Source organism: Littorina saxatilis, linkage group LG9 (genome assembly GCF_037325665.1).
Source record: "Littorina saxatilis isolate snail1 linkage group LG9, US_GU_Lsax_2.0, whole genome shotgun sequence".
In the NCBI taxonomy this organism is placed as follows: Eukaryota; Metazoa; Mollusca; class Gastropoda; order Littorinimorpha; family Littorinidae; genus Littorina; species Littorina saxatilis.
The window spans coordinates 24,125,789-24,197,877 of NC_090253.1; the positions used below are offsets into that span (position 1 = coordinate 24,125,789).

General features: G+C 41.6%; 3 protein-coding genes and 1 long non-coding RNA gene across 5 annotated transcripts in view; 3 read left to right on the plus strand and 1 right to left on the minus strand.

The window, feature by feature from the left end:
• LOC138975660 (MAP kinase-activated protein kinase 5-like) overlaps nt 1-14,168 on the plus strand; it is a 17,916-nt gene extending 3,748 nt beyond the window's left edge. The window contains exons 4-11 of the mRNA XM_070348394.1: nt 1,210-1,318; nt 4,294-4,383; nt 4,723-4,818; nt 5,547-5,621; nt 7,227-7,414; nt 9,728-9,854; nt 10,162-10,289; nt 11,601-14,168. Coding sequence (XP_070204495.1) covers nt 1,210-1,318; nt 4,294-4,383; nt 4,723-4,818; nt 5,547-5,621; nt 7,227-7,414; nt 9,728-9,854; nt 10,162-10,289; nt 11,601-11,718 — 931 coding nt within the window. The 3' untranslated portion in view covers nt 11,719-14,168. The remainder of the gene's footprint in view (nt 1-1,209; nt 1,319-4,293; nt 4,384-4,722; nt 4,819-5,546; nt 5,622-7,226; nt 7,415-9,727; nt 9,855-10,161; nt 10,290-11,600) is intronic.
• A 6,441-nt stretch (nt 14,169-20,609) lies between these two features.
• On the plus strand, nt 20,610-42,059 carry LOC138975665 (glutathione S-transferase theta-1-like). 2 transcript variants are annotated; one of them, XM_070348399.1, is made up of 4 exons: nt 20,610-20,764; nt 36,764-36,854; nt 40,173-40,329; nt 41,373-42,059. In XM_070348399.1, exons 1-4 carry the CDS (start codon nt 20,653-20,655, stop codon nt 41,703-41,705), a joined length of 693 nt encoding a protein of 230 aa, XP_070204500.1. In that variant the 5' UTR covers nt 20,610-20,652; the 3' UTR covers nt 41,706-42,059. The 2 variants fall into 2 exon arrangements, with proteins under 2 accessions (XP_070204500.1, XP_070204501.1); XM_070348400.1 differs by lacking the exon at nt 20,610-20,764 and adding an exon at nt 21,201-21,353.
• Nucleotides 42,060-43,807: 1,748 nt separating this feature from the next.
• Nucleotides 43,808-52,458, plus strand: LOC138975666 (DNA oxidative demethylase ALKBH2-like). The gene is made up of 3 exons (XM_070348401.1): nt 43,808-43,964; nt 47,658-47,800; nt 49,249-52,458. The coding sequence occupies exons 1-3, from the start codon at nt 43,929-43,931 to the stop codon at nt 49,574-49,576; spliced, it is 507 nt and encodes a 168-aa protein (XP_070204502.1). The 5' UTR covers nt 43,808-43,928; the 3' UTR covers nt 49,577-52,458.
• Nucleotides 52,459-52,514: 56 nt separating this feature from the next.
• On the minus strand, nt 52,515-52,925 carry LOC138975667 (uncharacterized). Its single transcript, XR_011458707.1, has 2 exons — nt 52,809-52,925; nt 52,515-52,565 (listed from the first exon to the last, which is right to left on the minus strand). It is a non-coding gene; the product is annotated as an uncharacterized lncRNA (long non-coding RNA).
• Between the last annotated feature and the right edge of the window lie 19,164 nt (nt 52,926-72,089).

Sequence of the window (72,089 nt, forward strand, 5' to 3'; positions counted from 1 at the left end):
ATTTATAACGCGCACATATCTCACCACAAGGCGACTCAAGGCGCACTCGTACACAATCGTTCGCATTAACAACTCAAGCATACTCAAATACACTTAAGCATAAATTGCATGAAGATGGCAAGGCAACAACACAAACAGAGAAACGGCACTCAAAAGTAAGCATGAAAAAGAAAAGAAAATTTCAAACAATAATTATGTACATGGCTATTTGATTACAACTGATCTGATTTAGGCTTGCAGGTAAGATGGGTGAGGGGGGGGGGGGTGTAGTGGGGCACTGTAGTCTAAGGAATATTTTTAGGGAAAAGAAAAGTCTTGAGTCTTAAAGGGGGGGGGGGGGGTTCCACTGCATAAACAGCTTCAACAGGAGTCTTGATCTGCATACTGTCCTTTGTACTGGAAACTTGCACTCTCCCAGTAAGGTCATACATTGTACTACGTTGCAAGCCCCTGGAGCAATTTTTTGATTAGTGCTTTTGTGAACAAGAAGCAATTAACAAGTGGCTCTATCCCATCTCCCCCCCCCCCCCCCCCCCCCCCCCCCTTTCCCCGTCGCGATATAACCTTCGTGGTTGAAAACGACGTTAAACGCCAAATGAAGAAAGAAAGAAAGAAAGAAATCTGCATACTGTACGCACTAGAAAGTATAGAAGCAAAAAACAAAAAAAACGGTTAGATTTACTCCATAAATGAGAGTAGAAAGCAGAACAACGGTGACTGCGCGTGAGAGCCAGAAATAAAAAAGACCAGAAAAAAATGTGCTCACGTGTTAACGAAGATGACAAAAATCACAATGTTTGACGTGAATCGACCCTACGGTCTTGTCCTCACGAACACAAAACGTGAAACAGAGTGGATAAAAGAAGAAGACAGCCGTAAAATAAAGTCGGTACACAAAATAGTACAACATTTTCTTGTTTTCAAAAACTAGAGTATGTTTTCGTCCATTCCATAATGCAAATTTAGTGCGTCCTGCGCCCTGCTCCTTTCAAGTTACAGGGCCCCCTAAATGAACTTCAAGGGTATGCGTGCTAGGTATCTGTTTGTTTCCAAGTCCTAAGACATCCAGGATCTTTAACATCGACATTCGTCTTTTTTCATGCTTTTTTGCTTCCATGGTGGTACTGTTCCATCTACACTGAATATTGACTCTGGGTAGTACAGACAAAATCCAACTCTTTCCATCCATTTCATAATTTCTTTCTGCAGGTCTCGGCTTTTTTTGGTGATGGAGCTCATGGAGGGAGGGGAGCTGTTTGATCGCATCAGTCAAGAAGATTACTTCACAGAAGAAAGAGCTGCCATGTACATGGTAGAGGTAACACAAATTTCCCTGTTGGATTTTCTTCTGCGTTCATGGGCAGAAATTCCCATGTACACTCATGGGTGGGTGGTTTTTGTTTGTGCACGAGTGGATTTTTTTTACGTGTATGACCAATTTTACCCTACCAATTTCAGGTCATACGCCAATCTTGGGGGAACCTAAGTTTTAATATCAGTTCTAGTGAACATTGCATATTCCAGAAATAACTCGGTCTTTTCATTGGCTGTAAAAGAGTTGCGCCCCTTGCAAAACAATGGTGTTTAAAGATAAAGTGAGCGGAAAAAAAAATCCCCAAAAGAGAGAATTTTGAAATGGGAGGGGGATAAGGATCTTCTTCTTCTTCTTCTTGGCGTTCGCAGAGGTTACACGATCAATCCAGCACTGGTGATAAATGTTGTCGTTTTCTCCAACTCCTGTCGACTGCCGTATAGTTTGGTCTGCAAGGGAATTGGTGACGGCCACACTTCTTTTCGTTCCTCATCCAGTAAGGGACATCGCTGTAAGATGTGTTCCGCTGTTTGGTCTTCTTGCCGGCAGGCACAGGTTGGTGATGGCGCCAGCTTGAACTTTCGGTTCATGTGAGCATTGAGCCTGTTGTGGCCAGTACGCAGCCTGATGAGGTTGGGGGATAAGGATAAGGATACGATTCATATAGTCCTGTGAGGTTACCCTCACGGAAATTCTGGCTGCCTTCTCCCTGGGGAAAGCGAGCTGTCATACACTGTATACGGCGCTACCCATTCTTTTGTTTTTTCCCCCTGCATGGGAGTATTCATGTTTCGTAGCCCTGAGACTTTCGCTGTGAACTTGGGTTCTTTATCGATCGCATGCGTGCACATGGGGTTGTTCGGACACCGAGGAGAGTCTGCACAAAGTTGACTCTGGGAAATAACTCCCACGCCGATAGCGACAACTGATTTTGAAGCCAGCGCCGCTACCGACTGAGCTATTTCCCCGCCCAGAGGTGTTTAAATATAAGGTGATGATGTTTTTAACACTTTCTGATTTTAACATTTATTAATGCGGAATCCTGTTTATGAGGTGTATGTGCGTACTCCGCCAACAGTTTGTAAAGTGTACAATATATTTCATCTTTGGTTCAGCTAATATTAGACACAACGTTTCAATATTTGCTTGGATGGAATTCTATAAATGTACATATATACTTGCAAAAGTATACAGTGGAATTCCCCTTTTAAGGCCTCAACCAAACTGAGAAATCCAGTCTTAAAAAGGAGGTTCCCCTGTATCAAGATTCCGTGGGTCCAGTATGACCCGCCATCCCCCCGCGGGTTTGGGGGAAGAATTTACCCGATGCTCCCCAGCATGTCGTAAGAGGCGACTAACGGATTCTGTTTCTCTTTTTACCCTTGTTAAGTGTTTCTTGTATAGAATATAGTCCATTTTTGACTCACATGCGAAGCAAAAGTGAGTCTATGTACTCACCCGAGTCGTCCGTCCGTCCGTCCGTCCGTCCGGAAAACTTTAACGTTGGATATTTCTTGGACACTATTAAGTCTATCAACACCTGATGTGGCTTGATGGTGTATGGTTACAAGATCTCAAAAAACATGTGCGGCAACTTGACCTCACTTCAAGTTCAAGGTCACAGGGGCCGTAATTGTTGTCTTAAAAACGACCATTTTTCACATTTTTGCATTTTTTTCTGAAGTTATCGAGAATGGCAACCTTAGCTATGTATGCTATACAGGGCAATGTAAGCCCTATCTTTGGACACCAGTTTGGTTGACCTTGCTTCAAGGTCAAGGTCGCAAGGGTCCTTTAAAGTTGGATTGTATACATATTTTGAAGTGACCTTGACCCTGAACTATGGAAGATAACTGTTTCAAACTTAAAAATTATGTGGGGCACATGTTATGCTTTCATCATGAGACACATTTGGTCACATATGGTCAAGGTCACTTTGACCCTTATGAAATGTGACCAAAATAAGGTAGTGAACCACTCATGGTAGAAAGAGCCAATAAGCACCATTGTACTTCCTATGTCTTGAATTAACAGCTTTGTGTTGCATGACCTTGGATGACCTTGACCTTGGGTCAAGGTCACATGTATTTTGGTAGGAAAAATGTGTAAAGCAGTTCTTAGTGTATGATGTCATTGCTAGGTTTAGTTATTTGACCTTGACCCTGAAGGTCAAGGTCATGTAAAGGTCAAGGTCAAGCATGTGAGTCGTATGGGCTTTGCCCTTCTTGTTGTAAAGATTTTAGTCAAGCAGTATGTAAGAAATGTTAAGTCCTTTGTACTGGAAACTTGCATTCTCCCAGTAAGGTAATATATTGTACTACGTTGCAAGCCCCTGGAGCAAATTTTTGATTAGTGCTTTTGTGAACAAGAAACAATTGACAAGTGGCTCTATCCATCTCCCCCCTTTCCCCATCGCGAAATAACCTTCGTGGTTGAAAACGACGTTAAACACCAAATAAAGAAAGTCTTACAAAGGAGGGCCAGAGTCTTAAAAGGGGGGTACATTTACACAGGTTATGAACAAACTGAGAAAACAGGATCTTAAAAACCGGCACGGTTGGCCTAGTGGTAAGGCGTCCGCCCCGTGATCGGGAGGTCGTGGGTTCGAACCCCGGCCGGGTCATACCTAAGACTTTAAAATTGGCAATCTAGTGGCTGCTCCGCCTGGCGTCTGGCATTATGGGGTTAGTGCTAGGACTGGTTGGTCCGGTGTCAGAATAATGTGACTGGGTGAGACATGAAGCCTGTGCTGCGACTTCTGTCTTGTGTGTGGCACACGTTATATGTCAAAGCAGCACCGCCCTGATATGGCCCTTCGTGGTCGGCTGGGCGTTAAGCAAACAAACAAACAAACAAACAAACAAACAAACAAACAAACAAACAAACAAAGGATCTTAAAAGGGAGGGATCCAGTCTTGAATTGGGGGATCATATAATGGGGGTTCCACTGTATATATATATATCTCTCTCTCTCTTTTCAGGCTGTACAGGCCGTGCTGTGCCTGCATGACAAAAACATCGTCCATCGAGATCTCAAACCTGAGAACTTGCTTCTTACTGACAAAACAGAGGTATGTAATTCCACTTTCAAAGTACACAGGTTCAGTTTCAAAGCATGTATTATAGTCGAGAAAAACAGGCAATAAGATCGAGTTTGGGTTGATCAGAATGGAATTATCTTTTTTTTTAACGTTTATGGAGCTAGAGCAGCAGATTATAGTTGTGTCTGATTCATATCACTGCATGTGATGAAGGTGAGCCATATGTGCATTTAATTACTCTTCTTCAGTTCTGGTTATTTGTTTGTCCATCCTCTTCAGAGACCGCTAGGTCGAAGTTTTAACGAATGTTTTAATTTATCTTTAATTTAACGTTTTGATAACTAACTTTTCATGTTTGTTGAATTGCAGCGGGCCATGTTGAAGCTGTCGGACTTTGGATTTGCCAAGGAGGACAACGGCAACCTCATGACCCCTCGGTTCACTCCGTATTACGTTTCTCCTCAGGTGAGATGAGTACTGCATGTATAGTGCTGCTAGCATTATTTTATGAAAAATACAAATTATATGTTCTTGTTTAGCCTGAAAGCAGGCTAATTGGTATTAAAATAGAGGTAAACTTACAGAGATTTAACAGAAAATGTGGGAGAGCAATAGCTAGGTCTTAAAGGCCAACATCATGGGCACGACAGTCTATAGCTCTGTTTTCTCGTGCCTGTATTACATCCGGTGTCTAAATTTATCTCTGTGGCCTATAGCTTCCACTATAGCGAGGTATTGTCTCCTGGAGATGGATGTTCAACTTTAAAAGGGGGTCATATAGACATAGACATTGACATAGAACACTTTATTATCTCAACGAGGAGAAACTCAGGTGTGGTGTATACAGCATTACTGCATAAACAACATAAAACGTAAGAACATAAATAAGATATCGAGGCGCAAATAGTCCACTCATAATAGTCAAGATTAGGACGACAATATCAAAACAAATATATATATATCTCTCTCTCTCCCCCTCACTCTCCCTAGGAGAGGTCTTGAGTTGGTGGTTTTAAAAGGGGATGATTTCCCCTGTACTTCTATTGCCTCAGCATGGGTATAAAACTTAATTAAGATCTGTGTGAGGACTCCTGAGCACAACATTAAGGTTGGCGTAAGTAATGTGAAAGAAATGGGGCGATGAAAAGAGATGTTTTGTCATTTCAGTGGTTAGATAATTGTATGTTTTACAGGTGCTTGAAGCGCAGCGTCACCAAAAGGCAGCAGAGCAAGGAGGAACCCCACCCTCCCCCTACACGTATGACAAGGTCAGTGTTCCTTTGATGCGTTATTGGTTTTCTTTGCACGCTTGTGTTAACTAGACCTGGTGACTTACTTTGCTCTTTGAGCAGAACTAGAGTGTATTAGGAAAAGGAACGTTAGATGAATTTCTCGATGTGGATGACATGTGTGTGTGTGTATGTCCCCCTTTCCCTTTGTGTGTTTGTGTGTGTGTGTGGGTCACAGTGTGTGTGTGGGTCACAGTGTGGGTGTGTATATATATATATATGCGTACATGTGTGTGTTAATTTTCTTGTTGTCCTGTATTCTATTTCCTGACAGTGTTTTACACTTCTTACGCCATAATTATTCGCATGTCAGTGTTGTTCCCAGGCCTCAGTCTTTGGTCATTCATGCATACTTTTTTTAATCTGATGCATTGTTCTGACCCCATAGAACTTAGGTGGTTGCCAGGGGAGGTTCGACTGTTTTTCTGTTATCAAATAACCAAAGGGAAGTAAGCGCTCTTTATGCATACAACATGTGTAATGGAGTAAGCGAGAGTTGTATGGAACCTTTCTCCTGGCACCTGAGAGAATAACAAGCATTGAAATGAACAAGCGACTTTCATTATTATTATTATTATTATTATTGTGATCATTTTTATGTGCCTAATCTAGATATAGCCCTAGGCGCTTACATATTAATTTCTGCCGTTTGAAATGGATTTTTTTACAGACAGACAGACAAACAGACATTTTTTACACACAATATATAACGCATTCACATCGGCCAGTAAAGCTCAGTAGCCTATTAGGCGAGCATTCACCTTTCACGGCCTTTATTCCAAGTCAAACAGGTATTTGGTGGACATTTTTATCTATGCCTATACAATTTTGCCAGGAAAGACCCTTTTGTCAATTGTGGGATCTTTAACGTGCACACCCCAATGTAGTGTACACGAAGGGACCTCGGTTTTTCGTCTCATCCGAAAGACTAGCACTTGAACCCACCACCTAGGTTAGGAAAGGGGGGAGAAAATTGCGGCCTGACCCAGGGTCGAACACGCAACCTCTCGCTTCCGAGCGCAAGTGCGCTACCACTCGGCCACCCAGTACCTCAAAAAAGGATGATTACCGCAAGCTCATAATGCTCATCATTTTCCAAGGCACTCTAACTAACACTTACGTACAGTCATACACAAGAACACAAGAGAGTATAGGTTCTGTATAACTCTGGCTTACTCCATTACACATGTTGTATGCATAAAGAGCGCTTACTTCCCTTTGGTTATTTGATATCTTGCAGACTCTCTTCGGTGTCCGAACCCTCCCCCCGTGTACACTACATTGGGTGTGCACGTTAAAGATCCCACGATTGACAAAAGGGTCTTTCCTGGCAAAATTGCTTAGGCACAGTTAATAATTGTCTACCTATACCCGTGTGACTTGGAATAATAGGCCGTGAAAGGTAAATATGCGCCGAAATGGCTGCAATCTACTGGCCGTATAAAATTTCATCTCACACGGCATCACTGCAGAGCGCCTAGAACTGTACCCACGGAATATGCGCGATATAAGACTCATTGATTGTTTGATCTTAGTAACGCTCTGCCTCATTTTGTTTTTGTTTTAATTGCGTTTACGTTTCAGAGCTGTGACATGTGGAGCCTGGGAGTGATATTGTACATCATGCTGTGTGGCTATCCACCGTTCTACTCTGAAAACCCCTCGCACTCCCTGACGCCACATATGAAGAATAAAATCATGAGTGGAGACTATGAGTTTCCACATGAAGAGTGGGACAACATCTCTGAGGATGCTAAAGACATCATAAGAAAGTAAGTTATGATTTAGATGTGTTCATGTTTTTGTGCTACTTCTTTTGCGTTCATGAGCTGCCATTCTTAAGTACACTCATGTTTAAATAAAACGAAGACACTCATGTCGACTGCTTCAAGTCTGCCGTTGTCCTCCCACTCACCAAGAAGCCCGGCCTTGACGTCAACGAGTTGAAAAACTACCGTCCTGTGTCCAACCTGCCCTTCCTCTCCAAGCTTCTGGAGCGCGCGTATCATCCTGGAGCAGTTGAGCGCCCACCTGTCTCGGAACTCGCTGATGCCAGTGTACCAGTCAGCGTACCGCCCTTACCACAGCACCGAAACGGCGCTCCTGCTAATCACCACGGACCTCCTGAACGCAACAGATAGCGGTCTCGTCTCTGCCCTTGTGCTGCTGGATCTTTCCGCGGCCTTCGACACGATCGACCACCAGCTACTCGTCGATCGCCTCAGTTCCACGTTCGGCATTCACGACACCGCCCTCTCTTTGTTCTGGAACTACCTCCAGAACCGCTCTCAGACTGTCACCACTGATTTGTTCTCTTCTCAGCCTGTCCCTGTCTGCTTCGGCGTCCCACAAGGGTCTGTCCTCGGCTCTGTCCTTTTCACCCTGTACACCCAACCCCTCTCCCTGGTCATCGAACGCCACGGCTTGAACTACAACTCCTTTGCCGATGACACGCAGCTCCAGAACAGCGCCAAGCCGGAGGACGTTGACAATCTCCTGGGATCTATCTCCAGTTGTTTCACTGACATCAAGAACTGGATGACTGAATTTGAACAAGTTGAAGCTGAACAGTGAGAAGAAGGAGGCCTTTCTCGTTGGAACACGACAGAAGATTGCTTCCCTCACTGTGACCGACCTCCAGCTGGATGACGCGACTGTTCCATTCTCCCCTGCTGTCAAGAGCCTTGGCGTCTTTCTCGACTCCACTCTCTCCATGCAGACACACATCTCCTTCATCATCAAGACCTGCTTTTTCCACCTACGACGCATCGCCTCCATCCGTCGCTACCTCACCCACGACGCCTGTGTCAAGCTGGTTGTCTCCCTCATCTTCAGTCGTCTGGACTACTGCAACTCCCTTCTGGCTGGCCTCCCCGCCTCATCCATTCATGGCCTACAACGAGTCCAGAACTCTGCTGCCAGGCTGACGTTGAGGAAGACGAAGCGAGACCACATCACCCCCCTACTTCGCTCCTTGCACTGGCTCCCTGTCAACACCCGAATCTCCTACAAACTGTCCACTCTGGTCTACAAGTGTCTCAACGACTCTGCTCCCGAGTACCTTCAATCCTCCCAGGACCTGTACACCCAGCCCTCCGACCGTCCCCTTCGTTCTGCTGCTGACCCACTCCGCCTTCACATCCCTCGCTCGAAACTCGCATCTGCTGGTCAGCGTGCATTTCCCTCCGCGGGCCCCTCCATCTGGAACTCCCTGCCGCTTGAGCTTCGCCAGAGCCCCTCTCTTGACGCGTTCAAGAGTAGGTTGAAGACTCAGTTCTTCCCGTAGCTGGCTGCGACTTTCATGTTTGACAGTGATGTGTTGTGCCCCAAAAGACATTCTTGTGCTGTGCTCTGTGAGAGGTGTTTTCTTTGTGTTTGATATTATTTTGTTTGGACCTAGCTATTGATGTGTACATTGTTGTTAAACAGTTGTTTGTTGTATGTTTATCAGGGTTTGCTAGTGTGTGCTAGGGTTTGTGTCCGTCTGTAGATGTTAGTTTCTTTGTTAGTCCTGTGTTGACAACTCTTCGACAAGCGCTTAGAACTGTACTCACGGAATACGCGCTATATAAGCTTCATATTGATTGATTGATGTTGTAGAGTCTGGGCTTTTACTTTTAACACAGTTATTAAAAGTAAAAAGACTAAATTAGTAAATGAAGGACTGCATGACACCAGAAGAAAGGTAATACACACAAAACGACAGACACACACAGACAGACAGAGACACATTGACCAGACATCACATACAGACACAGACACAGACACACACACACACACACATATCAGACGCCGACCGACAGGACAGGACAGGACAGGACAGGACAGGACAGGACAGACCAGACCAGACCAGACCAGACCAGGACAGACCAGACCAGGACAGGACAGGACAGACCAGGACAGACCAGGACAGACCAGACCAGGACAGGACAGGACAGGACAGAACAGACCCAGGACAGGACAGACCAGGACAGGACAGGACAGGACAGGACAGGACAGACCAGGACAGACAGACAGACAGACATATACACACCTGCAAATTCAACTGAACCGTTTATAAACAGCACAACTGAATTACTTTGCAGGCTGTTGTACGTAGACCCAATGAAGAGGATGACGATCCATGAGCTAGCTGCCCACCCATGGTTGGACAGGTCTACTTCAGCTCGCAACAAGACGCCTCTCAGCTCCCCCGTCATTCTAGCTGATAGGGTGAGCTTTTATTTGTCCGCTTACAGTTTCGCCAGTTTTGTATACATTAAGGACCCCGCCCCCCCCCCCCCCCTTTAAGACATCCAGAGAGAGAGAGAGAGAGAGAGAGAGAGAGAGAGAGAGAGAGAGAGAGAGAGAGAGAGAGAGAGAGAGACAGAGAGAGAGAGACAGAGAGAGAGAGAGAGAGAGAGAGAGAGAGAGAGAGAGAGAGAGAGAGAGAGAGAGAGAACAGAAACCAAACAAAACAGCAAATGAACAGACATGCACATATCACACGTTTCATGATGATTTATGTTTTTCTGCACAGAACCAATGGGCAGAAGTGAAACATGCACACGCCTGTGAGATGACCCAGATGAGGCTTGCTGATAAAGCCGTTACCCTGAAATCCATCACTCTTGCTGACAACCCCATGATCCGCAAACGAAAGCGCAGGTAAATTTGTTATGTTATATGAAGTCTTATATCGCGCGCGTATCTCCAGACTCGGACTCAAGGCGCAGGGATCTATTTATGCCGTGTGAGATGGAATTTTTTTACACAATACATCACGCATTCACATCGACCAGCAGATCGCAGCCATTTCGGCGCATATCCTACTTTTCACGGCCTATTATTCCAAGTCACACGGGTATTTTGGTGGACATTTTTTATCTATGCCTATACAATTTTGCCAGGAAAGACCCTTTTGTCAATCGTGGGATCTTTAACGTGCACACCCCAATGTAGTGTACACGAAAGGACCTCGGTTTTTCGTCTCATCCGAAAGACTAGCACTTGAACCCACCACCTAGGTTAGGAAAGGGGGGAGAAAATTGCTAATGCCCTGACCCAGGGTCGAACTCGCATTGTCCAAAAGCACAGCATTTTCAAGACATTACATTTAGCTGAAATGTTATCAGTTGCTCAGAGTGTTTATAATCTATCTGCTGCCTGTTTGGTTTAATCGATAAGAGTTTGTTCTGGTGAGTCATTTTACAATGCCAAGAAGTAAATGTTATCATCAAAACTTGCACATTATTAAGTAAAGCCTGATGCTAGTGTTTATGGATAACAGGGGAACCTGTCAATAACAACCACCCAGGAAGGACCAGAAGTGTTTGTTGTAGACAGGTGATTATTATGGAAAGATGAATTATATTGAGAAAAAAAATCGTCGGCGATCCATTGGTGTGGTCCTTGTAGGCATGTGGTCATTAGGGAGAGGTGGTCGGCAGGGCAAGTTCGACTACACTGTCGGATCTATTTAAATAAGCAACAGTTTTTTTCCCTAACTAGCTGATTTATAACGTACGTTTAAGATAAATCTGCAATCGTGTTTCTTTATGATTTTGTGTATTATTAGATAATTGCATGGATATGGAAAAAAGGAATGGTAGACGTTTTTGAAATCAGTTGTTTTAGAAAGTGAAAAGTACAACTTCTTGGAACATCTTAGTATTGTCTATTGAAAGTGAATTTATTAAGTGACACTTTTTGGAACTTCTCATTAATATTACAATTCTGGATAAGCCAACTGTTGTTGTGTCTGAAAATCTCTAACAAATCTCTTGTAAACTGTGATGAAGATGAAAAGATTTTCACAAGAATTAAGTTGCCGTCTGCATTTTGTGCTTTATGTTATTAAATTCATAAAGTCTTTTTTTTTTGTGTAGTTAGTGAACTCGTTAATGTGCATCTTTATTTGCTTATTCTTAATTTTGTTTCATTTATTTACTAATATTCTGTTGAATGTCTTTGTTTCAGAGGAACTGTGTCCAGGGAAGAGACAACAGAGGATACCCTGTCTCCCAACAAAAAGACGGCAGTACACCCACAGACCACCACAAGTTTTGAGACCAGACCAGAAACATCTTTCCTTTAGCACAAATGGGACTGAGAAGGGGTCATGAAACTGTGGGTGTGCATGTACCAAGGAAAGAGTTAATGTGCACTTTTTCAAGGATTGGCACAAAATTTGTTTCGTTTTGCAATAGCTAGGTCAAAAGACCAACTGGATTAAATGGCAATGGCCGGTCTTTTGAGAAGACAATAGGTCCAAACTTATCTGTCGACTAATGGTCCAAGTCACATACATACACACACACATATACACATGGATATTGGCATATGTTGGTCTTTATAACTCCGTGAAAAAAACTTTGCAACGTATTTGCATTAGTAATCCTACATTTTGGCCAAATATGTTTAGCCGGCCTGAAAGACTGTTTTATTTTTTCCATTGGAGGCATTGTCTTTACAACATGCACAAAGAATTGGACAAATATAGAGATGAAAGTTGGTAAGCGCCTTACTTTCTGTAAACATTGTAGCTGATACGAGCTACTCTTTGTGTAGCCGTGTGGCAATTTCATATACTGTTGTCCCTCTCTTTTTCTCCCTGTCTATTATCTTCCCCTGACCCAGGTTGTGTCTCCCGCTAGGAGTATTGTGTGTTGTAGCTAATTATAGGTGTGTAGGGAGGCTGGTTTCCTATTGGTTGAAGTTGTTTGAACGAGAGCGCGCGTGAGTCAGAATGACAGCGTGGGCTAGAACAGTACCCGGGGTGATTTCGAAGTGAGAGGACGTGTGTCAGTGTGCCTATCGGCTTGGATTTGTGCAGTTTAACTTTTGATTGAACGATTACTGTGTTAATGTAAGGAGTGTAGCTGAGCCATTATAACGTTTATTTTGGCGAAGGAGTGATTCGAGTATTGTTTAGAGAGACTTTGTGTGTGTGAACAAACGTTTTAGAGCTGGTTTTATATCAGCGAGGTGACTTTCGACCGGGATCGTAATTCGAGTTCCGACGAGTTGTGTGCGGCTGTACATTGAGGAGTGAACTACACTGCTTTCTGGTGTCTACTTTCTGGTGTCTACTTTCTGGTGTTTGCTTTCTGGTGTACGTTAATTAAAAGTCACGTTATCGCAACCTCTGTCTTGGCGTCTCATTTATGCTTCCTGGCCTATTCCCCCCCCCCCTTCCACTCCACCCTATCACATCTGGCGCATGCGAGCAGGATTCAGGAAGTAGAGACGCCGTAGTTTAACACCAGAAAGCAGTGTAGGAGGGACTCCGCACATCCAAGATGGCGGTCGACGTGGCTCCACGACCCCATTGGCAGGTGTTTCCCCCTCCCAGGCTTCCTGTCTTCACAAGCGGTGATGATGGCTGTCACCTGGACCATTTCACCACCGAGGCACGTCGCGTCATTTCCCACTTCAACATGGCGGCACTTGGAGGGGAGGGAGCAGAGTGGTTGATCCAGTCCCTCGCTGGGGCTGCCAGGAAGGAGGTTAACCTGCACCCCCCTCATGCGACCGCTACGGCTGACCTAGTCCTGACCATTCTGCAGGACACGTTTGGAGACCACGCCAGCATTTCTTCACTGCTTTCGTCATTCTTCACGCGTTACCAGGGACAAGAGGAGGGCCTTCTTTCATATGCCCACAGTTTGCAGTCTCTGCATGTCAAGATTAATTCTGTTGTTCCTGATACATTGACAGATGATGCTCTCCGGGATCATTTCAGCCATGGACTGTTTTTGCATCCTCTACGACGAGATCTGCTGCGCTTTGTGAGAGGGCGTGAGGCTGTCACTTTTGCGGCAGTCCGTGCCGAAGCTCTCAGGTGGATGAGGGAAGATGTCGATGTAGTGGCTGACCAAGCAACTCCTGTTTCCAAAGAGAGGAGTGCCGGGTTAAGTAGGCTGCAGGTCCCAGTCAACGAACTCGTCGTCAGATCAGCAGAGCTTCGCGCTGCCCTGGACCAACATCCGCGAGCTGCCTCACGTCATCAGCAACCGTCCGCGAAGCCACGTTGTTGGCTTTGTAACCGCCACGGCCATCTACAGAGCAGGTGCCCTACCAAGCGTCAAAGAGATCAACAACCGCTGTCATGGAGACAGCCAAGTGAGAAACGTGTGAGTCAGTCAACATCCATCACGCAACCTCTCCGTGAGCAAAGCTGCCAGACAGAGGAAGAGCATCAGAATGTGACACTGCCAGTCCCCGTGCAGCTACACGACACTCAGCAGGTCACATTTTGGGATTCCATGCTCAATCTTGCCCCTTTACCCCAAGTCCCTGCTACCCCAACATTCCCTGACCGAGGCACTGTCTACATGGCACGCCCTGTCTTCCCCCCACCCATCCAGCCTCTTCCGGTGCAGCCAGCAGCCCCTGCACCAGTTCCTGATCCACAGGCACCTCCAGCACGTGTTCAAGACCAGCCTCTGGCTAGAGACCCAGAACCTCTGGTTCCTCCTCCAGCTGCTGTGCCTGTGCGCCGCTCACAGCGTATACGGCAGAGATTGTCGTCGTTCTGAGCAGTCATGGGATTAACTTGATTTTATTTATTTTGAACAGACGGACTTGTGTGTAATATAATAAGTGTGCCGCTGTCATAACCCCGCCATCCGTCTATTGTGAACAGTCAGGAAAACAATGTGCTGCTGTCATGTGGGCAATGTGTCATTTGTGAGACTTTTCGTGTTCTGCTAAGAGACTGTGTACACTATGATTATTGATTGCCTGTTGTATTGTGTCTTTTATGAATGGGTTGGGTGACTATGCGTGTCATCCGTGACTGTTTCTGATTTTATTTGTTGTTTCACTTGGGTGAACTTGTATTTGTCTTTTGTGTTTGATTTATAGATGTCATTTTCAGCTAATCCGGCCCGAGGCGTTGTACCTGCGAGGACGCAGTTGGTATAGAGCTGGGGGGGATGTAGCCGTGTGGCAATTTCATATACTGTTGTCCCTCTCTTTTTCTCCCTGTCTATTATCTTCCCCTGACCCAGGTTGTGTCTCCCGCCAGGAGTATTGTGTGTTGTAGCTAATTATAGGTGTGTAGGGAGGCTGGTTTCCTATTGGTTGATTGTTTGAACGAGAGCGCGCGTGAGTCAGAATGATAGCGTGGGCTAGAACAGTACCCGGGGTGATTTCGAAGTGAGAGGACGTGTGTCAGTGTGCGTATCGGCTTGGATTTGTGCAGTTTAACTTTTGATTGAACGATTACTGTGTTAATGTAAGGAGTGTAGCTGAGCCATTATAACGTTTATTTTGGCGAAGGAGTGATTCGAGGATTGTTTAGAGAGACTTTGTGTGTGTGTTCAGTTGAACAAACGTTTTAGAGCTGGTTTTATATCAGCGAGGTGACTTTCGACCGGGATCGTAATTCGAGTTCCGACGAGTTGTGTGCGGCTGTACATTGAGGAGTGAACTACACTGCTTTCTGGTGTCTACTTTCTGGTGTCTGCTTTCTGGTGTACGTTAATTAAAAGTCACGTTATCGCAACCTCTGTCTTGGCGTCTCATTTATGCTTCCTGGCCTATTTTCCCCCTTCCACTCCACCCTATCACATTTGCACTGTGTTATTTTCAGATAATGTGATTTAAAAAAAAAAATTTGTCTGCCGCCAATATTCTGAATTTTGGAACGTTGGCAGTCAAACTGTTGTTTGAATTTTGCTGCCAATCTGTTTATTCATGGCAGTCGGAGTTCTGCTTCGCTACATTTGTGCTAAATTGCTGGCTAGTAGCTCAGTCATTAAACTCGTTACCGTCATGACCAGTATCAACGAATGCAAATCGGTCGACACACGAGTTCATGTATGAGTCGGTCTTCTGAAATTTTGTTGCTTTTTTGGTGAGTATCTGTGTAAAGGTCCAATGAAGAACAATCGGCACCCACACAGTAGGACCACTGGGTTATAGCAATCAGAAACGTCTGTTCTTTGACATAAATCGGACTGGGGAATTGTGGGTGCACATACAATTGCCAAGTAATTTAGAGTTTCTTTGAGTTTTGGTTGGCGCGCATGTCATGTACCAAGTGACATGTTTGAGTTTTGGTGGGTGCACATGTACTAAGTAAGGTGATCTTTTTAGTTTTTGTGGGTGCACGTGTACCAAATAAAGGGTTCTTTTGAGCTTTGGTGGCTGCACATGTATACATGTACCAAGTAAAGGGTTCATATGAATGGGGGGGGGGGGGGGGGTGTTCCCTGGGTATGGGTCCCATGCTGGTTCAGTTCCACTGGATCACAAAATGTTATTTTTTGTCTGTCAGAGCAGTGCTTTATCAATTGAGACAGTTAAGGCCAACTGTTAATTAATGTTGAGGGTAACTTTTTTTCTGTGAACAGGCAGCAGCAGCCATTAATTAAGCAATTTATTAGTTCTTTTTGTGGTATGTAATTACTTATAGGATGTACGGATTTTATTGTTTAGTACTGTATTTTAAAAAAAAGCTTGTTTTTTGTTAATGTTCATGTTCTATGCCGAGTCTGAACATACAGTCTGGGGGGGGGGGGGGGGGGGTGGGGGGGGGGGGGTGGGGGGTTGGGTTTGCTTATTGTGCAACATTTGACTATTTGTCCACCCCCCCCCCCAAAAAAGAAAAAAGAATAAAAAGAAAAGAAGTTTGAGCTACTCCTTTCTACAAATAAGCCAAGTTTTTTTGTTTTTTTTTTTAATGTCGTGCGTGTTTGTTTTTGGTTTTTGCTTAAATCTCATGCGTACACAATTCGTTTTCTGCACTTTGATATATATTCACATTATTAAGCCTTTCGCACATAATCATGATTTCTTGATCCTTTGCAAGTCCCATAACAGAGCATGCAATCTAATGAAGCAGGGCTCACTCTCATCTGCTCAGGCCATGCCGTCTTCTGGTACAAAAGGGGGAAAGCAATTAGACGAATTCTTAAATTAACTCTGTCAGGTATGTATGGGTTGTGTGGGAGAGTGACATTTTTTTGCAAAACCTAGCTACGACAAACAAAGGAGTGACCAATTACATTTACAAGCGAGTATCTAAACAAAATGTCTATTTAGCAGATGATTCATGCAGCCTTCACAGGATCTGAACATGGATCTAGCATGTGATGTTTGGTGCTCTGAGAGGCATTTGAATAGTTAATGAGTTAAATATGTGTAATTCTTATGATTGCCACTTTGAAGATGAAATACTGCCAATTTGATTTTGTGCTGTGACTGCAGATCTCAGTGCATATATTTCTGCTCAATTTCATCTATATATCTGATACATGTGTATAAAGTTCATTTCTTGATTGAGACATTTTCAAAATGTCAGTTAGTTATGTACTTTCAGGGCTGATCGAGTTGCATGTAGACAAGCAGTCTTATTTTTCTCTCTTGGTAATGTTCTGACTTCAGATCACAATACATTACCAGTATGTATATATAATTTCACCAGTGGAAACTACGCACACACGCACGCACACACACACACGCACACACACACACACACACACACACACACACACTCACACACACACACACACACACACACACACACACACACACACACACACACACACACACACACACACACACACATGTATTTATGCAGTGGACCCCCATTTTAAGACTTCCACAAATCTGAGAAAATCAGATCTTTAAAGTGTAGTTTCTAGAAGAAAGTTAATTTAAACTAAGAGTGTATGTTGCTGTGTGCAGGAAGGGGGGGGGTGAGGGGTTGAGAGGGGGGGGGGGGGGCGTAGCTGTGGTGCCACTGTGAGAAAGTTAATTGTGAGAGATAACAGATGTCGGTGTAGGTGTGGTCAGAGTGGTGGGGTGGTCTAGCACATGGGGAGGGGAGGGGAAGGGGGGAGGGTGGTGTTGAGGTAATAGGAGAATGAGCAACCAATAAAAGGGTGGGGGTGGGGGGAGGGGGGGGGCTGTAGTGGAGGGTGAGAGGCAGAGATATAGGTTGGAAGGAACCCTATGGGTTCAGTCCGTTTCCCAACAGCAAGCGCGCAGCAGGACCCAGCAAAGTGAAACATTATTTTGTTCCGCCCAAAAACATTACAGTCATCCTTGTGTGCGTGTGTTTGGGTTTATACTGTGGTGTTTGGTACAGCTGCGGAGATATACATATATCTATATGTGTGTGTGTTGTGGTGGATGTATGTGTGTGATTGTGTGTGTGTATGTGTGTGTGTGTGTGTGTGTGAGTGCGCGCGAAGCGGAGAGAGGATGGCAGAATTGGTGCGGGGATAGGGACGAGAGGGGGGAGGGGGGAGAAGCGAGTAAAGTTTAAAGGAGAGAGTTTTGTAAATGGGGTAAATTTACAGACGTTTAATGAACAGAAGATGTAAGAAAGTAAGGTCTTGAAAAAAAGAAGTCTTAAATCATTGGGGGGGGGGGGGGGGGGGGTCTTAAAAGATGTGTTCGACTGTATTTTTCCCTTTTTATGGCTCTGTGCATAATCAGTTGTGCCCATGAGGGTGCAATTTTATCATTTGTCTAATGTTATGCATTTGTGAAAGGGTTTTGCTAACCATTCATGTGTCTACAATATTTGCATTTGAAGATGAAGCCTCCTTGATTACCAGTGAATGATATCCAGAAGAAATTATGGGGCATTTGACTTTTCAGCTGTTCAGGGTATACCTTTGTTTTTGATGTATTTCCTTAGAGAGTCGGAGTGGTGCTGTGGTTAGAGCACTTGCCACTCACGCTGGAGGTCGTGGTTCGTCCCCACTGGGGGAAAATACAAATACCCAATTATTTTTTCCGTGCACTCTCCAGTCCACCCAGGTGGAAATGGGTACCTGACCCTATTTAGGTAGGCGGAAGGCAAAGGCAGCGAGGGAGAGGAGATGGGCACCGCCCTCATAAAGCTGGCCCCAGAAAAGTTGAGATCTCTAACATATCTCTCTCCCCTACGACCAGATGGTTATGGGAATACCTTAACCTTAACCTTAGTCTCTTGTTAATTAATAATGTTATTCTCTTATGTGTATGTCAGAAAAAAAAGGGAAAATACAGTTGATGAATTGTGTCAGTGTCTATTTTTACCCACAAGTGAAGTATCGGCATAATCTGCTTCATTAAAGCCCATTGTATTAGTAATGTAAGAAATGTTCAACTGCTATGCCCCACGCCTAATACCTCTCTTAAATATAAAGGAGGGACGAGGTTGTGTCAAATGAAGGGATTTACTTTTACAATGAAGTTTACAAACATTTGAAACCGTTGCCTTTTTTTGTGTGTCTTTTTTGTGTGTCCTTTTTTTATGTGTCCTTTTTTTGTTTTTGTGTGTGTGTGTCCTTTTTTGTTTTTGTGTGTGTCCTTTTTTGTTTTTTTGTGTGTCCTTTTTTTGTGTGTGTCCTTTTTTGTGTGTGTCCTTTTTTGTGTGTCCTTTTTTGTGTGTGTCCTTTTTTGTGTGTGTCCTTTTTTGTGTGTGTGTGTCCTTTTTTTGTGTGTGTCCTTTTTTTGTGTTGCTTCTTAAATTCTCTGAATTATGCTTGTACATGTACACTAAACGGTTATACATCTATGAAATTGTTTTATGACAACTTTTAATTTTTTTAGTCATTATTAAAACAATGCATGCAATCGTAGTTTTAATTTTGATTTTTGTGTGTGTGGAACCATGCACTGGTAGCTGGTGGGTAATATTTGTCATGGTCTGAGTTTGTGCCATATTTGTGTGCATTCCATTTTTGACCAGGAATGTATTGTTGTTTTTAGCTGTACAATGCAAACTACTTTTTGTACATATGCATACATTTGCAAACATAGGCACAGCATATTGTGGCTAAACTGGTTTATTTAAAACACAGATTTTTATGAATTTTTCTCTTTTCTCTTCAGTCGAACAACATAATGAACTTTTTTTTATGCCAGCTGATTGCAATGATATGAACATGCTTTTTGTGTGTGTAAAGGTACATGTAATTCATCTTTACTATGGCATTGGAGATGAGAATGCATGTCTGCCATGATTTCAGTGAACTCCAATGTCACTTCTTTGAAAGCAGAAAGCAAAAAGCTTTCTGTGTGGATATCCAGCGTTAAAAATCAATTGCGAATGACTTATCACTTTTGTTGTTGCCATTATTAATATTGCAGAGTGTACCTATTGTTTCTGTTAATGCAGCTATTATTTTTACATTAAAAAGATACATTTTTAAGAAAGAATAAATATAATATGAAAATAGTTACTGCATAATACCATCAGATTTCTTCCACTTTTTTTTAAATCATCATTTCATTATTTTATTTTTTTAACACAAAACTAGTTTCTAGGATTAGACACAGAGTAATCCATGTCAGAGTTCGGTGGGTTATAGAAACACGAAAATACCCAGCATGCTTCCTCCGAAAACGGCGTATGGCTGCCTAAATGGCGGGGTAAAAAACGGTCATACACGTAAAATTCCACTCCTGCAAAAAACACGAGTGTACGTGGGAGTTTCAGCCCACGGACGCAGAAGAAGAAGAAGAAGAAGAACCATCAAAATGTAGTTCTGAAACTGTGTAGTGCCCCGGAATTTAAGTATGACTTCCCAAATGGTGGAGAAAAACGGCAGCGATCAGAGTGCACGTGGGAGTCACAGCTTATGAACGCAGAAGAAGAAGAAGAAGAATATGAAAGAAAGAAATATAGCTTTTCTTTAGCGCAATTAAGACCCTTAACTGGCTTAGAGTGTTTTACAATTGATTTATAAGACAAGAACAAATCAGCAAACATACAAGAAGAAAAAGAAATTGTGTAGATGTTGAGGTTCTGTTTTAGAATATGAGATTTTCCCATAGAAGAACAAGTTACAGATTTTGATGTGTGAATGTTTGATCGGAAATGTTGACATGATAATCATGCTAAATGTTTATGTGCAGTGAAATCCAGACTTGAAAATAGACATGAAAATAGCAGAGTTTGGCTGTGTGTGTGTGTGTGTGTGTGTGAGTGTAGATCTATGTGTATGTATTGTCGGTGCAAGTGCACTGTAGATAAATGACCTTGACAGGATAGTGCGAGTGCAAAGTTCATCCGCAAAACAACATGGCGCTCCAGTACTTCTACGATCTCTTGTCTCAGCCGTCTCGCGCTGTCTACATGATTCTGCGGCTGAACAAAATCCCGTATGAGGATAAACAGGTTGCTTTGAGAAAAGGTAACAAAACGAAATATTTTTCTGAGTATAATCACTGATCGACCTGTGACGTTTTCATCTTTCGCCGTCACGTTGTTGATATTTCGATTCTCGGCCTCGTTGATCTAGTATAAACTCTACACTGAACAAAAAAACACCCTTCAATAGTACTGATCAGCGACCTTGTAAAATTTGTCCAACCAATTAAACGTGCGCAGGTGCTTTATATTTGCATGGAAATCATCACAAGCAAGCCATTGAACAATATATGGTGAGACTGCACTATTGCTTGTCTTTGGTGCAAGTGACCCGGGAGATTAAACCGGGAGCATTGTTTTCTTCAGTTGTGCTCGAAAAGCATATCAAGAATTATTAAACGAGCACTTATAATCGCTTGAACAGCAAATGCACACACAGCAAGTATCACAAGTGCAAATGCACTGAGCGTGTGTGACCTTGACAACATGACGCGAGTGCAAAGTTCACCTGCTAAACAACATGGCGCTCAAGTATTACTACGATTTGATGTCCCAGCCTTGTCGGGCTGTTTACATGTTTCTGCGACTGAACAAAATCCCACACGAGGAAAAGAAGACTGATCTTAGAAAAGGTGACGGAACTGAGAGAATTGATGGGTATTCTTAGAGAGTGCACGCACGGGCCGTTTGAGAGGCTCTGCTCTGCTTTGCACCTGTAGTCTTCCGGCCAACCTAAACCTTGCCGATCTTTGCACAAGTCTGTGTGTGTGTGTGTGTGTGTGTGTGAGTGGAAGAGTAGGCCTACCCAGATTTGAACACAGACAGACTCATAAGCACACACTTTTCTTACATAGGCACACAAATACATGCAAAAGCACAGATATATTATAGGCATACAGGAACACAGACTTCCAGAGAACACAGACAGACACACCCCCGCCCGCCCACACACACACACACACATACACATATGTAACACACACACTTTTTCTCAGTGTTTCACACTCTCACACACACACTCACACACATCATCTCAACAATAATGATCATTTATGACCGTGTTGCTACAGGGAAGAAGACATCATGCAGGCAGAGAAAGGGGGAATGTACGTTCTGGCTCACCGATTCCGACAGACCCTAAATATTAACGCAAAATAGGCTTCTGGACTAAACTTTTACTAAAATGAAACATGCGACAAAATCAGAAAAATACTGCATAAATCCATACAAAAAAAAATATAGTAAAGTAAGGTTGTTTTGAACCAATGCCGGGTCTGTCGGAATCAGTAACCCAGAACGTACATTCCCCCTTTCTCTTATACAACATTCTTAAGCTCAATACGCTCTCTCATTTACAAACTTTACTTCATATGTTCTTTCACTGTTAGAATTATATCTGATACATGCAATGTGACTGTCTAAACGAATAGTTAACTCTTTACAAGTGATTCTATTTTTACTTTTTCTTCCCGTCCTATTTGAATCCCCTTTTTTAAAAACTGCTTTTTCAGATCTTCTATATCGAGTGGCTTGTTATATTCAGCTCGTGTTTTTGTTTGAATACTTGCTTTCTTACTTTTGTAGTCATCAAAGTCTGTTTGTATCTGTTTGAATTCTTCGTCAGAAACTTTTGAATCTTCAAGTGCTTTACTGATAGACAGTTTTAGGCTAGACAATTTTGATGATGCAAGAGTGGAAATGGATTCGTGTTTTTCAAGCTTTTTCACAATTTTTTTCATTATAGCTGATGCTATAAATGATAAACCACCAACTGCTGCTGCCACACCACCTAGGATTAGAGAAACTGGAGTCCCTACTCCGGTAGCTAACAGAATTGTTCCCGTTACACCTGCAGCTGATGCAAGGATAGTAGAACCAGTGCTGGCATTAGAAAGGCTGTTGTAAGTTGTTGAGTACTTACGTCTAGCGCGAGAATATTTTTCTAATTCATCTTCTAGTTGTTTTTGTATATTACTAATGTGTGCCAGTCTGAATTGTTGACTTTCTGCTGCACTTTCATCAATATTAGGATAAAGCTTCACACTGCTAGTCATCTTTTTAATGCAAAATATAAAATATTTATCTTAATTCTCACTGGCCAGTGTTTCTGCTAAGCTTTGAAGCTGTTCATTGCTTAACACCTTATCTGTATAGTAGAAAGCAATCAAATCAAGATAAGTAAGATTAATACTTCTTATTTCTGTTAAATTATTTATATCTGCGTTAACAACAACATTTTGGTTTGACGTCTGTTTTTTTATTGTGTTAGAATCCTTTTGAACAGCAATAAATACTCTGACTTCTTCAACATTTAATGGTCTCCAGTTGAGATTTATTCCTCTCATTAGAACAGTGTTTGTGGTTTCTTCCCTTTTCCTGACAACTATATCAAATATCATAGTTGCATTCTGCCCTATTGGAAGCTTGGGTATAAAATCGACAATGGTGTCAGCGTCCTTTTCAACACTTTGTTTTCTGTGAATGAGATAGTTGTTCTTATGGAAAGGTTTAACTGCAACTTCTCCCCTGCTGTTAATCGCAGGAACAAGGCTAACAATTAGTGGTTTAGCATTGATTGACTTACGGAATGTGTCGTCTTTTCCAACAAGAGTGTATGGACTCACAAATTCAAACTTCATTTCCCAGTCAATCTTTTTGATAACAGGACTAAGTACCCATTTTTTATTCTGATGTTTCCACATGTAGTATATGTCATCGACAATTGGATCAGGTACATTAACATCACGGATTTGACCTAGTTTGAGAAATCTTGGTTTCTTTTCATCGTCGATTTCCTTTCTCTTGTAATGACCAGTGTCTGTAAACTCGAATGCATACACTGCACCAACTTCAGCATTGCTCTCAAAGTCGATAGCGTCTGCTAAATCTTTCAACTCTATAGTTGAACATGCAACAGGATAAGCTATTGTAGGTCCACTCGACATTTTAATACTCAATATTTTATGGAACTATTTCCAATGTAATGTTAAACAAACAATCAACTGGTTGTCCACTTTGATTTTTCAGATCAATGTGTAGGAATTCATGACACCCTTCCTCCAAGTCCTTGAACTGAAGTGTCTTAAATGTTGGCACGTGCATTTTACAAAAAGAGGCATCACTCGGTGGAAGAATTCTAAGCAGATCAGAACGCTGATCATTAAACAGATTATAGGATGTGTTAAGCTCTCTCATGTGAACAAACAGTACACTGTTAACATCCATGTCAATGGGACGTGTTCCCTTGTATAAATTTGTAATTCCAAGCATATCAAGGAGTTTGGTTGGAAACTCAACGTTTACTTCTCTAGTTTTGGGCATAGTAAGAGTAGCAATGAGACTTGCATGATTTAAACTCGCTGTAATACCTACTGGAGCAAACAATTCTTTCTCTAAAGTGCAGAAGTCATAGTAACCATCTTCTACAGAATGTGTTTTACCATTAATTCTAACCCAGTTGTTAGCCTTTTTTTTACTGATATTATACCAAGTAACCTTGTACATAATTTCATGCAGTGCAACTTTCATTCCTCCATTTTGATTGTTGATAGGGTTTGCAAGTTTAACTGGCACACTAGTCTTCACATTTGTTAGTGTGATAAACATTTTTTATTCAACAACAAAAATGATTCAGTATAAATTCAACAAAGACGTTAAATACAAAACTGGACCATATTACAATCCAAAGACTATTTCTTTCCATGAGTTGGACTTTGCTGTAACAGAAACAGAATCCATTCGCGTTAAAGTGCCTGACCCATTCCATTCTTACCTAAATCCCCCAATCAAAAATGATAGTGTTCCAAAGATGTGGAACTCTCACCCAATTCAGTTCTATCAGAATCAGTTAAACTTTGCAATATTCTGTGCAACCACGGGATGTGGAGTGTCCTATGCAGACCACATGAATAATTCAAACTTACTGACAAAGTGTGTGTACACATTTCACGTTTACTATCAGTGCAGGAGAATCTTGTCTGAACTTCAGGCACCAATGCCGCATGAAAAGAGCTGGAACCCATTCAACAATAGGATAAACATGAAAGTGTATGAGCGTCTCTGCAATGAATTCAATATAGATTTTAAGACCGACTTTAGGCAAAAGCAAGACAAAAACCATGGCATGGGAACACTATATTTATGGGGTGTCCACAGGAGGTATAATTTTGATTACTGGCCAGGTCATACATCTTTTTCTTCAAATGTGCAGGTACAGTTAGGATCAATAGAACAACAGCACCACAATGCATGGACTACTTTTATATTAGACACCGGCAAAGGTTTCACTGGATCAGGTGTTGAAAGGATCAATGAATCTATCCGAACATATGCGTGGTGCTTGCTAGGCTCGCAGGCACAGACACGATCAAACATAATGAGAACAAGCACAGGGTTTGGTGCACAGAAACAGTTGTTATCAAATTTAGAAGATGTCATAAACTCTGCAGTTGATCTGCCTTCCAGCATCAAAAGGTATCAAGACTCTCTCCGTTATGCAAGATCAAAAGTTGACTTTGCTGTTGGTAACGGCCTTTACATGTTACCTTCTGATCTCCAGCTGCAGATTGGAACAATAACAAATTATAACAATGAAATCATTATTGCTAGTGACACCCAGCCGCTTGGAAAGGGTGAAGAACTGAATTCAGAAATCAGAACGATGTTACAGCCATATCACAATGAACAGAAACAAAGCGTGACAAGTGAAGATCACGCTGCAGGTGAAGATCATTCTGTCACTAGTGATGATCAAGCTGTTAGTATTAGTGATGATCATGAATCGCAGAAGACTGCTCTAGTAATTGGTGGAGTGGGTGTAGGCTTACTTTTGCTTTATTCTCGTTAGCAGAACACCTGCAATTAAAACTATTAGAGTCCAGAGATGTTCAGCCATGAAACCAACAACTTTACCTGCAAAAGATAACAGCCAGCTAACAATTGAACCAATGATTCCTGGAAGTGCATCCAAAGCTTTTGCTGCTAGTTTCTTTAATAGTTCTGCAATGTGTTTGAGTTGTTTCTTTACCCATCCCGGATCAGATGGAGATGAAGGTGAAGGTGGAGGTGGAGGTGTGACAGTGCCACCTGTGAGTGTTAACACTAATGTGCTTATTGCAAATCCTAACGCAGTTAGTATACTAGCTATTGTGATTCCCTGCTCTCTGAAAAGCGTTCTAATTCTTTCAGCAAGAGTTGTGTCTTCGTAAAGGATTCTTTGAATTGTATTTTTTATTCTGCTGACCTGTGTTCTCAGTTGTTCTCTATTGTTACTTAGAACTTCTAACCTTATGGCTTTCTCCTCCTGCAAATCTTTTAAACGCTTAGAAATTCTGTTTTTTACTTCTTGTTCTAGGTTCAAATCATCAGCATCAGCAAGTTTTTGTTTCTCTTTGTTTATATCTTCATCCAGCTGACCTAGTTTTGACAGATTATTTGCTATTTCACCTCTGATGGTTTGTAGTGATTGATTAAGGGCTTCTATTTCTCTCATAGGTAATAGTTCATGTGGAGTCTTCAGTGAAGTTTCCTCAGAAAAAGAAGTCTCTATCTCTTGTATAAGTTGATCAGCCTCATCTGCAAGTTTATTAAGATCTTGCAATGGAACAGATTCTATTTGAGTAGCAGTTGGTAGTCCTAGTTCTGCTTGTTGAAGTAAGGAAACAACATGGGAAGATGATGACCGTGTGCTAGGCACAATATCTAATTGCCTAAGTCGATTAGCAGTAAGTTTTTGTTTTAGTGAAACTTTTGATAGAAACTTAGCAGGATTAGATTTATATGTAAGTTGGACTTTTTCTCCTTTATCGCTAGTTGTATATAAATGATTTGCTTCCATTTTGAACTGGTTTGGATCTAAAACATCAGGTTCTTCTCCTAAACTTTTGTAGAAATCTCTAACTTTACCTTCCAGAAGTTCATGTCGTGCCACCTCATAATGCAGTGAATGATGGTAGGGAACCAAAGGGATTGCTTCGCTCATGTCGTCCGCTGGCTCAAATAAATCTTCAAATCCACCTTCTGCCATTTGTAACTTATTTTTTATTTTGAAAATAAAAAAAGATGGCACAATCGTTCGGTTCTGTTCTTGATCCTTACAGAAGGCTGAAAGAACCTCTCGGGGTAAAAGGAATAAGGCAAACAGTTATAGTCACAAATAATCCTTCTACTATTGATCAGAATGAAATACTTACTGTTAGGTTTCCTAATCTAGGTAAGAACGATGTTATTGTACCAGGCACTGTAAGACTATCATTCAAATTAGAATTAGAATCTGGCTCAGATGCAAATAGGACTTTGGCTTATAATGTAGGAAGAGCAATTGTGAGGAAGATTACTGTCAAACTGGAAGGGCGGGAAGTGATGTCATTGAATAATGCAGATGTATTTTTAGTTTATGCAGATAATTGGTTGACTGACAATGAAAAGAAAAACAGAGTGTTTCAAGGGATTCAGTCAGACAATGGGATAAAAGTTAGAATAGGAGCCGGAGATAAAGCTGACAACAAAAAAGATAACGCTGTCAATGTTGCTTTTGGAAACAAATTTTGTATTCCACTTGACTTTGAACTCATAAATTCACATCCTCCCTTCTATCAAGGAGCATTGCGTGACAGGCTGTCATACGACCTGACTTTCAATAGTTATGATCGTGTTATGCTTTCAGAAGACCCGGAAGCAAAGTATAAGGTGTCTGGAATTTCTTTAGAGTTTGATGTTGTAAACCATCCTGAACTGGCTAGACTTATAGAAAATCAGTACAGTTCTAAGCTGCCTATCTATTATGAAAGAGTGTTGAATCACAGTACACTTTCAAAAAGCCAGGCCGATCCAATCTGGAACATTAACTTGAATACACCAGCTAGGTCAATGAAGGGAATACTTATGTTGTTTGAGGAACCAAAAGATTCATATGAAAGGCAAATAGAAAAGTTTTACAATCCACTAATCAATAGAGTATATTGCACAATTGAAGGGCAGCCAAACCAAATATTTGCATCTGGCATGCTGCCATACCAACACTATGATGAAGCAAGAAAGTACTTTACTGGAGGAAGATTGAAAGACCCAACATCTGATCTTGTGGCTAAAGATCTGCATTTACACGGTGTTGGCGTAGAAGATTTCTTAACAAATAAATATGCGTTATGGCTGGATCTCAGAACAACTGACGACAACAAACTGCATGGAAGTGGAAGGCGAATTGAAAACGGATCAGAAGGAATCACAATACAAATTGAAAAGGAAGTAGGGAGTAGTAGTAAATCAGTTAAGATCTACGTGTTTGTTGTGTCAGATGCGCAGTTAAACATCTCTGAAAGCAGATTACAGGATATTGTTTATTGAACGTGTTAAAATGAAGTATCTAGATTTTCTTCCAAAAGATCCACACTGTTCTTTGATTTGTGGGGCAACAGGTTGCGGCAAAACAAGATATGTTTTGGATTTATTACAGACTGTTTACATAAATCACTTTGAACACATAGTCATATTCTGTCCAACCATAAAGCATAACAGAACATACAAGGAGAGAAAATTCATATGGTCTGATCAAAATATATTTATTGTAAATCCTTCTGATCGTCTAAATGTTTGCTTGGAGCATTATTTCGATCTTTTTCAGAACACGCCAACACTGTTTATTATTGATGACTGTGCAGCAGAACGTGACATTGTTAGAAAGAAAAGTGCACTAGCAAAGCTTGCATTCAGTGGACGACATGCATTAATATCAGTTTGGATATTAACACAAAAATACAATGCAGTTCTGAAAGACTTTAGAGAGCAACTCAAAACAATAACATTGTTCTATTCAAAGGACCGTGACAGTTTTGAAGAGTGTCTTCGAGAAAATGATGTCATTGAAAACAAACAGGAGAGAGAAAGAATAAAGAATAATCTGAAATCTTCTAAGCACTCGAAACTGGTTTTAAAAACTGATCAACCAGTTCAGTATGTATGTTTGTAGAAATCCTTGCTAAGTTCTTGTCAAGTTCTTACTCAAGTTCTTGTCAAGTTCTTACTCAAGTTCTTACTCAAGTTCTTGTTAAGTTCTTACTCAAGTTCTTGTCAAGTTCTTGTTAAGTTCCTACCTAAGTTCTTACTCAAGTTCCTACCTAAGTTCTTGTTAAGTTCCTACCTAAGTTCTTACTCAAGTTTAATTACTAGATTTTAATTTTATTCTGCATCAAAATAAAATGAACTGTGATGAATTGCTGATGCAGACTGCTACAGATATTGAAATCTGTGACAGTAGGACTATACCTGATAAAAAAGAAAGATTGTATTCACTTGCTGTTTGTGGAAAAACAAAACACTACCTTGGGCAGCAGTTAACTGTGGAAGAAGTACAACATCTTTCCTCAGAAGATATAGAAAAGTATCATGGACGGTATGAATCAGTGCTTGGTTCTAAGATGGTTAGAAGTATTGGACAGACTGTTATAGGTTTGTACACAAAGATTTTTGGACATTTTACACCTCTCGACTCGGAGGAAGACTTAACACATGATCTAACTCATGACCCTGTTGTTTCCAAGTCCCTCGAATCTCTTGCCTGTGGCCTGTATTATCGATTTGGTGCTTTATTAGTACCATTTGTTGCTGGATTAATTACTTTCAAACACATTAATTTTCAGAATAAAAAAGATGACAGATCAGTTGAAGCAGACAGTGGAGCAGACGAAAATACCAGAAGTGAACACAGTGACAAAGAAACCTGGTAGAGTAGAAGCAGGAAAAAAACTAGCCGAATGGAACAGACAAAAAAAGTTAAATCAAAAGGCAAAGCAGAACATTATGTCTGAAGTTGAGCAGACACCAAACATTCCTGAAGTGACTAAGGTCACACAAACTGATCAAGAATTAAAATCTTCATTTCTATCATACAGAAAAGTAGCTGTAGCAGCTGTTGTTGGAGGAGGTGGATACTTGCTTTACAAACTTTGGCAAGGCAAATATAAAGTGTCAGAAAAACCAAAATCAGAAACACCAAAATCAGAAACACCAAAACCAACAAACAAAGCAGTACAAACAATAACAAAGCCCACAGTAGTACCTGCAGTGGATTCATTTCATATGGAATAATTTTAATATTTTAATTTTGATAACATAAAAATGAGTTCTGAAAAGACAATAGTTAATCTAGTTTATCACGCTGCAGTGATTGGAGGCTTGAGTGTAGGTTACACAATGCTGGGTAAAAGTCTCCTCAGAATGAAACCAGCCGACTTGGGAAAGTTAGACTTCGAAGACGGTGCTAAACTAATTGGTGTTGTGACAGCTTCCTTTGCAACAAAAGACTTTTTGGTGAAGCAAGGAATTATTCCAGAAAATATAAACATGTAAGACAATAAAATGGCTAGCTTGGTTATGATGGTGGGAGGTGCGATTGTAAATGCGCTTGCATTTTCTGGCAGCAACTATTTGTTTTCTAAACTGCAAAATGGTGAAGAGAGGGAAAGGCACAACAAAGCCATGGAACAACTGGCGAAAGCACAGGATGAATACGAGAAGAAACGAATTGCGCAGTTAGACTTTATGAATGATAAACTCAGGCAGCAAGGACATGCAAACAAAACCTTTGCCAATGTTGATGCAGCCATTCAAGAATACTATCTTGTAACTGGAAAGAAAATGAAGACAAGTGCTCCTCCAAAACTGGGTGACTTTTATCAGCCTTCAGAAGAGCAGAAGGTGGGCGAGATTGTTTTCATTGTTATTGGTATGGCTGTTGTTTACTTTATTGCGCGTGCTGTCAAATCTTAATATTCTGTCATTTAAAAAACCATGAGTGATGCTTTGTTATCTAAAATATATTATTCCCCAAAAGGATACTGGAAAGGAAGAACTGCTATTGACAAGCTCAGTGACGCAGCAGGTGTTTCTCAAGATACAGCAAAGAAATGGTTGTCAAAGCAGGCAGTTTGGCAGATCTATTTACCTGCACCAAGAAAAATTACACGACCACACTTTGTTAACATTAAACCGAATGACACTCATCAAATAGACCTACTGTATTTACCGCATGACACAGTCAGAAGGAAGAAATATAAGTATGCACTGACTGTAGTTGATGTTGCAACAAGATACAAAGATGCTGAACCGTTGACAGAGAAAAGTGCTATAGCTACAGCTGTTGCCCTGCAAGAAATTTACAGACGTGGACCACTAAAGTATTCCAGAATGATTCAGTGCGATGATGGTAAGGAGTTTAAAGGAGCTGTCAACCAGCTTCTGTTAAAACATCATGTTACAGTGAAGAGAGGTATTCCAGGAAACCACAGGTCACAGGCTATTGTTGAGAGCTTTAACAAACAGTTGGCAGAAAAACTGTTTTCATATCAGTACCATCAGGAATTTTTGGACACAGAAAGTAAATTGCGTAACACTGAATGGGTCAAAAGATTACCATCAGTACTTAGAGCAATGAATCTGGAGGTATTTAAAGCTACAGGGTTAAGACCAGTTGATGCAATCAAACAGAAAACAATACCTGTTGCTCCAAAGTCAACAACACCAGTGGCATTACTACCTTTCAATCAGAAAGTCAGATATTTATATGCACCCGGTGAAGCTGAGGGTGACAGCAGGAAGCGTGCAACGGATCCAATCTGGAGTATTGACATTCATGAAATCAAGAGAGTAGTAGAGACAAATCCACCTATATATTACTTGAGAGAACCAGCACCGCAAAGAGCCTTTGTAAAAGAGGAATTACAATTAGTTCCACGTGGTACAAATGTTAAATGATTTTTTATTTCAGATTTTATAGTGTTAACAAAAATGGAAGCTCTGAGAAAGAATTGCAACTTCATTTTTTTAATTTATATTTTTATTTTGAGTTATAAAATCAAACTCACAGCGATGGAAGACTCTGTATTAGAATCTTTATCGACAGTATTTGACACCGTTGAATTACAAGTAACGGATCCTCAAAATGTGCAGTCCAGTGTGCAAGACGCCATTGAACAAATTCCAAACAATTTGTTGATTGAACCTCCAGTAAAAGTGCAGATAGTCAGTTTAATAAAATACAAAACAGTCAGTGATGAGGTGCTAGAAGTTCATGTTTCAACCAGACAACTAGCACTTAATTCTATGGCAGAATTGAATGGAAACTGGGCAGATGAAATGATGAAACGGTTTGAGCAAGCTGCAGAGGATGCAAAGATGAAAGGATCCGGATGGTCAGAAGGTGAAATTTTAAAAATAGAATTGAAGCTAAGTAAATTTGCCCCCATCAGAGGTAGAAGTTACATACCTTTACCTCCTGCTCTTGTCAAAAAACGTGCTGTGCTGAACATAAAGAATGATGATGACAAATGTTTTATGTGGTGTGTTCTGGCAAGACTGTACAGTGTAAAGAAAAATGCAGAAAGAGTGTCTAACTATCATGCATACAGAAATAAACTAAACTTTACTGGTATTGAATTTCCTGTCGGCATTACAAGCATTGACAAATTTGAACAGCAAAACAAACCCATCACCGTAAATGTTTACACGTGGGATGAGGAAGATGAACTGAAACCAGTCAGAATATCAAAGAACTCACCAACGATTGGTGATTGTGATACTAACCATGTTGACATGTTACTAATGACTGATGGTGTAAAATATCATTACACTTTGATTCGTACAATGAGTAGACTGATGGCGAGCACAAGCAATCACAATAGTAAACAAGACTTTTGTAGGCGATGTCTCTTGCGTATTCCATCAATTCATGCAGCACTTATACACAAGCAACATTGTAAGAGCGTTGATGATGCGGTTGTGAAGTTAACAACACCACCGCCAGACAGCAAAGTGTATTTTAAGAATGTATGCAAACTACAGAAAAGTCCTTATGTTGTTTATGCTGACTTTGAATCTATCATTGTGCCATATGAAGGACCTTTACCAAAAGACCTACCTAAAACAGTAACTCTAAGTAATCATCAAGTCTGTTCATATGCATTTATTGTTGTTAGTTCAGATGGTAAACATTCTAAACCGCAATTGTACAGAGGACCTAATGCAGCAAAGAACTTCTTACAGCAAATGAACCAAGTGCGAAATGACTGCTCCAAACAACTGAATCTTTCAGACATTGTTATGAAACCTGAAGACCAAGAACAGTTTAACTCTACCACACAGTGTTGGATATGCGAACAAAGTCTAACACCAAACACAGACAATCCAATAGTAAGAGATCATGATCATGTAAGTGGGCAGTTCCGAGGAGCAGCACACAGCAAATGTAATCTACAATTAAAGTTTGATCCTAAGACTTGGAAGCTTCCAATCTTCTTCCATAACTTGCGCGGTTATGATTCACATCTGATCATGCAGGCAGTAACTGATGAATACAAAGCAAGATGCATTGCGCAGTCTTCAGAAAAGTACATGGCCTTTACTCTGAATAGTTTACACTTCTACGATTCTGCTCAACATCTGATGGGAACACTTGAGTCTTTATCTTCATCACTAACTGCTTTCCCAATCACATGTAAGTACTTTGACAGTGACTTAGTTAGAAAGGGAGTCTATCCATATGAATACATGGATTCGTGGGAGAGGTTTGATGAAGATGAGTTACCACCAAAGGATGCTTACTTCTCACGGCTGAAGGGTAAAGGTATAAGTGACGAAGACTATGAACACGCTAAGACTGCATGGAATAAATTAGGATGTAATACAATGGGTGATTATCATGATCAATATTTGTTGGCTGATGTTTGTTTACTTGCAGATATATTTGAGAATTACAGAAGAACATGTATGAAGCACTACAATCTAGATCCTTCACATTACATATCTGCACCAGGCATGAGCTGGGATGCATTTCTTAGATTTACAGGAGTAAAGATTGACTTGCTATCAGATCTTCCTACACTTCAGATGATTGAAAATGGACTACGTGGAGGAATCAGTATGGCTTCACACAATTACTGCAAAGCCAACAACAAATACTTGGACGACTTTGATCCTATGAAACCTTCTAATTACATCATGTATCTAGATGCAAACAATTTGTATGGTTGGGCAATGTGTCAGACGCTTCCACTTCGGAACTTTAAGATCTATTCAGGACCATTTTCACAATGTGTTGTGATGACAATATTAAAAGCAGGCCCAGACAGTCGAAAGGGATGGATACTAGAAGTTGACTTAGACTATCCACTATCACTTCATGATCTACATAATGATTATCCTTTAGCGGCTGAGAGGTTAAAAGTAAACCCAAGAGAACCTCCAAAGCTGGTGCCCAATCTGTTTCACAAAAAGAAGTATGTGTGTCACTACAGACTGTTACAGTTTTACATTAGACATGGATTAATTTTGAAGGCTGTTCATCGTATAATTTTATTTGATCAAGAACAGTTTATGAAACCTTACATTATGAAAAACACAGAACTGAGAACCAAAGCCGCTGATGCATCAGAGAAAGACTTTTTTAAACTGATGAACAACAGTTGCTTTGGTAAGACAATGGAAAACCCACACAAGAGAAAGGATGTTAGACTTGTTACAAGAGAAAATGAGGCCATCAAGCTGACATCCAAACCACAGTATCAAGACTTTAAATACTTTCATGAACAGCTGTATGGTATCTTAATGAAAAAACTTGTAGTCAAGCTTGACAAACCAGTATTCATAGGCTTTACTGTGCTAGAGTTGTCAAAACTGTTGATGCTTGAGTTTTTGTATGATTATTTGAAACCAAGATATCCCAAATCGAGAGTACTTTACACAGACACAGATTCATTCTTACTTGACATTCCAGCGGATGACATTTACAAAGATCTAGAAGCTGAAAGTCCTGCAGTAAAAGGAAAAGATTCTTTTTATGACACTTGCGACTACCCTAAAGAATCACCATTGCACTCAAATGTTAACAAGAAGGTTATTGGAAAGATGAAAGATGAAATGAATGGGAAGATAATTAAGGAGTATGTTGGATTGCGTGCAAAGATGTACAGTGTTGCAAGTGAGAAAGGGGTGGTTAAAAAAGCAAAGGGTGTAAGCAAACAGGTTGTAAAGTCGAGCATATCGCATGATAACTACAAGGAAGCACTGTTTCAGAAGCGAGTGTTTCACCATGACAACCCTAAGATCAGTTCCGCGCTTCATCAGATCAACACAACTATTGTAAACAAGAAATCTTTAGATGCTAATGACACAAAGCGCGTTTATTCATCACCAGAATATTCTTATGCAATTGGACACTGGAGAATAAACGCGGCTTCAAATAGTCCGAGTGTGTAATAAGAATTTTTGTCAATCGGGAAAACCCGCTATGACAGCTTTGTTTTGACTGCAGCGGGGGAGAGGAAGTTGCTTGCGTTTGGGAAGTGTTTGTGAAAGGGGAGTACTAGGCTTTGTTGAGTTTCAAAGCAGCCACCAAGTACACTTGTCAAAGCTTGAATCAATAAACAAGTCATTTGCATAAAGTGCACTCGGCGGCCGCCTGAAAAGGCAGCCTTTAGAAGTTGTTTGACGGGTTGGAAGAAACATCAATAGCAGGCAATACAAAGACCTGGCGCTCCAGCCTGGAGCGCTCTGCTCAACCGTGACTGACTTCTCACAACTGAGTGTAGTGACGGGTTGGAAGAAACATCAATAGCAGGCAATACAAAGACCTGGCGCTCCAGCCTGGAGCGCTCTACTCAACCGTGACTGACTTCTCACAACTGAGTGTTTTCTACCTGAGAGGATCGTGTTTGGAGTTGTAGTGGTTCTTGCATGGGAGAAGTCCAATATTTTCTGATCTCCTCATTACTTTCAAACATTGTCTTCAAATCTTTTCTCAGAGAGTAGATTTCAATGAAAGACAGACCAACTGTAGAAAACCTGCTAAAGTATGGTTTCAGCAAACGAGCAATCTCTCTCAGTTTGCGTGAATAAGCTGGTGAGATGCCAATGTTTGCCTGCAACCACTCTTCCCACTTGTTTTTGTGAATTCCTCGTTCCTTTTCTTCCTGAAAGAATTTGAAAGATGCATCCAGAAGAGAACCATACTGAAGGTTAAAACACATACTGGTGGCCTCCTGTCTTTGAATCTGCCTGTATCCTTCCTTCAGCTTTTCAATAGCAGCATCTGATGACCCTATTTTCTCTGAGGAAAAAAAGAAAACTTCTTTCCTAACTGTCTTACTCACATCAACCTCTTTTGACTGCAAGTATTGATGGAGTTCTTCTGGTGACATAACCTTTCGTTTTTTCACCTGCTCCCCATACAGAGATGTCAGTTTTCTTTTTGGTTGGGAGAGAAATCTAGGTAGTTTCCTACTTTCTGATGGCCCTTCTCTTTTCATTCTATTCAATACATCAACATAATTATTATGATGAAATATATGCTCCTCAATGATACCAAGTTGTTCTACACTCCATCTGCTTTGTTGATCCATATCTTGAGGAAGAAGTTCTCTCTCTAATTCTTCAGAAATGCTATCTTGAGACATAAATATTTAGCAAATATAGTGACAGTAAAAACACTTCTCTCACAGAAAACACAACTGCACGGCGGGCGAGTCCGGAATGAAATGGCAAAATCACCAGGCTATGTTACAATCAATACCAAGTGGTGGGCGGACGTGACGTAACTGTTGCTATCACATGATTTAATCTTGTCTTGCCATTGGAGGAATCAGTATAGAAGACAAGCTTGCTGTTTGTTTTTACCAGATCAATACGGTAGTTATGGCTAGCCGACCGACGGGCAGATTGGATCAATACGCACGCTGGCTGCAACTAGTTAATATTTCAATGGAAACTAAATTTAGCGTTGCACAGAGAGAAAGGGGGAATGTACGTTCTGGGTTACTGATTCCGACAGACCCGGCATTGGTTCAAAACAACCTTACTTTACTATATTTTTTTTGTATGGATTTATGCAGTATTTTTCTGATTTTGTCGCATGTTTCATTTTAGTAAAAGTTTAGTCCAGAAGCCTATTTTGCGTTAATATTTAGGGTCTGTCGGAATCGGTGAGCCAGAACGTACATTCTCCCTTTCTCTCAGGCATTAATTACTTTGAACAGTGAATTATGTATTTCAACAGGTGAGCACCGGACTGAGGAATTTATCACCAAAGTAAACCCATTCCAGTTGGTTCCTGCCATCAATGACAATGGCTTTCGACTGACAGAAAGGTTTCACCATTTTTCTCTCTTATTTGTTTTTGAATCATTGACTTTAAAATCTTGTATCCAACGATCTGGACATGTGCCTTTATTTCACTTTCTTTCCACTATGGCACTTTTTGTTTATTCATTTCATTTCTGTATTGTCACATCACTGGGAAATTCAGGTCACTTGCTTGTGCTAATTAACCAGGTGAGTGTGTGTGTGTGTGTGTGTGTGTGTGTGTGTGTGTGTGTGTGTGTGTGTGTTTAGGGTAATAACAGTACATGTATTGCCATAAGGGAAAGAAAATGCTAAAAAAAGAAAGAAAAAAAAGATGCAATATATATTTGTTCCTTTTCAGTGAGGGAAACAAAATGAAAATAAAATGCAATGTTCTTATTCATTATTGCCATAGTGGAGAGATAATGAAAAAAGAACAATCAATGTACCTTTTTGGTATTAACCATAGTTGAAAGAAAATGAAATAACAAAAATGAACTGTTCTTTAAAATGCAATGTTCTGTTCCAGTATTGTCATACATTACATGTATTGGAAAGAAAATGAAAAAAATCCTATGATTCTTGAATTGTCAGTATTGCAATAGTGGAAAGAAAATGAAATAACAAAAAATGAAATGCTCCTTTTAAATGCCATGTTCCTTAATTTTCAGTATTGCCATATTGGAAAGAAAATGAAACAAGTCGCGTAAGGCGAAAATACAACATTTAGTCAAGTAGCTGTCGAACTCACAGAATGAAACTGAACGCAATGCAACGCAGCAAGACCGTATACTCGTAGCATCGTCAGTCCACCGCTCATGGCAAAGGCAGTGAAATTGACAAGAAGAGCGGGGTATTCGTTGCGCTGAGAAGGATAGCACGCTTTTCTGTACCTCTCTTCGTTTTAACTTTCTGAGCGTGTTTTCAATCCAAACATATCATATCTATATGTCACACGCTTTCCTTCTTTGCCACTACTAAAGCAAACGTGTGCAAGATTGTATGTTACACGCTTTGGAGCATGTGCAAGAACGGATTCAAACTCGAAATCGTCCCTCCAAAAGCCCCAAAATGCACACACGACTTTTATTTCTCCTGCTGTTGTCGTGTCTTCTCTTTACAAATTCTTCAACGCTGAGAATACTGAAAACGGCATCCCAGACTACAGTACTGTTTCCATACGCGAGTTTAGCTTCCCTTGGAAAGTGGCTCGCTCAGGAGGCCTGTTAGTCTGAAACTAGAAGGACAGAGTTCTGAACATAGATGACAAAGACCCCGGAAAGAACAAACATTTCACGGATGCAGACACAGAAAGACGTCATGAAGAATGGAATGCTTCAAAAGATACAGACTGTGACGATGACTGTGACGTCATTCACATATACCGAGACGTCATTCATAGTTGTTCGTTCACTTTCGTCAAAAAGTAGATCTCTCCACAATGGCTGCTCCTGTGTTTAGGTTTATCAAGCGTGAGTACGCAAAACGTGTTTGTTCTCTCCTCTGTTGAAGCTGTGAGACATAATCGCCATTACGAGCTAGTCGTGTGACAGAGAGTGTTCTTGCACACTCGACTGCTGCTGTTTCACTCCGGCTAAAGCCGTCGTGAAACATCTACAGTCTCGTGTGCAAGAAAACTCTCTGTCACACGACTAGCTCGTAATAGCGGGTAATGTTTTTGGAATCAGGAACCGACAAGGAATAAGATGAAAGTGTTTTTAAATTGATTTCGAAAATTTAATTTTGATCATAATTTTTATATTTTTAATTTTCAGAGCTTGTTTTTAATCCAAATATAACATATTTATATGTTTTTGGGATCAGAAAATGATGGAGAATAAGATGAACGTAAATTTGGATCGTTTTATAAAAATTTTTTTTTTTTTACAATTTTCAGATTTTTAATGACCAAAGTCATTAATTATTTTTAAAGCCACCAAGCTGAAATGCAATACCGAAGTCCGGGCTTTGTCAGAGATTACTTGACCAAAATTTCAACGAATTTGGTTGAAAAATGAGAGCGTGACAGTGCCGCCTCAACTTTCACGAAAAGCCGGATATGACGTCATCAAAGACATTTATAAAAAAAATGAAAAAAACGTCTGAGGATATCATACCCAGGAACTCTCATGTCAAATTTCATAAAGATCGGTCAAGTAGTTTAGTCTGAATCGCTCTACACGCACGCACACACACACATACACCACACCCTCGTCTCGATTCCCCCCTCTACGTTAAAACATTTAGTCAAAACTTGACTAAATGTAAAAACAAAACACAATGTTCCTTTTCAGTACTGTGGACCCCCCCGGCCCACCCCCCCTTCCTTTTTTACATTTAGTCAAGTTTTGACTAAATGTTTTAACATAGAGGGGGAATCGAGACGAGGGTCGTGGTGTATGTGTGTGTGTGTGTGTGTGTGTGTGTGTGTCTGTCTGTGCGTGTGTGTGTGTAGAGCGATTCAGAGTACACTACTGGATCGACCGACCTTTATGAAATTTTACATGAGAGTTCCTGGGTATGATATCCCCAGATGTTTTTTTAATTTTTTCGATAAATGTCTTTGATGACGTCATATCCGGCTTTTTATAAAAGTTGAGGCGGCACGTACTGTCACACCCTCATTTTTCAATAAAATTGATTGAAATTTTGGCCAAGCAATCTTCAACGAAGGCCGGAATTTGGTATTGCATTTCACCTTGGAGGCTTAAAAATTAATTAATGACTTTGGTCATTAAAAATCAGAAAATTGTAATTAAAATTAATTTTTCATAAAACGATCCAAAATTACGTTCATCGTATTCTTCATCATTTTCTGATTCCAAAAACATATAAATGTGTTATATTCGGATTAAAAACAAGCTCTGAAAATTAAAAATTAAAAAATTATCATTAAAATTAAATTTCCGAAATCGATTTAAAAACAATACCATCTTATTCCTTGTCGGTTCCTGATTCCCAAAACATATAGATATGATATGTTTGGATTAAAAACACGCTCAGAAAAATCAAACGAAGAGAGGTGCAGCACAGCGAAACCACTACCGCGCTAAACAGGCTCGCCAGTTTCACTGCGTTTTGCACAAGCGGCGGACTACGGTCATTGTTAAGAAATGCAGTGCGTTCAGTTTCATTCTGTGAGTTCTACTAAATGTAGTAATTTCGCCTAACGCGACTTGTTTAATTTTTTTTTTTTATAGAAAACCAGGTTTTAAAAATGGGGGGGTAAATTAACAGAGGTTGTGAACAGAATATCTGACAAAACTGGGAGTCTTAAATCCTTTGTATTGCCACAATGAAAAGAAAATGAAAACAAAAATCCAATGACCAATGTTTCATTTCAGTATTGCCATAGTGGAATACTTGATGAACACCAGGAAGCTGGCTAACCACTGGTACCCTCCCCACACTGACCCCAAGAGACGGGCGCGGGTCACCGAGTATCTTCACTGGCAGCATTTTAACACCAGGGGGAACTGCGCTAGCCTCTTCCAGTACTTGGTGAGTTTATCGTACATCTTCACTTTGATGGTGCATTTTTTTTCAATTTCATTTTCATTACTTTATTGTCCCATCATTGGGAAATTCGGGTCGCTTCCTCCCAGTGGAAAGCTAGCAGCAACGGAGTCGTGCTACGCAGGTGTCTGCGTGTTTAGGTGTATTCAGCCACCTGCACTTATGGCAGAATGACCAAGGTCTTTTACGTGCCATTGTGGTGACACAGGGGTGGGACATGGCTTCCGTCTCTGGGTCTTCACATAAAGTTGACCTGTGTCCGTCCCGGTCCGAATTCGAACCTGCGACCTTCCGATCACAAGTCCAGTGCTCTACCAACTGAGCTACCGGGCCCCTGAGCTACAGTGCAGGAGTCACAGCATTGCTGAAGCAACAATTTGTATTTTCGTAGCATATTACCAAAATTAATTTGTTTTTGACTCCTCGTGGGAAAGTCAATGAAACTTGGCATTTTTTTTTTATGGCATGACTGGAAGCGCTAGGGGCTCCGTGCACCTGGACGTGACAAGTTCAGTAACATTAAAAGCACACAGCATTTGTTTAAGAGTGTGTGAGCAATGTTTTTTTGCTTATTATTTTGTATTTTCATTGTTAAAAGTAAAGTTAACCCTTTCAGAAAATGATAGGGTGGGATAGGTAAGTAATACATGTTGTTTTTGTCGTTATTGAAAAGCGCTCAAGTATAGTAAATCTGCACCCAGTTAGTGCTTTCTCCATAGTGTGTGTGTGTGTGTGTGTGTGTGTGTGTGTGTGTGTGTTGAAAATAATAAAATAAAAGGGGGGGGGGGGGGTGTTCCCATGAACAAATAGGGCGGGTTGGTTTACATTTCCTTTTTCTTGCGGAGAGGGGGGGGGGGGGGGGGGGGGGGGCAGGCTTTATTGAAATGAATCTTTTGATTTGACTTAGGTTGACTTGATGTTGCATTGCCCATCCTCTCTTTATTCCGAATACACTGCACTGACAAGAAACCAAGCATGAAGTTTTGAGTCAAATGTAAAAAATCAAAACAACCTTCTTCTTTTTTCAGCTGATTATTCCGAGAGCCACGGGAAAACCAGTTGACCAGACCAAAGTCGCCAAGGGGAGAGAAAGCGTGCGTAAAGTCATTAAAAACCTGGAGAGTTACTACCTCCGCGACACGCCCTTTATCTCCAGCGATGTCATCACAGCCGCGGATATCTTTGGTGCATGCGAACTGATGCAGCTATACGCTGTGTTGGAAGAGAATTTGTACGAGAGCAGTCCCATCGTCAAGGCTTGGATGGAGCGAGTTCGCCAAGAGACCAACCCTGTGTTTGATGATGCCCATAAGATGGTGTACAGAGTCAGAGACATGTATAAAGGGATGGCAAAACTGTGAAAGAAAGAGGGGTATGCTTGTCGTGTGGGGCGCGACCACTGAAGTAAGGATTGTCACAGCTCAGCGCACAGCTGGTGACTGCTATGCTTCTGAGAGAAAATAATCAAGATTAATTGTAAACAGGACAGATAACAAAAGAACAAATTTAAAGAAAAAAAATTGTAGGAGAGAAGGAAAAGATTTAAAAATATTTGTTCAACAGAATAGCAAGAGGAAATATTTTTACATAAGAGACTAACAACTATTTGTGTTTGTGCCCAATATCATGTTACATGTTTGAACATTCGGTGTTAAAAGCTAGCCTCTGCACCCAATTTCCAGATTTTTGATGGTTTTGAAAAAAAGGAGCATTAATTATAAAAGGAAACATAATGAAGAAAAGTACCGAAAGCTTTGAAAAATAAGAAGCTTATTTTTGATGCCCAAAGAACTGGTGTGAGCATTTTGACTAAAATAGTTATTTTATATGCCATTACTGTTCAGTTGTACCGATGGAGAGAGAGGGTAGTTTGATATCCCATCATTGTTTTTATGTGTAATGACTAATAATGTATTGTGTGAGTTGAATGTGTCAATGTGAATTATGTTGTTGATAAACAGAAGATTGTGTTGAAATTAACCATTATTAAAAAAAGGAAATGAACATGGATATATATATAATGTCATGTGTAGTTTGTTTTTGAGAGCGTATAATCTTTCTGCTGATGCAGGGATGGCCAAATCTCAAAGTTGTAACTCGCCAGCCGGGCGAGTAACTTCAAGAAAGTCACGTACTAGCCTGGCAGAAATTTCCCTGGCCCGGTTGATACCACAGTTGATCTGCAGTGTTTACATATGGCTTTAAAACTCTATATGACAACCAAAAGGGTCGCATTTGAACAGAACAGCCGGGCGATTTGCCAAGCGGTTTCTACTAGCCCGGCGGATTTTTTACTTGCCCCTGGCGACCGGGCGGACGATTTGGCCGTCCCTGTGATAAGCTTTTCATTTTTTTCTCGCTCTGAGGTCAATAGGCAGGGCTCCCCAAACTATGCACCCCTCAGTGCGTCCTATTCGCACTTGACGCCCAAAACACGCACTAGAAATTCGGAGGGATCCCTGGAGGCACTAAACCTAAAAAGAGCCGGTCCCAGGACGCACTAAATGTTGGTTATCGTTCGTACCCTAGGGTACTTTTTTCAGACAGTAGTCTATAGCTAGTGCAAGCACCTGCAATGCCAATTTAACATGGGAACAACATGGGAAGGAGACTGGAGCAGATGTAGACCATCTATAACTCTGCTGTGGGGGTCCATGGACCCTTTACAAATTCAAAGTTGGAGTCCCAGCTGACCGGCCTCAAAGTGGACCGCCTGTGGGGAGCCCTGGTAGTTTTGTGTGTGTATTTGATTCCATTTTGAATTAAAATCTACACAATATTTTTGTTTTGTTTAGATCTTTTTCTCTGTCAGTCTGTCACTCACACACACACACGTGCGCGCGCACACACACACACACACTGGCCCACACCCACCATGTACCAATGCACCCCCCTGACTTCATTATCGCCAAGAAAAATGCTTATAATCAGCTGTATACGTGTTGCATAACTTCATTACAAAAAAACAAGAGATGTTAAAACTTTAAAAACAAAACAAAAAAACAATCACCCTTTGCATAAATCATTAAATGGTCTATGGTCACACACACACGATACCAAGGAAGACAACCTTAAATTAGCACTGACTCAAAAGTTCTAGAAGTGTTCTCCCTTGCCATTTCCGGCGTTGCATAACCAGCGCGAAACTCTTGTTATAAAAAACACACCTCTTGCTTGTTCTGTCAAAGTATTTAGAGCCGACACCTCATGCTGACATCATGTCTCTCAACAAATTCGTTGTACGCCAAAAACGGAAGCGCACAGGAGCAGCTGGTTCTAAAAGCGGAACCGAAACTGCTGGGAAGTTCCTAAAACGGGAAACCGAAACTTGGTCGACGAAACAGAGAGAAACAGAAACTGAAACTAGAAGCACAGCTCAGCATTTTTCCAAACTGAAAGCTGGTTCAGCGAAAGACCCAACTACTCTCGATAAAGTTGACTCACCACTTACATGGCACAAAATTCGTGCGCAAAATCTGGACTTGGATTATGTCAGGCTGTATAAAAGGAGCGAAGCAGACGACATATTGCGGGCGTTGGAAGAAACGGTCACATACAACACGGGCCAGCAAGCACAAGTGTTGATGTTCGGCAAATGGGTGGACATTCCTCGCAAGCAGGTAAAACTTAGAACTTGGTAGAAACAACTAGTAGTTTAGTGGCACCATGACAACAGAACCCTTTTAACAATCTTAGGAAATCAGGTCTAGAGATGATATGAAAAAAAATAAGGGTCTTAAAAAACTTAAAAGTATGATGTCAAGAAGGGGTTCCACAGTATTATTAGATGTTATTTGATCGAATGCTCTTGAAAACTGGAGACATTCTTGCAAATTTGTATGAACTTGCAGCTGCTATTAAATTGGTGTACGGGGTGTGCAGTTTCAAAGATCGAGCTATGAAAATCTTTTACATGCTGATTGTTCTGTTCTCATTTATTTTATCAGCTTCAAAATGTTTGTGCAAGCTAGATGAGGGTGCATCATATGTATTATGAACGGGTTGGATTATACTCTATTGTTTTGCTTCATAATTATTTAAATAGTGTTCACCATGCACGAGCCAAGAAGCTTAGCTGAACGCAACACTCAATATGTTTTTGGTTGCAATATTAATAATGATTACTGAACATTTATTGCGAAATGATCAAGTTTTTGCACAATTCAAATGCGGATAGTCAAACTTTGCAAGGCTTGCATGTGCACATATGTAGCCATTATAATTCTCAAAAGTCAGAATTGATTAGCCTACAGCTTTTGCAAAACCATTTTCTAACTTGACACATGCAGGTAGTTGGCCTTTTCTTCAATTTATTGGGAATGACACAATGTGGAACATGAAGTGTTAAAATGTAAAAAAACACACACACAAAAACAGAAAAAAATCTGCGTCATCCGTTTTCCTTTATTTTTCCTGAAACATTATCCCATCTGTGCAACTCCATGCTGTACAATTGTATACTCACAATCATCTTCCCTGAAACGTGATCAAAAGTAATTTCAAAGAGTATTAATTTCTGAGCGTGTTTGAGCATGTCATTGTATGCATGTTGTCAAATAATGGCAGTGCAATGGAAGCCGCTTTTAAGACGTTCACAAATTGGAAAACAAGTCTTAAATAAAAAGCAAAAGAAATCTTCAGATACATTGACAGACTAGAGGAATACCCGCTTCGCCGGGTAGCCGGCTTCGCCGGGATGAAATACTTAGAGCCGTACGCCGGCTTTGCCGGGTCCGAACAATGGACCCGCCAAGCTTAGGTCCCTCCCAGATTCGTGGAATGGGAACAGCACGAAAATGATTCAGTAGCCATAATGCCATTCCTGACCATATCGAGTCCCATCCTTGTCGACGAATGTAACCGTGTTAATCACCTTTGGAGGCGAACTCCACTCAAACAGGATTGAGCAATTTAGAGCTTATCTGTAAGCCCTTTTGAACTGTTATGGCTTTTCAAAGGAAGGCCAGTACATACAAATACACAAAAGCCGCCAGACCACATCACAAACAGAACTGAACAATCCCCAGGTGTTGCTCACATAGAGAGACACACACACACACACAAACACACACAAACACAGAGAAGCCGTATCTATAGAGAGATAGATGACAGTGTATTTTTCGCGTGGTTATAAATTGATTCGACCTTTGCACTTTTACAGTGAGGATAATTTACGGGTCCAATTTACATTCTGGACACTGCGGTGACCTTCTTAAAATAGTAACAGAACGCCGGGAATATCCGAAGATGCCCCACTCATACTATAGTGCACCATACGAAGGAAGGGAGGTAAACGCTGAAAACCTGGAGAAGATAAGGAAGAGTTACTTATAATGGTGAAATGAACACAAAAACCAAAATCGGTTCAGCGCTGCGCGCTGAGAGCACGTGTTGAAATATCTCATCGATGATATTGTGTCCGGGGTGTAGCTGAATACGGTGTCCAAATTTGAAAAAGATCCACCGAGAACTTTGGCTTTGGTGTGTCGGTATGGGGGCCCGGGTAGCTGAGGTGGAACCAAAATAGCTGAGGTGGAACCAAAATCGGTTCAGCGCTGCGCGCTGAGAGCACGTGTTGAAATATCGACCAGGTTGTGTCCTGTCCCGGGTCTACCTGAATATGCCCACCAAATTTGAAGCAGATCCATCGAGAACTTTGGCCGTGCATCGCGAACTTACACACAGACACACACACAGACACACAGACACAAGTCGTATAGATATAGATATACATATATATATATGTATCGATTGGAGATTGGATTTCCCTTCTTTGAGTCATGTGACGTCAGAGGCCGACAAAACTTTATAATTTGGCTTTTCAGGTTGACCGAAACTTCAAAGGAACTAAAAAAAAAAAAACGTCATGTGTTTGATTGCATGTGTGTGTGCTGTTCAATGTCAAAACAACAACAAAGTGAGTACATGACGTGTGTTTTGTAGTTCCTTTGAAGTTTCGGTCAACCTGAAACGCCCAAATATGAAGCTTATGTGTTTGATTGCATACATGTGGATTGCATGCATGTGTGTGTGTGCTCGTTCAATCGTCAAAACAACAACAAAGTCATAAGTACCTGAAAGGAATTCGATCGATACATAAATGTTATTTGCGTGTTTGACCAAAATATGACATTTTACACAGATCTCGACAGTCATTGTTCACCTCGACCGCTAGCGCGCTAGCGCGGTCTCGGAGAACAATGACTGTCTCGATCTGTGTAAAATGTCATATTTTGGTCAAACACGCAAATAACGTATAATATATAGAAGTTATGGACAGAAATCTGAACAAGTCGCGTAAGGCGAAAATACAATATTTAGTCAAGTAGCTGTCGAACTCACAGAATGAAACTGAACGCAATGCCATTTTTCAGCAAGACCGTATACTCGTAGCATCGTCAGTCCACCGCTCATGGCAAAGGCAGTGAAATTGACAAGAAGAGCGGGGTAGTAGTTGCGCTAAGAAGGATAGCACGTTTTTCTGTACCTCTCTTTGTTTTAACTTTCTGAGCGTGTTTTTAATCCAAACATATCATATCTATATGTTTTTGGAATCAGGAACCGACAAGGAATAAGATGAAAGTGTTTTTAAATTGATTTGGACAATTTAATTTTGATAATAATTTTTATATATTTAATTTTCAGAGCTTGTTTTTAATCCGAATATAACATATTTATATGTTTTTGGAATCAGCAAATGATGGAGAATAAGATAAACGTAAATTTGGATCGTTTTATAAATTTTTATTTTTTTTTACAATTTTCAGATTTTTAATGACCAAAGTCATTAATTAATTTTTAAGCCACCAAGCTGAAATGCAATACCGAAGTCCGGGCTTCGTCGAAGATTACTTGACCAAAATTTCAACCAATTTGGTTGAAAAATGAGGGCGTGACAGTGCCGCCTCAACTTTCACGAAAAGCCGGATATGACGTCATCAAAGACATTTATCAAAAAAATGAAAAAAACGTTCGGGGATTTCATACCCAGGAACTCTCTTGTCAAATTTCATAAAGATCGGTCCAGTAGTTTAGTCTGAATCGCTCTACACACACACACAGACACACACACACGCACACACACACGCACGCACATACACCACGACCCTCGTTTCGATTCCCCCTCGATGTTAAAATATTTAGTCAAAACTTGACTAAATATAAAAAGCAAGGTCTTAAAAAGGGGGAATTCTTAACTTGGGGGTCTTAAAAAGATTTAACTGTATACTTTTACTGTGCCTGACTGCATGTGCAGCATGGCACGTTAAGTTTAACCTTAAGCTGTGACGTTTTTTTCATGTCTCTGTTTTCAGTCAGCGTATGGAGAGCCGGGATTGTCATACACCTTCTCAGGTAACACCGTGCCTGCTCGACCATGGATTCCGTCACTGACCTGTATCAGGGATCGCATCTCAGCGCTCTCTGGCTTTGACTTCAACTTTGTCTTGGTCAACAGGTAAAAAATCGCTTTTATTGTTATTGCTGTTTTAGGTTTTATCTTTTACATTTTGATGAAACCTGGCCTCATTTGATGTTGAATTTCTTGTTTGTATAGTAGGCTCAAGCTATTCAAAGATTTTGTACCAAGGCTTAGGTGTGGAAAAAAACCTTATTTTATTTAAAATTCTTGACTGTTCAATTTTGTAAGATCTATTTAAATTGTACCTTGAACAGAAAATTAAATCCAACGCAAAAAAACAAAAAGAAAGAATAAAAAAAAAGAGGAAACCTCAAAAAGTAAAAATAAAATGTTCTCTTACGTTTTATACATTGAATGCAAATACATGTACCACAACACATTGTTTTTATATCATTTGTCTGGTCTAGGGTTAAATGTTAGCATAGTTTGTGATTTTATTGAGCTACTGACTTGTAATACGTTTTATACATGTACCACAACACATTGTTTTTATATCATTTGTCTGGTCTAGGGTTAAATGTTAGCATAGTTTGTGATTTTATTGAGCTACTGACCTGTGATTAGTTAGCATAGTTTGTGATTTTATTGAGCTACTGACCTGTAATTAGTTAGCATAGTTTGTGATTGTATTGAGCTACAGTACTTACCTAGCTGTAATTAGATGTAGCACTAAAACGTCGAATGCTTACATCTGACACTGCACAAGAGGTGAAAGTTTATGAAAGCTTTTTGGGGGGCGGGGAGATAGCTGAGTTGGTAGCTGCACTGGCTTGAAACTCTTTTGTCTCTATCAGCATTGGTTATACCTCCCACGTTCGGCAAGCGAGTCAATTTTGATCAGACTCTCCCAGGTGTACATGTCTGAACAACCCTCGGTGCACGAATTATATCTTCTTCTTCTGCGTTCGTGGGCTGAAACTCCCACGTGTTTTTGCACGAGTGGATTTTCACGTGTATGACCGTTTTTACCTCGCCATTTAGGCAGCCATACGCCGCTTTAGGAGGAAGCATGCTGGGTATTTTCGTGTTTCTATAACCCACCGAACTCTGACATGGATTACAGGATCTTTTCCGTGCGCACTTGGTCTTGTGCTTGCGTGTGCACACGAAGGGGGATAAGCCAAAAGCAGGTGTGAACATAAAATGACCCGGGAGATTGGAAAAATCTCCACACTTAACCCACCAGGCGGCCGCGGCCGGGATTCGAACTCACAACCTTCCGATTAAGAGGCCGACGTCTTACCACCCCGCCACAACGCCTGTCGCACGAATTATATCAGAAAGACCCCAAATTCACAGAGAAAGTCTCAGGGCTTGAAAAATCGAATGCATGTGGGCAGAACAAAATATTGGGTGACGCCATAGGGTTGTATTGCAGATTTCTTTCTTCAGTGAAAAAGCAGCCTGAATTTCCATGAGGGTAATTAACCTCACAGGACTATATTATTACCTTATTCTTATCATTCATGTGTGATTTTAAACAGGTATAAAGATGGCTGTGACTACATGGGGGAGCACAAAGATGATGAAAAAGACTTGGCCGACGGTCACCCCATCGCTTCCCTTTCCCTCGGCCAACCAAGAGACTTCTACTTCAAGCATCAGGACTCGCGGGGCAAGAAGGCAACAAGAAAAATGGACACGGTCAAACTGGTGTTGGAACACGGAGGCCTACTGCTTATGAACCCTCCAACGAACCGGTTCTGGTACCACGCCTTGCCGAAACGCACGCGACTGAGTGACGTTCGCATCAACCTGACTTTCCGAAAAATGAACCCTGCCATGTGCAAACCTGTGAAGAAGGGTATTTAGAAGATAGTTTATACCAACTCAAACATTTTGAATAGGCAGAAATCTAAAATGTAAAGACCACCATGCCTTGCCAAAGCGCAAGCGACTGCCATGGGTGACATTCGCATCAACCTGACCTGATGAAAAATGAACCCTGCCATATGTGCAAACCTGTGAATTAAGAAGGGTAATTCGAAGATAGTTTATACAAACTCAACATTTTGAATAGGCAGAAATCTATAACGGAAAGACTAATGTTCCAAAACAAAAGAAAGGTTATGTTGATGGAATGTTTAATTTATAATGTCTTTGAAGAGGAAAAATAGGATGCACATACAGAAGTGATGGTGAATCGTACTATAACCTGTTTTAGATAGGCGAGCATGAGATTTTATTGTCACTTCGTAGTTTTCTAGATTGATCCCCCATAGTTTTCTGTGTGTTTGTCGATATCTGTCTTCCATGGCCCTTAATTCACCTGTATTTGACTGTACCCTGGATTTCTCCCCCACCATGGTAAGGTCCCTTGGAGCCGGCTACACGTGCCGGGGCTGTTTTCGCCGAGTGCTCCGCTATCTGTGTTTCTCTTCTCTTGAAGTCTGATTTCTGTCTGATTTGGTCCGTTCACCTGTATGTCATGTCTCAAAGCTCTCCCGATTGATCACCTGCAGTTTTCTGCTCTAGTCTTGTGTCTGATTTCTGTCTTCCATGGCCCTTTCACCTGTATTTGACTGTACCCTGGATTTCTCCCCCACCATGGTTAAGGCCCCTTGGAGCCGGCTACACGTGCCGGGGCTGTTTTCGCCGAGTGCTCCGCTATCTGTGTTTCTCTTCTCTTGAAGTCTGATTTCTGTCTGATTTGGTCCGTTCACCTGTATGTCATGTCTCAAAGCTCTCCCGATTGATCACCTGCAGTTTTCTGCTCTAGTCTTGTGTCTGATTTCTGTCTTCCATGGCCCTTTCACCTGTATTTGACTGTACCCTGGATTTCTCCCCCACAATGGTTAAGGCCCCTTGGAGCCGGCTACACGTGCCGGGGCTGTTTTCGCCGAGTGCTCCGCTATCTGTGTTTCTCTTCTCTTGAAGTCTGATTTCTGTCTGATTTGGTCCGTTCACCTGTATGTCATGTCTCAAAGCTCTCCCGATTGATCACCTGCAGTTTTCTGCTCTAGTCTTGTGTCTGATTTCTGTCTTCCATGGCCCTTTCACCTGTATTTGACTGTACCCTGGATTTCTCCCCCACCATGGTTAAGGCCCCTTGGAGCCGGCTACACGTGCCGGGGCTGTTTTCGCCGAGTGCTCCGCTATCTGTGTTTCTCTTCTCTTGAAGTCTGATTTCTGTCTGATTTGGTCCGTTCACCTGTATGTCATGTCTCAAAGCTCTCCCGATTGATCACCTGCAGTTTTCTGCTCTAGTCTTGTGTCTGATTTCTGTCTTCCATGGCCCTTTCACCTGTATTTGACTGTACCCTGGATTTCTCCCCCACCATGGTTAAGGCCCCTTGGAGCCGGCTACACGTGCCGGGGCTGTTTTCGCCGAGTGCTCCGCTATCTGTATTTCTATTCTCTTGACTCTGATTTCTGTCTGATTTGGTCCGTTCACCTGTATGTAATATATCTCGAAGTTCTCCCGATTGACGGACTGAAATTGTCTGCTCAACTTTCTGTGAAAAAAAAAGAAAAAAAAACCCCAAAAACAAGCCACTTACGTGGGGCCCCTTGGAGCCGGCTACACGTGCCGGGGCTGTTTTCGCCGAGTGCTCCGCTATCTGTGTTTCTCTTCTCTTGAAGTCTGATTTCTGTCTGATTTGGTCCGTTCACCTGTATGTCATGTCTCAAAGCTCTCCCGATTGATCACCTGCAGTTTTCTGCTCTAGTCTTGTGTCTGATTTCTGTCTTCCATGGCCCTTTCACCTGTATTTGACTGTACCCTGGATTTCTCCCCCACCATGGTTAAGGCCCCTTGGAGCCGGCTACACGTGCCGGGGCTGTTTTCGCCGAGTGCTCCGCTATCTGTATTTCTATTCTCTTGACTCTGATTTCTGTCTGATTTGGTCCGTTCACCTGTATGTAATATATCTCGAAGTTCTCCCGATTGACAGACTGAAATTGTCTGCTCAACTTTCTGTGAAAAAAAAAAAAACCCCAAAAAACCAAGCCACTTACGTGGGGCCCCTTGGAGCCGGCTACACGTGCCGGGGCTGTTTTTGCCGAGTGCTCCGCTATCTGTGTTTCTCTTCTCTTGAAGTCTGATTTCTGTCTGATTTGGTCCGTTCACCTGTATGTCATGTCTCAAAGCTCTCCCGATTGATCACCTGCAGTTTTCTGCTCTAGTCTTGTGTCTGATTTCTGTCTTCCATGGCCCTTTCACCTGTATTTGACTGTACCCTGGATTTCTCCCCCACCATGGTTAAGGCCCCTTGGAGCCGGCTACTCGTGCCGGGGCTGTTTTCGCCGAGTGCTCCGCTATCTGTGTTTCTCTTCTCTTGAAGTCTGATTTCTGTCTGATTTGGTCCGTTCACCTGTATGTCATGTCTCAAAGCTCTCCCGATTGATCACCTGCAGTTTTCTGCTCTAGTCTTGTGTCTGATTTCTGTCTTCCATGGCCCTTTCACCTGTATTTGACTGTACCCTGGATTTCTCCCCCACCATGGTTAAGGCCCCTTGGAGCCGGCTACACGTGCCGGGGCTGTTTTTGCCGAGTGCTCCGCTATCTGTGTTTCTCTTCTCTTGAAGTCTGATTTCTGTCTGATTTGGTCCGTTCACCTGTATGTCATGTCTCAAAGCTCTCCCGATTGATCACCTGCAGTTTTCTGCTCTAGTCTTGTGTCTGATTTCTGTCTTCCATGGCCCTTTCACCTGTATTTGACTGTACCCTGGATTTCTCCCCCACCATGGTTAAGGCCCCTTGGAGCCGGCTACTCGTGCCGGGGCTGTTTTCGCCGAGTGCTCCGCTATCTGTGTTTCTCTTCTCTTGAAGTCTGATTTCTGTCTGATTTGGTCCGTTCACCTGTATGTCATGTCTCAAAGCTCTCCCGATTGATCACCTGCAGTTTTCTGCTCTAGTCTTGTGTCTGATTTCTGTCTTTCATGGCCCTTTCACCTGTATTTGACTGTACCCTGGATTTCTCCCCCACCATGGTTAAGGCCCCTTGGAGCCGGCTACACGTGCCGGGGCTGTTTTCGCCGAGTGCTCCGCTATCTGTATTTCTATTCTCTTGACTCTGATTTCTGTCTGATTTGGTCCGTTCACCTGTATGTAATATATCTCGAAGTTCTCCCGATTGACAGACTGAAATTGTCTGCTCAACTTTCTGTGAAAAAAAAAAAACCCCAAAAAACCAAGCCACTTACGTGGGGCCCCTTGGAGCCGGCTACACGTGCCGGGGCTGTTTTTGCCGAGTGCTCCGCTATCTGTGTTTCTCTTCTCTTGAAGTCTGATTTCTGTCTGATTTGGTCCGTTCACCTGTATGTCATGTCTCAAAGCTCTCCCGATTGATCACCTGCAGTTTTCTGCTCTAGTCTTGTGTCTGATTTCTGTCTTCCATGGCCCTTTCACCTGTATTTGACTGTACCCTGGATTTCTCCCCCACCATGGTTAAGGCCCCTTGGAGCCGGCTACTCGTGCCGGGGCTGTTTTCGCCGAGTGCTCCGCTATCTGTGTTTCTCTTCTCTTGAAGTCTGATTTCTGTCTGATTTGGTCCGTTCACCTGTATGTCATGTCTCAAAGCTCTCCCGATTGATCACCTGCAGTTTTCTGCTCTAGTCTTGTGTCTGATTTCTGTCTTCCATGGCCCTTTCACCTGTATTTGACTGTACCCTGGATTTCTCCCCCACCATGGTTAAGGCCCCTTGGAGCCGGCTACACGTGCCGGGGCTGTTTTCGCCGAGTGCTCCGCTATCTGTGTTTCTCTTCTCTTGAAGTCTGATTTCTGTCTGATTTGGTCCGTTCACCTGTATGTCATGTCTCAAAGCTCTCCCGATTGATCACCTGCAGTTTTCTGCTCAACTCTAATGTCTGATTTCTGTCTTGTTCCAAGGCCCTTTGACCTGTATTTGTCTTTTCAAACGCCTACCTACCGGGGGTCACAAATCACAAGTAGGGCCCCATGGAGCCGGCTACACGTGCCGGGGCTGTTTTCGCAGAGTGCTCCGCTATCTGTGTTTCTCTTCTTTCTAGTCTGATTTCTGTCTGATTTGGTCCGTTCACCTGTATGTCATTTCCCAAAGCTCACCTTAGTATAGACTGAACTGAATCTGATTGTGAAAACCTCCAGCGGCCCCCCTTGGAGCCGGCTACACGTGCCGGGGCTGTTTTTACTGAGTGCTCCGCTATATATCTGTGTTTCTCTTCCTTTGAGTCTGATTTCTGTCTGCTTTGGTCCAATCACCTGTATTTAATTCTTCAAAGCTGTTGTTATTCTACTTTAATTTTCATATGAATTTACGCAGCTTTTTGTTGTGTTTGTTGACAACATCTGTTGAGATTTTGAAGTGTGAAGATGAAAACTTACAAAGAAGGAGAAAAATGATATTGCCTGATAATGACCTTGAGAGGTTGTGAGGGCATTGTAAGTTAAGCTGATTACCAATTGGTTTAAAGTCTTACAAGGGTAAATCTTACTTGTAAATCTTCTGTTACTGGTAAATCTTTGCAGAAAATGAATACATGTACTTTTTTTTAAGCTGTTGTCTGTTTTCCTGAAAAGGACCATGGACGTGGCAAATGTAACACATAAATCAGTACTTCAGTGAAACGAATTTGGTCATTATAAAAGTTTCTGTTTTCACTTGTTTTCTTGTTATGGAAACAATTCCAACAGTTTGACAGAAACAAATATTCAGAAGATTTCTGAAACTGTGAATTGAACAGAATGCACCTGTGGTCTTTTTGACAATTTATTACCTTCAGCAGTTGACAGTGCATTCAAACCACAGTGGGTAACACATTTCTTAGCTGACACAGACCTGGAAAACAAGAGGCACAAGCAAAATAATATTTATGGCACATAATTCTTTCCATTGCCGAGCATCATTGGGTGCCTGTGATACAGTGGTACATGTGACATGAGGCCTCTGTGATAACAGGACATCTTTCTATAAAGGACACTGTCTATTGTCCCTGTGTCCATTTTCTTGACCAAAATGTTGTAACTAGTCAACAGTAGTGGGATGTGATGGACATAATTGTAGTTGTGATTCAAAGGTGAAAACTTGATGTTGACCGATTGTACGTTTGAGCATGCAAGTACCGTACTTTGTTGTCTGGACAAAAGTGAGACAACTCACACGCACAAATTTCAGACAGGTGTCTGTGTGAAATAAATAAAAGGGAAAACAATCTTCACTATCTTGATTTTCCAGTGTGTGTGTGTGAGGGTGTGTGTGTGGGTATGTGTGTGTGTGTTAGGGAAAGAGGGAGACTAATTAGAACAAAAGTGACAAAAACGTTAAGAAGCTGGTTAAAGTGTTGTTGATCAATACAATGCACATTCTTGTCTTACAGTTCATGTACACATACGCACGCGCACACACATGCATTTCCCCCTCCCCCCCCCCCACACACACACACACACATACACCAATGCATCATATAGTACCCATGAGTCTTCATATATCACATACGGACGGTAGTAAGTTTGATCAGATCTGGCCATTTCCTCGAGATAAAAAAATTGAGTACGGTGGGACCCCTACCCCCACTCACACGGACATACACACACACACACACACACACACACGCACACACACTCACACACACGCGCACGCACACACACAAACACACACACACTAACATGACATTGACACTCGCACAAAACCCACCTCCCCAACCATCTACTAACCCCCTTCTCTCTCGGACTGATGTTTATAATAGCTTCAAAGTCATCTCCATTTTGAAGATCCACCCCCTCTTTTTAGACCTGATTTTTGTAAGGTTTTGGTGGTCTTAAGGGAGGTACCGCTGTACCTCTCGCTCTGGTTTCTTATGCAACCACATAGGTAGAGGGGAACAACTCCTGCAATTCAAATATTAATAACTGCTGTTTGCAGTTGTCTCCCTTGCCATACTCCTTTCCAAGTCACGTAAGGCGAAAATACAACATTATTTAGTCAAGCTGTCGAGTTTTTTCAAAAAAATAATGAAGAATAAGATGACATTGTTTTTGGATCGTTTTGTAAAAAGATAATGTTAAATTTCAGATTTTAATGACCAAACTAATAAATTAATTTGTAAGTCTCCAAGCTGAATTGCAATACTAAAGTCTGGCCTTTGTCGAAGATTGCTTGGCCAAAATGTCAATCAATTTTTATTGAAAAACGAGGGTGTGACAGTGCCGCCTCAACTTTTACAAAAAGCCAGATATGACGTCATCAAAGACATTTATTGAAAAAATGAAAAATATATCTGGGGATATTATTCCCAGGAACTCTCATGTTAAGTTTCAGGAAGATTGGTCCAGTAGTTTACTCTGAATAGCTCTACACACACACACACACACACACACACACACACACACACACACACACACACACACATACATACACCACGACCCTCATTTCGATTCCCCTCTATGTTAAAACATTTAGTCAAAACTTTGGGGGCCCGGGTAGCTCAGGTGGTAGAGCACTGGACTTGTGATCGAAAGGTCGGACACGGGTCAACTTTATGTGCAGACCCAGAGACGGTATCCATCTCCCACCCCCGTGTCACCACAATGGCACGTTAAAGATAAGTGCAGATGGCTGATACCACCTAAACACGCATACATCAAAACCGTGAGGGCGTAAAAACTCGAATCGTATAAACCAATTCATGTCCAATATAGGCAATTAAGACCTGACGGACAATAAGCCCCTTAAAATTTACTTACTTGACTAAATGTAAAAAGAGCTGTGTAGCCAATTGTTTGTGTATCCAGTTCAGATGATATTTTGCATTTAGTCAAGTTTTGACTAAATGTTTTAACATAGACCACACCGTCGACCCTTCCTCGACAATCTGATCCACCTAAAAAGTGAAAAATGTGGTGGGTTGCTCCCATGAAAAAACCCATCAGCATGATTTGCAAACAAAGTACAGAAGAAGATGCACAGTTTTGACTTGCAAGTGGTACAACAGTCACTACCATTTATTGCCCTTTACGTCTGTGCGGCTGCTGATTTCGCTCTAACTTTCGGGAAAAAAGGAAATGTCTTACTTTTCTGGCCAATATCTTCTTGGTTATTTATTAATTCATCCTAATTATTATATACGTTGAAAAAAGTGCAGCCTGCGTCCTCTTTTTATACGTCGACTTATAGGGGTCTGTTTCCAATGACAGGACCATAAATTAGGCAGGTCGGGTACTTTGAATTTTTATTTTTCATTATAGTATTATTGTATGCACTTCCAAGTCCATCCCGTCTCCACCGGGCTAATTTAAATTTAAAAAAAAAAAAATGAAGTGATGGGGTTCCAGGGTGAGAGAGGGCTCTAAATCACAACACACCACACCGGTCATCCCGATGGCCTGATGCACTTGACTGGACAGCTCAATTCATTAGGTTGTGACTCTTTTTCACTCCACAATGATGCCGCTGTCTGTAGTGCTGTTTGCAACCATGGGGAGAAGTCACTCTTTCAGAAGTCAAGAGTGTTACCGCGTGTGAAGTTCTCACATCTGCATTTTCCTCCATCATACCAGGGACACGAGGGATGTCGTTTGTAATCTGTAATCTGCAATCAACAAATTGACGAATATTTTTTTTTCAAATGCCAAAATGTTTTGGGTTTTTTTCTCGTTTTTTCCCCCTGTATGTGAGACTGAGGAAAGGTGAAACGCCCGGAACTCAAGTTTTTTCAAATCGCCGAAATCCGACTTTGCTGTCATTGCGCGGCAGATCCGCTTAACTTGAAAAAAAACCATTATTTTTTTATTATTTTTTTTTTATTTAGGAAGAAAGGTAAGTAATGCAAATTGCAAGGACTGCCTAAAACTACCAACATTTTTCAAAACTTTTATGGAAATTTCGGCAGTTGAGCCGAAATAAGAATCTAGCAATGTACCCGTTTACGGAGGGCAAGTGTGTTTCTTCATAATTATATGATGCATCTGCATCTACCTCAATACAACTCAAACCGGATGGTTTACTGGCAGAAACTATTGCATAATTATTGATATTCCATCATTGTCAGATCTTGTACACTGTATCTCAAGCAATAGATCATCCGATCCGAGTCGTGAACAAAATAATGATCTTGGATTAAAGGTCCATAGATCAATTCACTGAGCCCTTTTGGGTCTATGGAGCACTTTACAGACACAGACACAGACACAAAGACACACACAGACAGACACACACACACACACACACACACACACACACACACACACACACACACACACACACACACACACACACACATGTGCGCACTTTCGCACACATACACAAACGCACGCCGCACGCACACACGTACAAACACACTCACGCACGCACGCACGAACACAACACACACACACACACACACAAACACACACACACACACACACACACACACACACACGCACCTAAAGTGTGGATGGTTACCTAAGAGGCGGCACTGGGTGTAGTGCCTTTCTAGTGCACTTGCACTACAACAGCACTGGGTGCAGTACTCGCTCCGGCATCGAAGAATTTTGCACTAAAAAATGCACAAAATTTGACCTATTTCGTCGCCTATAGAGGACGGAAAGAATGTCATTTTGAACATTGTTATGACATTCTTTCCGTCAAAAAAGTCAATTTAACGGTGTCAATTTAACCATAAGGCAACCATCCACACGTGTGGACGGAAAGAATGTCATTTTGAACATTGTTATGACATTCTTTCCGTCAAAAAAGTCAATTTAACGGTGTTAAATGAAGCGACCATCCACACAATTAGGTTGCCATCCAGAGTTTAGGTTGCCATCCACGTGTGGATGGTTGCCTTATGGTGATTTAGGCAACCAAACCTGTGGAAACATGGGTACACACACCCTCACACACACACACACACACACACACACACACACACACACACACACACACACACGCGCTATTTTTGTCAGTATTCTCAAGTCATCCCACTGCATGACCTCGTTCTACTTTTCATAAGATGATGTGGCCCTTAGGCTCCTTCCACACTTTTTCTTTTTAAGTTGTCATTCATTTCTTCCTAAAGAATTGCTTTTGGCTTTCACGCGCAAACTTGATATCCGGAATGACATTTAAAACGTTTCGCTTGGTTCGTTTTCATTAAAGGATACACGAGCACCAACATCAGACTCAAAAAGGGCCAGAAACTGAGTCGGTATATCCAATCAACCCCGAATGTGTTTTGTGTGTTAGAGGAAAACGCGTATACACATTATATTCTGCTTTGCCTGTTTTGCCTTCGTCCGAGTCGATATTTTTCACTTGCACGCAGATCTGGATGCATATACAGGCATGAGACCAAGGGTAGGGCGGATGGTGGCGAGAGAGGTGAAGGGACGGGGAATGTTTGCAGTGCCGTGTGCCGGGCTGTGAGCAGTGCCCACCAATGTTTAGCTCAGGCACCGTCGTGGCAGACGCGCCTTAGTTCTATGCAGGAAAATGCAGCGCGCTATTCTGGCCATCTGGCCAACTGTCGTCCTCATCTCTAAGGCAGACTGATACCAAGAGGTGTAAGTTACACCCGCCTTCAGGCTCAGGCATTTTCAAACGCTCGACTCAAGACTGTATACATATAGTTCAGCCTGTCTTGGGGGTCTACATGTCATTTTCAGTGTTGTAAAATATCATAAGTAATTAGTTATACCACATCAAAAACTTCAATGTTATACCACATCAAAAACTTCAATGTTATACCACATCAAAAACTTCAATGTTATACCACATCAAAAACTTCAATGTTATACCACATCAAAAACTTCAATGTTATACCACATCAAAAACTTCAATGTTATACCACATCAAAAACTTCAATGTTATACCACATCAAAAACTCAACTGTGAAAGCATTCTAAATTTGCCTCTGATGATTTTCGGCGGCATCTTAGTGTAACCTCAGTCCTGACAATCAGTAATTTAAATGTGTCTGAACAATGGTTTTGCTTTACAAATGATTTTTTCGCGGAGAGTTTTCCTTTTGTCATCAATGAGGTAACAGAAAAATGTGCATTGTTTTCTCTTTTGTCAGAACACTCATTTGAAACACACATCGACAATTGAATTGAAACACCGGCTAGTTTCTATGTTTAAAACACACTGTCTTGTCAACTCAAGATACAAGCCACATGGAACAAAAACCTTCGCAAAGTCGACTTGTCGTCCATTTTCACCGCCCTGTTTCTTTTAATCCAACAAATTTGCGGAGCGGAAAAGTCAGGGGGAGAGGAGTTATCATTCAATGAAGCGCCACCCTCGGGAAATCTCGTGTCAGAGGAGGCAACTCGCTTGATTAGCGTTACGAGGTTTCCACCAATCGGCGGGCAGACAGACAAGTGCTAGGACATTGATGTCGATGTCACCCTTGTGAAACCGTTTTCTATTCGCGCTGTGACAGTCTTTCGACATTTTTGCTGTGTTTTCTTTTTGTTTATTCGGTGGTTTGGGTTTGGTAAGTGCGGTGGGCGTGTACTATTTGTGGACTCGATGGCTTGCTTGTTTGTTTGCTTGCGCTTAAGTCAACAAGCGAGAAAAATGACCCCATATTTGTCTCGGTTCCATACTGAGTATTTAATCGTTCTCTCGGCAACTTCTGTATTAATTGAAACGAACAGAACTACTGGTCACAACAACCACATCTTCGATTCACCTACTACAACCACAGCCATGATTTCATCAACTGCCCTCTTTGGCCACAGTGTCTACTCGCCTACCACAGTGCTACAGTTGCGTCCGACAACCGGTGTAACGCGTTCAGCTTCCCCCCGGCATTCAGCTTTCTGATTCGAAAAAAAACTCGAGACTGAAATGTCGTTTCCCGGTCAAAAGAAGTTCACTTATTTAAGGAAAAAAAGCATGTCAGTTTCTTGAAAGTGAAGGAAATTGGTGGTGATATTTAAAAGATTTCACCCCAAAATTCGATTTCTTCGAAAACGTGCAACAAGTGGTTACGTCCCTTGAATGAGAAGGGAAGGAATTTTAGGATGAAGCAAATTTCTAAGTTTAAATAAACAAAATTGGTTGAACGACTTTGACCCCATGAATGTAAATTGCCTAAGCTCGATCATCAGTACTGTGGAAGGGAGGGGGGATTTTCAGTGTGGAGTGTATACAAGATCAACAAGGCCGAATCAGAAAGGTAAATGCCGGGGGAAAGCTGAACGCGTCACAACGGCAATACCTATACTGCCCGCCTACAGCAGTTTCCTCCTTCTTCGAGCAAGTCAGCTTTGGTGTGATTGTTTTCCCCCATCTAAAGTCAGGGAAGTGAAGTAGAACCCGGGAACATGCTCCAAATTGTGTATATAACCGTGAGGGCGTAAAACAACATTCATAAAGGCAAGGCACAGAATTTATTCAAGAAACCCCATGGGGGTACATGAAAAACAAGTCGCGTAAGGCGAAAATACAACATTTAGTCAAGCTGTCGAACTCACAGAATGAAACTGAACGCAATGCAATTTTTCAGCAAGACCGTATACTCGTAGCATCGTCAGTCCACCGCTCGTGGCAAAGGCAGTGAAATTGACAAGAAGAGCGGGGTGGTAGTTGCGCTGAGAAGGATAGCACGCTTTTCTGTACCTCTCTTCGTTTTAAAGCGTGTTTTTAATCCAAACATATCATATCTATATGTTTTTGGAATCAGGAACCGACAAGGAATAAGATGAAAGTGTTTTTAAATTGATATACATTAGCTCATTCCGATGAGAGAGAGGAAAAAAAAAGGATTTCATGATCATCAAAACTGGGCTGAGGATCGACTTTGGTGCATTTGGCAGGCGGGATTTATCAAGACATTTTTCCTGTTCAATAAATCACGAGCAAACTGACTCGTGATGAACTTTTCCCTTTAATCTTTTGCCTTTTGGGGGAGCTTGGAGTTGGAGTTCTCACCTTTAGCGGGTATTGTTAGAATAATCTGACTGGGCTGGAAAAACAGACAAAACCTGCACAAAAACAGTAATGAGTTTGCACTACAAGGAGTCTTGTTCAGGGCGTAAAACCGTAAAATTTAGCAATCATTTTCATAGACCGTAAAAAAATTAGCAATCATTTCGAAAGACCGACAACATTTTAGCAAGCATATTGAAATAGCGAAAAGAAATAAGCAATCAATCAGTTTGACACTTCAGGGAAATTCTGGGATTATGTCGTCGAGTGTTTCTGTTTCCAGCGATTAACTTTTCGTTTCATAGTTGCCTTGCTATGAGATGAAGAATCGACCAGAAAGTATTTTGGTCCAGAAAGCCATTAATATCCTGTGTTCCCTGCACATGCAGACGCTTGTTGAGTTGGTGTAAACAAGATATCACTTGGCAAATCGGTCAAGCATGATTTGATTTCGTTAATCAATTAACCATGGCTTTAATGCGTCAGTTTGTTTGTTACAAGCATCACTGGATCGTATTTACACAGTTATTTTTTCAATCGATTTCTTAATGGACAAGGGTATGTATGAGTGGTTGCCGATTTCATTTCTGGCATTTTGAGAATTTCTCCGGTGAAATCAAGGATATTTCTGTTAAAGGCTCACTCCGCCTCATGAAAAAACTTGGTCTCACTGTCTCAGATCTGGCTAGGCTTCACTATGGGATAAGACCATCCAACCACTTGGCCACGTACCAAAATTCAACACCCTGACTCCTTGCTGTGGCGAGTTGAATTTTGCTGGTGAATTAAATATTGAACAAGTCGCGTAAGGCGAAAATGCAACATTTAGTCAAGCTGTCGAACTCACAGAATGAAACTGAACGCAATGCAATTTTTCAGCAAGACCGTATACTCGTAGCATCGTCAGTCCACCGCTCGTGGCAAAGGCAGTGAAATTGACAAGAAGAGCGGGGTAGTAGTTACGCTGAGAAGGATAGCACGCTTTTCTGTACCTCTCTTCGTTTTAACTTTCTGAGCGTGTTTTTAATCCAAACATATCATATCTATATGTTTTTGGAATCAGGAGCCGACAAGGAATAAGATGAAAGTATTTTTAAATTGATTTCGAAAAATTAATTTTGATCATAATTTTTATATTTTTAATTTTCAGAGCTTGTTTTTAATCCAAATATAACATATTTCTATGTTTTTTGAATCAGAAAATGATGAAGAATAAGATGAACGTAAATTTGGATCGTTTTTTTTTATTTTTATTTTTTTTTACAATTTTCAGATTTTTAATGACCAAAGTCATTAATTAATTTTTAAGCCACCAAGCTGAAATGCAATACCGAAGTTCGGCCTTTGTCGAAGATTGCTTGGCCAAAATTTCAATCAATTTGATTGAAAAATGAGGGTGTGACAGTGCCGCCTCAACTTTTACAAAAAGCCGGATATGACGTCATCAAAGACATTTATCGAAAAAAAGAAAAAAACCGTCCAGGAATATCATACCCAGGAACTCTCATGTCAAATTTCAGGAAGATCGGTCCAGTAGTTTACTCTGAATCGCTCTACACACATACACACGCACACACACACACACACACACACACACACACATACACACACACACACACACACACACAGACACACATACACCACGACCCTCGTCTCGATTCCCCCTCTATGTTAAAACATTTAGTCAAAACTTGACTAAATGTAAAAAGGTTCCAGAGCCTTTTACAAAATTATTTCTTTACAATAATTACCACTGTGCTCAGAGAGCACAATCATAGACTGTTCCCCCCCCCCCCCCCCCCCCCCCCCCCGCGGGTTAGGGGGAAGAATGTACCCGATGCTCCCCAGCATGTCGTAAGAGGCGACTAACGGATTCTGTTTCTCTTTTTACCCTTGTTAAGTGTTTCTTGTATAGAATATAGTCAATGTTTGTAAAGATTTTAGTCAAGCAGTATGTAAGAACTGTTAAGTCCTTTGTACTGGAAACTTGCATTCTCCCAGTAAGGTAATACATTGTACTACGTTGAAAGCCCCTGGAGCAATTTTTGATTAGTGCTTTTGTGAACAAGAAACAATTGACAAGTGGCTCTATCCCATCTCCCCCCTTTCCCCGTCGCGATATAACCTTCGTGGTTGAAAACGACCAAATAAAGAAACAAGAAAGATACATAGACTGTTCATTTTTGGCATGTGACCTAATGGAGGGATGGTCGTAGTCCATGTAAAAGATCAACCAGATCTGAGACAGTGAGGGAAACTCTTTTCACGAGGCGGATAATTGTGCCTTTAAGCACTTATTAGACGCTAATTATGTTATAACTATACTGTGATATATTTAACTGTATAGTTATGTTGTACTTTTACAATATTGTAATTATTTTGCTTGTGGGGCAAACTCGAGCAAGCCACGGCGTAAACAAACCCTTTGAGGGAGAGCACTCGCCCCAGAAACTGTCACTTCCCTGGGAATATGCGAAAAATCGAGACGATTGCATCGGCCTTGGCCAAATAATCAAGATGGCTGCTTGCTTGGCCATATGATGCAGATGGTTGCTTGCTTGGCCATAATTGGCCAAAATAATGATCAAGGCGGTTGCTTGCTTGGCCAAAATAATGATCAAGGCGGTTTCTTGATTGGACAAATTTGTTATCGAGGCGGTTGCTTGCTTGGCCAAAATAATGATCAACGCTGTTGATGGCTTGACCAAAATTATGATCGAGATGATTGCTTGCTTGGTCATATGATCAAGACATTAAGGCGGTTGCTTACTTGGTCAAAATGATGATCAAGGCGGTTGCTTGCTTGGTCAAAATTATTATCAAGGCGGTTGATGGCTTGGCCAAAATTATTATCAAGATGATTGCTTGCTTGGTCAAATGATCAAGATATCCAGGCGGTTACTTGCTTGGCTAAAACTATGATCACAAGGTGGTTGCTTGCTTGGCCAAAATTATGATCAAGGTGGTTGCTGGCTAGGCCAGAATTATGATAATGGTGGTTGCTTGCCTCGCCAAAATTAGGACCAAAATGGTTGCTTGCTTGGACATATAACCCAGAAGCTTACTTTGCCACAAGATTAAGATGGCTGTTTGCTTGTCTATGTAGCCAAGTGGCGTACCCCGTCTCTTTGTGTGTGTTATCTCCTGCCCGACCCAGTTGCCTCCCCTGTCTATTGCTATTCCCTCTGTGTGGGTGTGTGTTAATTAGTTACATTGGGTTTACCTTTAAATATTGCCCTTTGTGCTAGGAAATCCCTAACTTAAAATGGTGAGAAGCAGCAGAGTAACCTCTAACCATCAGTGCCTTATGAGTGACTAAATAATACCTGGTTGTCTTTGTGCACTGTACTTTATTGTTGTAAACCGGTCGAAGAAGTGTGTTTACTATCGTAGAGTAGACTCTTAACCGGATTCATTTCTAATCTATCTTATCCCAGATTTAGGTGGTAGGATCCCATAACTTTCCCCGTTTAGCTGGTATTTGAGTATTATTTATCAGCTTTGTAACTGCTTGTAATAAGCCTTATTCTGTGTGTAACACAGAAAGGGCTCTCTGCATCTTTAACGATCCCTGTCATTGGGCAGGAATTTTAAGTACAACACCCCCCCCGTTGGCTTAGACCGGGTAGCCTCCCTATTGGCTTATCGCCACAGGGAGTCGGAGTGACCACTGTATTTAAAAGGGTGAACATTAGGCTAGATCAGCGCCTAACAGAACGGACGGGCTATAAATACAGTGCCGCGTTCAAAAAGGTTCTCAACCGGTCCATCCCCCAACTCCCAGTGTGTACAGGTTGGTACACACTTCCCTATCCCACCTTCCCCACTCCACCCCTACCCCAGGAGGACGGGGGATTGTGTTGAGACGTCGCCCTAACCTTACCACACCTCAACATTCGCCACCATATTATGTGTACCAGCGCCCGCCGAGTGGGGATCGAAGGACAGTGCTTGTTCCACCCTACAGGCGGGTGACTGTACACCAGACCTTTTTGTTGGTGTGCGAGATCTCGCCGGTACCCGTCTGCCGGGAGCGAAGGGCGTCCCCTGCTCCACCTGGCGGGCGGGGTGCCGTGCACCGCACACCAACACACACTCATACTTGTTCCTTTTTAGCCATAACATTTTAATAAACTGTTGTAACAATATTCCCGTCGCTATATAACCTTGATTGGTTGAAGGCGACGTTAAACACCAAACAAAGCTTTTAAACTCAGCTTTTAAGAATACACGCTATTTTATCAAAAGCTGTGGGCATTCTGATCCGGCGGCGGCCTCGGCCGCTCTCTTTTTTATCACCAGAAGAACGGTTGTTCCTCTCTAAATTTACTCGTTGTATTTATGTTTTGTCTTCTCGCTGTTTTGTGCGTGAGAATGAAACCTTTAACTCTATCCCTTTATATCAATCACCATCATCATGTACATAGTGTTTATATCCCTCCATCGGACTTTTATTTTTTATGATAAGGTGGTCCTGAGTTTTATCAATTTTAACAGCGGAAAAAATAAATATACATTCCTTTATTGGCCCATCCCCACCACAAGCGTGTGAAAATATATTCCCTTACCATATTCTTTTATCCAACAGATGTTATCACTAATTTATAGCGGATTTCAATTCTGCACCTCCCTTGTAGACAGGTGCCCCTTCCTTCCTCCCTCCCAAAGCCAATAGCGTATGAACAAATCCCCTCCCTAATGGACGCATGTCCGTGGGACAGAAGCATCATCCTCGGCTAGATCAGCAAACGCGATTAGTGACACTGAGCGAGCTGTGTGGTGCTCCTATTGTGTTGTTGCCGTGAACGGGTCGAAGCTCTGCCCAAATTTGTCGTGAACCGGTCTAGCTGTGTAGTTTGGCGCAAAGTTTGCAAGCGGTCGACTTGTGGTTTTAAATTCCGAGACCTGTGCTCTTTGTGTTTCGCGACTTCTGCGTCAGCAGCAGATTTTGTGTTTATGATATGATATGATATGATATGATATGTTGACAGACTGGTACTTAGGCTGTTGAGCCTTTGTCTGATCTTTTGATCAGTTGCTATCCTAGCCTAACTTTGGGCTAGGTAACCTACACGATCTTTTGACCGTGGCCTATTCTATCAACTTTTTCTTGGCTGGTGGGAATTTGTAGTGAGAGGCATACTGACATTTGGGCTATACATATAGTCTTTCAGTGCATTGTCCAAGCGATTTTTGAAACTGTTCATTGTCGGCGCTTCTACCACATTCTTGTCCAAGGAGTTCCATGTGTCTATGATTCTGTTCGTGAAGAAAGATTGTCGGAGAGCTGTTCTGCATTGTTTCTTCCTGAGCTTGAACTGATGTCCACGGGTATTACACAGGCTATTCAGCTCCAGTGGGTTCTTGCAATCGTAGTATCCATGCACGAATTTGTATGCTTCAATCATGTCTCCCCGGATACGCCTATAGCACATGCTTGGAACTTTAAAGACTCTCAAACGCTCTTCGTAACTCAAGGTCTTCAACCCTGGGATACACTTCGTGGCTCTTCTTAACACACTTTCAATCAGATTTTTATCTTTCTCGAGTCGGGGACTCCACACCACATTTGCAAATTCCAGATGAGGCCGTATAAGTGCAACAAAGAGAAGTCTTAGCGTTTCTGCGTCCAAATGCTCATAAGACCGTCTAATGAGACCCAGGATTCTATTTGCTTTGTTGACTTGTGTTTCCAGGTGCTTTGAGAATTTCAATTCACTGTCTACATTGACCCCAAGGTCCTTTTCTGCACTTGAGCTTTCCAGATCAACTCTGTCCACGCTGCCAGGTTTTCTCATATTATACACAAGTTTCTGATTTTTTACGTTTCAAGTGTGCTCACTGAGGAGAATCTGTACGTAACTAAATGCTTTATTAATTCCTTATGCTTTATTCTTATGTTTCATTTGATGCTATGATGTTTGCATATGTACATTTTGCTGCTGATTTGGTCCCGGGCGATGTCCGACCGGTCTCGCGTCAGAGTTGATGACGCCATTTTGATCTATCGGAGATGTGTTTTCTAGATCAGTTTCTAATTGCTTTCATGAGTTTGGCGCTGAAATTGAGCGTTAATAACTTTTAATGTTTGATGACCAGTTGCGGTTCTAAAGTTGTTTTAGAGTCTTGTGAATTAAAGACTCGTAAGGATCAAGTAAGGCAGACTCGTTAACCTGTGTAACATGCAAGGTATTGGAGTCTCTTGTTCGGGATTCTATAGTGTCTTACCTCACAGACAATAATTTATATGCTGACTGTCAGCATGGTTTTAGAAAAAGACGTTCTTGTGTCACTCAACTCATAGAGGTCATGGAAGACCTCACAAAATTTGTTGATGAAGGTGAAGCCATAGATATTATTTACTGTGACTTTAAGAAGGCTTTCGATACTGTGCCGCATGAGAGATTACTCCTAAAGCTTGCTTCGTATGGGCTTAGTTCCAGCGTCCTTTCCTGGATTCGGTCATTCCTGAGTGGCCGGTCCCAGAGGGTACGAGTTGGACAGGCAACGTCGAACCAAGCAGCAGTTCTCAGCGGAATTCCACAGGGCAGCGTTTTGGGGCCGGTTCTATTTACAGTGTTTATAAATGACTTACCAGATGTGGTTAGTGGTATAGTGAAGATATTTGCGGATGATACAAAGCTGTACAATAAAGCAACAAACAGTTCAGTCATGCAAAAAGACATACACTTACTTCAGGATTGGACAAATAAATGAAAATTATTTTTTAATGTTTCAAAGTGCAATGTTCTGCATTCTGGTAAAAAGAATCCCAAATATGACTACGTGATGACTGTCAATGATGCTATTGAAAAAATAAATGAATGTGATGAGGAAAAGGACATCGGTGTTGTTTTCGACAGCAATTTGTCATTCGACCCGCATATTCGAGGAGTTGTGTCAAAAGCTAATCAGAGGATTGGCATTATCAAACGAACGTTCTCATTTCTTGACAAGGACACCTTCTTAAAGCTATACAAAGCCTTTGTGAGACCACTGGTGGAATATGCAAATGTGGTGTGGAGCCCATTCCTCAAGAGACAGTCTCAGACAATTGAGAGGGTGCAGCGTCGAGCAACTAAAATTCTAAAGGAGTGCCGTGATAAGTCTTACGCGGACAGACTCAAATATTTAGACCTCCACTCTCTGAAGGGAAGGAGGACAAGGGGTGACCTAATACAAACATATAGAATTATAAATGGGGTGGATGATATTGACATGCACAAAATATTCACATTCCAGCAGACAGACAACACCAGAAACAGCCAGGGAAAAATCTTTGTTCAACACTGTAAGACTAACAAGCGCAAGTTTTCGTTTTCTCATAGAGTTGCTAACAATTGGAATGCACTACCCGCTAACATAAAATTCGCACCCACAGTAAACGCCTTCAAAAACTTCTTGGACAATTCTCCAAAATTTCTTAACCTTTTTTATGACTTTGATTGAAAGCATTGAAAGAATAGGGATTTAGGCATGCAAAGTATCTGACAAAGAAGGGGCACCAATAAGGCCTCGCGGCCTTCGGCTAACAAATATAGCCGCCCCTACATACTACTACTACTACTACTACGTTCTCATACGCTTCGTTTTCGCTGAGAAAAGCCTGTCTCACAATATTTTATGTCGAGTAGACCTATGTTAGATCTCCTTTTACAAGGACAGTTTTATAACGATGAAGTCGGTTAAGTAAGTCGAACCTTTCTCAGATTTCGGTTTTCGATGAGAAGGGATTTGAATACTTTGCTGGACGGAATTCCGCTTCGTAGCCAGTTTTGTTGAGGAACAGAGAGGTTAATTCTCAGTTTTCGCTTCGCTGAGGATCGTTCTTTGTTTCCAGCACTGTAACCGTAACTTTGTAAAGGCGAAGTGTACGCGGCAACATGACATGCTTTATGAAGTTCTGTGATGCATTACTTTTCATGTGTTCGATCATGTTGCTGCATTTCAAGCCGTATGTCGTTGACGGTTGATTGGCTGATGTAAGATTGTAGTGTCCGCCATTTTGACCGGCGTCCCCGTGCGTATCGCTAGCGCTACGTGTCATTTGTGCTACGTGTCATTTGTCCTACGTGTCATTTGTGCTACGTGCCGCTATCGCTACGTTGATTAGTGCTACACATAATTTGTCTATGAGTCGCTATCATTCGTTCATTATCACTACGTGTCGACAGCACTACATCTTTTAGCGCTACGTGTCATTATCACTACGTGTCAATACTACTACTTACTGAGGACTCTCTCTTTCTCATTTTTTTCTCTCGCTTTCACTCCTTCTGGTTTGTGTGTGTACAGTATATGTATGTCTGTGTATGTGCGTGTGTGTGTCTGTTTCAGTGTGTGTGTGTGTGTGTGTGTGTGTGTGTGTGTGTGTGTGTGTGTGTGTGTGTGTGACTCTCTCTCTCTCTCTCTCTCTCTCTCTCTCTCTCTCTCTCTCTCTCTCTCTCTCTCTCTGTGGCCTTAATATAATAAACCATTCTGAGTTCTGAGTTCTTTCTCTCTCTCCCTCTCTCTCTCTCTCTCTCTCTCTCTCTCTCTCTCTCTCTCTCTCTCTCTCTCTCTCTCTCTCTCTCGCTCTCTCTCTCTTATGTTATGTTCGTTTGTATGTATGTTTTTGTTTGTTTGTTTAGTCTGTTAATCGTTTGTTTGTTCGGTTGTTTGCTTTTTATTACTTCTTTGATTCATATTCTAACATTTTTTAAACGTATCATTAGATTAAACCCTCCCATGGGCGAGGGCTGGATGTAAAAAAAACACCTGTTTGCTGATGCCATTACCCTCGTTAATAAAGACTTTGTCTTGTCTTGTGTTGTCTCTCTCTCTTTTTTCTCTGTCTCTCTCTCGCTCTCTCTCTCTCTCTCTCTCTCTCTCTCTCTCTCTCTCTCTCTCTCTCTCTCTCTCTCTCTCTCTTCTCTCTTTTTTCTCTGTCTCTCTCTCTCTCGCTCTCTCGCTCTCTCTGAAGGAATATTTTGTTGTTCCTTTCACTTTGCCAGAGATTTGTAATTTTTGGAAGAAAGTCTCTGCATGATTTTCAGTTGTTTCTTTCGGATTTTGATCTTTTTAGAAAAAAAGGGCTTTGTTTTTGATAAATTGTAAGACAGTGTTATTGCATATATTTTTAAATAGAAATATTGACACAAGGTATAACCGAGGATATTGAAACCTTTTCTTCTCTCTCAAATTCTTTTTATGAAATGAGAGGGGGAGAGAAAGAGAGAGAGAGGGGGGGGGATTGACAGACAGACAGACAGAGAAAGAGCGAGAAAGCGGAAGAGAGAGACAGTTAAAAGGGATGGAGGGTGCTTTTTATTTTATGGTTGGTTGGTTTTAGTTCTTTATGCACTGTTTTTGACAATAGTTTTCATTCGGTAAAAGGCAAATTCAATTACTGCTCTCTCTCTGTCTCTGTCTCTGTCTCTCTCTCTCTCTCTCTCTTCATTACACACACACACACACACACTCACACACACTCACACACACACACACGCATACGTACAAACGCATACGTACACACGGTATCGTACACACAAACTCACACACAGAGAAACATCCGTGTATGTATATACGGTATCATGCGCGAGAGAGAGAGAGAGAGAGAGAGAGAGAGAGAGAGAGAGAGAGAGAGAGAGAGAGAGAGAGAGAGAGAGAGAGAGAGAGAGAGAGAGAGAGAGAGAGAGACGGGGGAGGGGGCAAGAGCGAGCGAGAAAGAAAGAGCGAGAGAAGACAGAAAGACAGATGGAGAGAGAGAGAGGGGAGGAGAGCGGGAGAGACCGATTTTAAAGAGGTACAGAGAAAGAGCGATTGAGAGGTGCAGATAGAGAGAGAGACAGACACAGAGACAGACAGACATACAGATGATCCGACAGCCAGCCATGCAGACAAAATATATACACACTCACACGCACACAGGCACAAAGGGAAGTGTCTGCCGTTTGAACATGTAGTAGTGCTATCGACACGTAGCGCTATCGACACGTAGCGCTACAGTACATTGGTTTTTCAAAAATAGTGATATCGACACGTAGTTCTATTGAGACGTAGTGATAATGGCATGTGTGAATTGTGGCAATAGCACTACGTGCCGATAGCACTACTGTTTTTGGCAATTTGTGTCGATAGCAGTACAGAAAATAGCGCAAACGATATACGTAGCACAAATGACACGTAGCGCTAGCGGGACGCACCGGTCCCCCGTGTAATGTCAGAGCGCCCCCCTTCCCCTATTTTCCCTCTGTTCGGTGTGTCCCTTTTCCCGCCAGTTCAATGGGCTTTGTTTGGGGAAAAGTATACACATCTTGTACACATGTACATGGCTTACCTTCCCTGCTCATTTTCCCAGTTAAGAATTTATTCAATCAACAGCCATTGCCGGATAACCGGTCTGAAGCTAGGCTATATAGTTAACTACTTGTTCATACCTAAAGCAACCTGGGTGTTGGTTGTTATTCAGATTAAATGTGTTAGCCTGATTCTCTCTCTCCCTGTCCTTTGT

Excerpts from the sequence above, each read along its gene's own strand:
- LOC138975665 (XM_070348399.1), top strand. The coding sequence starts at position 20,653 with ATGGCGCTCCAGTACTTCTACGATCTCTTGTCTCAGCCGTCTCGCGCT. Across the intron at positions 20,765-36,763 it reads ACAGGTTGCTTTGAGAAAAG|GTGAGCACCGGACTGAGGAA; the intron begins GTAACAAAACGA and ends GTATTTCAACAG. Across the intron at positions 40,330-41,372 it reads CTAGCCTCTTCCAGTACTTG|CTGATTATTCCGAGAGCCAC; the intron begins GTGAGTTTATCG and ends TTCTTTTTTCAG.
- LOC138975666 (XM_070348401.1), top strand. The coding sequence starts at position 43,929 with ATGTTCGGCAAATGGGTGGACATTCCTCGCAAGCAG. Across the intron at positions 43,965-47,657 it reads TGGACATTCCTCGCAAGCAG|TCAGCGTATGGAGAGCCGGG; the intron begins GTAAAACTTAGA and ends CTCTGTTTTCAG. Across the intron at positions 47,801-49,248 it reads AACTTTGTCTTGGTCAACAG|GTATAAAGATGGCTGTGACT; the intron begins GTAAAAAATCGC and ends GATTTTAAACAG.